This window comes from Gossypium arboreum, chromosome 6 (assembly GCF_025698485.1).
Source record: "Gossypium arboreum isolate Shixiya-1 chromosome 6, ASM2569848v2, whole genome shotgun sequence".
In the NCBI taxonomy this organism is placed as follows: Eukaryota; Viridiplantae; Streptophyta; class Magnoliopsida; order Malvales; family Malvaceae; genus Gossypium; species Gossypium arboreum.
In genome coordinates, this window is record NC_069075.1 from 8912547 (window position 1) to 8983685 (window position 71139).

The 71139-nt window shown below is 32.4% G+C and overlaps 7 protein-coding genes, 2 long non-coding RNA genes and 1 other non-coding gene across 11 annotated transcripts in view; 4 read left to right on the forward strand and 6 right to left on the reverse strand.

Annotated features, from left to right (window-relative positions):
- Positions 1 to 499, reverse strand: part of LOC128293924 (uncharacterized) — a 1983-nt gene extending 1484 nt beyond the window's left edge. Inside the window, exon 1 of the long non-coding RNA XR_008284076.1 lies at positions 399 to 499. This is a non-coding gene — a long non-coding RNA (uncharacterized LOC128293924). The remainder of the gene's footprint in view (positions 1 to 398) is intronic.
- Positions 500 to 4620: 4121 nt separating this feature from the next.
- Positions 4621 to 7594, forward strand: LOC108486592 (zinc finger CCCH domain-containing protein 29-like). 2 transcript variants are annotated; one of them, XM_053029771.1, is made up of 2 exons: positions 4621 to 4968; positions 5322 to 7594. In XM_053029771.1, exon 2 carries the CDS (start codon positions 5339 to 5341, stop codon positions 7310 to 7312), a length of 1974 nt encoding a protein of 657 aa, XP_052885731.1. In that variant the 5' UTR covers positions 4621 to 4968; positions 5322 to 5338; the 3' UTR covers positions 7313 to 7594. The 2 variants fall into 2 exon arrangements, with proteins under 2 accessions (XP_052885731.1, XP_017646211.1); XM_017790722.2 differs by having other exon boundaries at positions 4622 to 4968; positions 5347 to 7594.
- A 1882-nt stretch (positions 7595 to 9476) lies between these two features.
- LOC108485062 (probable serine/threonine-protein kinase PBL4) lies at positions 9477 to 10944 on the forward strand. Its single transcript, XM_017788923.2, has 4 exons — positions 9477 to 9755; positions 9835 to 10101; positions 10191 to 10326; positions 10475 to 10944. The coding sequence occupies exons 1-4, from the start codon at positions 9477 to 9479 to the stop codon at positions 10942 to 10944; spliced, it is 1152 nt and encodes a 383-aa protein (XP_017644412.2).
- Positions 10945 to 11387: 443 nt separating this feature from the next.
- On the forward strand, positions 11388 to 11460 carry TRNAA-AGC (transfer RNA alanine (anticodon AGC)). Its single transcript has one exon. It is a non-coding gene; the product is annotated as a tRNA-Ala (tRNA).
- A 156-nt stretch (positions 11461 to 11616) lies between these two features.
- LOC108484588 (em protein H5-like) lies at positions 11617 to 12408 on the reverse strand. The gene is made up of 2 exons (XM_017788427.2): positions 12152 to 12408; positions 11617 to 12053 (listed from the first exon to the last, which is right to left on the reverse strand). The coding sequence occupies exons 1-2, from the start codon at positions 12264 to 12266 to the stop codon at positions 11884 to 11886; spliced, it is 285 nt and encodes a 94-aa protein (XP_017643916.1). The 5' UTR covers positions 12267 to 12408; the 3' UTR covers positions 11617 to 11883.
- A 5733-nt stretch (positions 12409 to 18141) lies between these two features.
- Positions 18142 to 30073, forward strand: LOC108486082 (clathrin heavy chain 1-like). The gene is made up of 31 exons (XM_017789902.2): positions 18142 to 18545; positions 18784 to 18988; positions 19687 to 19775; positions 19927 to 20005; positions 20148 to 20275; positions 20766 to 20864; positions 20954 to 21062; positions 21431 to 21510; positions 21605 to 21832; positions 21922 to 21987; positions 22389 to 22505; positions 22602 to 22799; positions 22926 to 23042; positions 23199 to 23258; positions 23523 to 23609; positions 23698 to 23781; positions 23875 to 24009; positions 24095 to 24157; positions 24246 to 24350; positions 24423 to 24535; positions 24636 to 24888; positions 24980 to 25116; positions 25198 to 25476; positions 25562 to 26564; positions 26708 to 27193; positions 27297 to 27467; positions 27544 to 27729; positions 28259 to 28381; positions 28535 to 28645; positions 28786 to 28963; positions 29182 to 30073. The coding sequence occupies exons 1-30, from the start codon at positions 18501 to 18503 to the stop codon at positions 28951 to 28953; spliced, it is 5124 nt and encodes a 1707-aa protein (XP_017645391.1). The 5' UTR covers positions 18142 to 18500; the 3' UTR covers positions 28954 to 28963; positions 29182 to 30073.
- A 1990-nt stretch (positions 30074 to 32063) lies between these two features.
- On the reverse strand, positions 32064 to 32688 carry LOC108486083 (uncharacterized). Its single transcript, XR_001871419.2, has 2 exons — positions 32393 to 32688; positions 32064 to 32294 (listed from the first exon to the last, which is right to left on the reverse strand). It is a non-coding gene; the product is annotated as an uncharacterized LOC108486083 (long non-coding RNA).
- A 4812-nt stretch (positions 32689 to 37500) lies between these two features.
- LOC108485855 (RING-H2 finger protein ATL66) lies at positions 37501 to 38242 on the reverse strand. Its single transcript, XM_017789702.2, has one exon. It carries the CDS (start codon positions 38159 to 38161, stop codon positions 37673 to 37675), a length of 489 nt encoding a protein of 162 aa, XP_017645191.1. The 5' UTR covers positions 38162 to 38242; the 3' UTR covers positions 37501 to 37672.
- A 14169-nt stretch (positions 38243 to 52411) lies between these two features.
- On the reverse strand, positions 52412 to 56160 carry LOC108484072 (uncharacterized). Its single transcript, XM_017787706.2, has 4 exons — positions 55489 to 56160; positions 54105 to 54590; positions 53472 to 53972; positions 52412 to 52818 (listed from the first exon to the last, which is right to left on the reverse strand). Exons 1-4 carry the CDS (start codon positions 56038 to 56040, stop codon positions 52735 to 52737), a joined length of 1623 nt encoding a protein of 540 aa, XP_017643195.1. The 5' UTR covers positions 56041 to 56160; the 3' UTR covers positions 52412 to 52734.
- An 8888-nt stretch (positions 56161 to 65048) lies between these two features.
- On the reverse strand, positions 65049 to 69174 carry LOC108484505 (probable inactive receptor-like protein kinase At3g56050). Its single transcript, XM_017788316.2, has 9 exons — positions 68814 to 69174; positions 68587 to 68725; positions 68233 to 68304; positions 67891 to 68034; positions 67606 to 67743; positions 66732 to 67165; positions 66396 to 66586; positions 66099 to 66231; positions 65049 to 65984 (listed from the first exon to the last, which is right to left on the reverse strand). The coding sequence occupies exons 1-9, from the start codon at positions 68923 to 68925 to the stop codon at positions 65380 to 65382; spliced, it is 1968 nt and encodes a 655-aa protein (XP_017643805.1). The 5' UTR covers positions 68926 to 69174; the 3' UTR covers positions 65049 to 65379.
- Positions 69175 to 71139: the final 1965 nt, after the last annotated feature.

Here is a 71139-nt window from a genome sequence, read left to right on the forward strand (position 1 = left end):
ATTATAACAAATAATTGAATTTCTATTCAATTTACACCTTATTTTCAATTAGGTCCTAACTAATTCATTCACTCTAATAACTTAATTCATACTCTATTTCTATTCAAGTTCCATCCAAACTCAAATTTAACTACTAAATTTTCAGCTTATTTCAATAGTTTTGAAATTTCCTCAAATTAGCCCTTCAACATAAAACTTATGAATTACTTTACAATTCAATCCTTATTTCATTTCTAACTTGAATTTCTATCAATTTAACCCTTATTTCATCATTTTACTCAACATAAATATTATTTAGAAATCTAATAACTTTCAAAATATCAACTTAATTTCATCAAAATCTTGTTCCAAAACTTCTAAAACATAAAAATTAAATAAAAAGGGCTAAATTAACTTACCTATTAAAGTTTAAAGCTTCAAAACTTCAATCCCTCCTTTTCTCTCTTTCTCTTTTCTTCTTTTTTCCTTCTCTGTTTTCGTTGTTCATTCTGATTTTTTTATTTCTTTTACTTTCGTTGATATATATATATATATATATATATATATATATATAATATAATATAACAATAATAATTATAAAATATCTATTTAATATCCAATATCTATTATACATTTGTATAGATATATATTATTACACTTGTCTTCTTTTATTTATTTATTTATTATATAAATATTTTTACTTAATAATAATATATATAATTTAATAATATACCTATATAATAAGTAAGTATACATGTATTTTACAAATGTATGTATATTAGTATCACACATGTCACCATATGCACCATACATTTGTCTTACTTTTATTTATTTATCATATAAATATCTTATAATATAATTACTTAATTAATAAATATATTTTTTAAATAATAAATATCTATTTAATATCAAATACATGTATTCCAAATGTATGTATTTTATTAACACATTTATATCAAATCATTACCATACACATATCTTTATTTAATTTATTTCATAATATAATATAAATTCAATTAATAATAATAACATTAATAAATATCAATTATTTGTCGCCTTAGGACAAATGGCATAATTTCCATTTTGGTCCTTTTGATTTTCTTTTAATCTACAATTAAACTTTCACATTTTAGTCAATTTAATCCTTTTATCTAATTATCCTTAATTTAAGCTAATTCACTTCATTAAACTCTAATTAACAACTCACTTGACTTCATAAATATTTTTAATAAATATTTACGAGTCCATTTTTCAGAAATGGAGACCCGAAAATACACTTTTCCGATAACTGTAAAGTTCGGGTCATTACACAATTGATGAAAAATGGGCTTAAATTTTTTCTCAAGCCTGACCTGAATAAAAATGCTAAAATTTCGGTTTAGCCCTCTTATATTAATTTTTATTTAAAAGTTTAAAAAATTTAATACATCAAAAACACTAAAACCATTAAAATAAATGTTTCCTAACAAATTGAAAATATTTTTATAAAAAATATTTATACTTAAATAACAATAAGATATGTGCAACTTAATAAGCAATTGGTTTTAAACTAATAGTAAAATTAACAATAAAATAATAATTATACAATATCTAAACAATAACAACATAATAGTGAAATGACAGTAAAACAGTGGGAAAACAACAAGAAGATAGTGGAAAACAACAGGGTTATTTTTTTGCAAAGTCGAATAGGGCTCAAGCCCAAAAATTCTTACCCGAGGTTTGACTTATTTTCTAAATGGGCCTTTTTTTTTTTGCCTAAACTTTCCCACTTTTAAGGTTGGTATGAAAGTGATTGTTAATTATTTGAACAAATCATTATAAAAAACTCTAAACTAATTTAAGGTATAATTATACTTGTTCATCGTCGGGTCATCTTGATCCGGCCTAAAAGCGTACCCGAAAAGTAAAAATGATAATATTGTACCTTATATGGCGTTTATTAATTTTTCCTAATAAGGTCAAAATGAAAAATAAAAATAATTAAGAACTTAATTGTATGTATGTATAAATTAATAAACTTTAATAAAAATTACACCATAATAATTAGTACTGAAATAGAAATTTAAATAAATCAATTTATTGACCACTGAAACCCACATAATTAATATAATAATAATAAGCTGACATGTCAGTCAATTACTGGTGAGATTTGTCACATAAAGAACTCATTTGAAACTTAAAATTCTCAAAATTGTGTCCTAACCTTACTTTAGTATATATATTAGATTATGGTTTGAGGCTTTCTATTATTGTAATATTTTAATTATAAAACTAATTAATATATCTATTTATATTATATCCAATAATCTGAGTAATATTAGTTAAATTGATTATGTAAAGTAAAAATATTATTTAATAAACATGTAAAATTACTTACATAAAAAATATTGAGATTAAAACATTATTTTGGACATGGAAAAATATGATAAAATAATTAGAATATTATGTAAAAATAATATAAATAAAATATAAATATTAAAATCTCACTACATGAACTATTTACTTGTTAAGATTTATATAAATTCTAGTATTTTGGACTTCAAGTACCAAAATGTATAATTTTGTTAAATACATGTATTATATTTGATAAAAATTAACATAAGTATCACTTTTTAAAATGTCAAATTTAAGTACCAAATTATGCATTAAGCCTTAATTGTTTAAATAATTGTTAAAAATTTGAAAAATTATATCAACTTTTAAAATAATTAAATATTTAAATAATGAAAAAGTTAAATATTTAAAAAGGTAGAATATATTTATTTTTCAAATGATTTAATATTTAAATTTTGAAAAAATGTGAAGTGAATATTATATTACTTTTTAATTAAAAATTGAAAAAAAGATAGAATATCGGAAAACAAAAAAGAAGAAGAAGATTTTAATTAATTATAAAATGTATATTTCAAGTTAAATTATTTTGTTAGTGGAGTTTTAAACTCTACAAGTAATATTAGGAGTTGACAAATGTTTTATAGAATATAACAAAATATTAAAAATAAATATTTAAAAAAAAGACTCATATCAATTTTTCAAGATTGCTTGTAGAATAAAAAAATATTAAAAAATTTAATGTAAACAATAATAATTTTAATGAAATTATACAACCAATTAAATTAGTTGATAATTTAATTTAATAAAAATAAAATTAATTACAATTTGAAATTGAAATTATTTTTATTTAAAAATGATGATATATTTATAATAATATTTTAATTAAAAATGGATAATTAAAAATTAAAAAAGAAATAAAAATTATAATTATGCCACTTGTCACAATTTGAATGTATGTAACTTATTGTATTAAATATACTAGATTTTTATGATGTACAATCCACGAGTTGATTTATGTATTAACTCATTTGATATTTGACTAATAATTTGAGTAAAAAGTAATCATAATAAACTAAAAATTATTTTTTAAAAACATGATAATTCTAGTAAGAAATTAAATTTAACAACTACAAACATTATAAATGTTTTGTAAAAGTTTCAAACAAATAATCTGAATTCAAAGGTCAGCCCTTCATTCTTTGGCTGTAAGTTTTTCAATTATTAATAAAATATTGTGTATTAAAAATAATAAAATTATTATTAATGTGTTGTAAAATTTAAATGCGAATGCAATGATACTTTAAAATCATTTCTTCTTATCATGAAAGAATTTTGACTACTTAAATTAAATGTATCATTCTTTTAAAATATATACTAAATATATTATAATTAAAAATAAATGTTTAAATATAGTACTTTTTTTCAGTGGTTTTTCTGTAATGGATAAAATTATTTTCCACAAATTCATATAAAACACAGAAAGAAATAATCCATTTTCCTTTTAAGGGTAAATGTTTGTGCATTTACTTTGTTTTATTAAATATATATGATAAAATAAAATAATGAAATTTATAATATATAAATAAAGCTGATCATGGTTAGGCTGAATTAAGTAAAAATTTAGGCTCATTTTATAGGCTTGAGTCTGGTTTTACCTAAAATATGGACCTAAAGTTTTGTCTAAATCGACCTAGATAAAAATGTTAAAACTTGAGTGTGACTGCTTGAATTAAAATTTTTATATAAAATAAATTTTAAAAATATAATGCATCAATACACTAAAACATTAAAATAACACTAATATAGATACAACTTAGCAAACAAATATCTTTAAAAAATAGCAAAATTAATAATAAAATAAGAGTTATATAATATATAAATAATAATAACAAAATAATAGTAATATAATAGCGAGATGATAGTAAAATAATAAAAATACTGACAAAACAGTAAAAACAATAACAATTTTTTTTTTATAAATTCAGGTTGGATCCGAATATAAAAAAATTTACTCAAGATCCAATCCGTTTAGAAAATAAAACTTATTTTTTATTCAAACTTATTTTTCGAACTTATATTTTACTCAGACTCATTTCGACTCTACCCATAATCAAATTTACAAGTTAACCTATACTATAAACTCTAAATCCAAAATAATTAAAAAGTAATTAATAAAATTAAATTGTATACAAAATTCCAAAGCGCGTGAGCTGAGGGCGAATCTTTAACGTACGCATTAAGACCTAAGGCCAATCAGCTTTGGAGTTTAAAAACATCCAACTAGATAATGTTTTCATTTGGTTTTGCATTTGCATTTCATCTTTAATTTTAAGTAATGAAGAGGGGGACCTTTCCCCTGTATGTCTCAATGATAATGATAGCCATGGAAGAATCGAGATGAAGAAGAATAAGTTAAAGCCTGCCCTTTGAAGTTTAGACTTTGACCCATAATATAGAAAGTGAGGGGAAGGAAAGCCGCACTTTCCTACCATTTTCCTACTAAACAAACACCATTTCCCAAACCTTAAAAGCCCCCCCAACCTGCTCTTTTTTCTCCTCAAATTTTCTTCTAAACCAAACTCACTCTTCTCCTCACCTACTTTCAACTAATACCTTTTTTTTTTCTTCTTCTTCAACTGAGACTGCTTATAGGTAAAAATACTTGAACTTTGGTTTGAATTTATGAGTTCTTGTTTGTTGGGTTTTTGGATTTTTGGTCAAAAGTTGTGAGTTTTGGTTCTGAGATGCTGAAGTCTTAGAATAGACCAAGTCTTTTGATTTAGAACATAGCTGTTTTCTTTCTTTTATGTTTGAATTTTTGTATTATTTGATTTGTAGTGTATGGAACTGATAATTCTAGATTTGGGGTTTCTTTAATTTACCTTTTTTTTTCCAAAAAAAATCGAAAAAAAATTGTATGTGTTGTGATGTAGCAGAACTATCTTGCTCTTGTTTGATTATTGCTATTTAGTGAGAAACTGAGTTCTTGTTGATGTAATAATTAGCCTGGCCGTGTTTTGGGATGTGCAGTGGTTCAAAGAGTGAACATAAGCCCTCAAGTTTCATCATGGAAGGTGAATTACAGGAGCCGAAAGCCGGTTCTCAATCAATTTTGCTCGAATTGGCTGCATCTGATGATCTAGTAGCCTTCAAAAGTGAAGTAGAAGAGAAAGGTTTGGATTTCGGGGAAGCGAGCTTCTGGTATGGTCGGAGAATAGGGTTGAGAAAGATGGGATTTGAAGAGCGGACGCCTCTGATGATCGCGGCCATGTTTGGTAGCATCGAAATTTTGAAATACATCATTGGAAGTGGCAAGATTGATGTGAATAGAGCTTGTGGCAGTGATGGGGTTACTGCCCTTCATTGCGCTGTTGCTGGTGGTGCAGATTCTTCGGTTGAGATTGTCAAGCTGTTGCTTGATACATCTGCCGATGCGAATTGTGTAGATGCTAATGGGAACAAACCTGTTGATCTGATTGTACCGGGTTTAAAATCTTCAAGCAATTACAGAAGAAAGGTGATTGAGTTATTACTGAATGGCGATGATGTTCTTAAGGGGGAAGAAGAATCCGATAAGACAACGATGCCTCAGTTGCTAAAAGAGGGGTCTGAGAAGAGAGAATATCCTATGGATGTATCACTGCCTGATATCAACAACGGGATATATGGGACCGATGACTTCCGGATGTATACATTTAAGGTGAAGCCTTGCTCGAGGGCATACTCCCATGATTGGACTGAGTGCCCTTTTGTTCATCCTGGTGAGAATGCGAGGAGAAGGGACCCAAGGAAGTACCCTTATAGTTGTGTGCCATGCCCTGAGTTCCGAAGGGGGGCATGTCCTAAGGGTGATGCTTGTGAATATGCTCATGGTGTGTTCGAATCCTGGCTTCATCCTGCTCAGTACCGGACTCGGCTTTGCAAAGATGAGACCGGTTGTGCTCGTAAAGTTTGTTTCTTTGCTCACAAACCTGAAGAATTACGTCCCGTGTATGCTTCCACTGGATCAGCAATGCCTTCTCCGAGGTCTGCTGCAATGAATGCAGTAGACATGACAACTTTGAGTCCTCTAGCACTTGGTTCTTCATCTTTGCCGATGCCGACAACTTCAACGCCGCCCATGTCTCCTCTGGCAACCTCTTCATCACCAAAGTCTGGAGGCTTGTGGCAGAACAACTTTAACCTCACCCCACCCGCATTGCAGCTAACTGGTAGGCGCTTGAAGACTACTTTTAGTGCCCGAGATTTTGATTTGGAAATGGAGTTACTCGAGCTTGAAAATCAATTGCAGCAACAACAGTTGATGGATGAGATATCGAGTCTCTCCTCCCCATCTTGCTGGAGTAAGGAATATGGTCGTCTCGGGGATTTGAAGCCTACTAATCTCGATGATGCATTTGGATCTCTCGATCCTTCCCTGCTGCCTCCATTGAAGGGACTGTCCATAAAATCCGGAATACAAGCCCAGTTGCAATCTCCAACTGGACTTAGAATACGCCAGAACTCGAACCAACTACGTTCAAGCTACCCAACAAACCTTACATCATCCCCTGTGAGGAAGCCCTCGGCATTCGGTTATGACTCATCGGCTGCAGTGGCTGCAGCAGTAATGAATTCCCGGTCTTCAGCATTTGCAAAACGGAGCCAGAGTTTCATAGACCGTGGAGCAGTGACCAACCCTGCCGGACTTGCTGCACCTGCTAATCCGACAAGCACAATGTCTTCAAACAATTTGGATTGGAGCTCCCCTAATGGGAAACTGGATTGGGGTATTCAAGGAGATGAGCTAAACAAGCTTAGGAAATCCGCTTCGTTCCGGTTTAGAAACAACCACCCTGCTGTGAGAGCAACAGACATGATGGCATCTAAAATGGAAGAGCCAGATGTGTCCTGGGTTCATTCCCTCGTGAAAGATGTTACTCCGATGGGAACCGCAACTTTGCCATCGTGGGTGGAGCAAATGTACATAGAACAACAAGAGCAGATGGTGGCATAAAAAAAAAGGATTCATTTGCTCATTTGCTTTAGTCTTAACTTATTTCAATATATTATTGAATTATTAGGTGAAAGATGGATCAAAACAACAAAGAAAATTGATTTGATTATTTCATATTCTTGATTCTTTTTTATTTTCTTCCTCTTTGGGGGATTGTTCTTCAATGTTTCAGCCAAGTTGAAGGTTATGGCATTACTCAAATTTCTGTGATCGAAGCCATTGTGAACTTAATCAACGATCTCGTTGTAATTTTTTATTGATGTGAATTTTCTTTTATCTGAAGATACACTTGTGTTGGATGCATATCTATATGGTACAATTATATCTCTTATTTAATATTGGTATATATTGCATTATTCTTATTCTACATGCTTATCTATGTTGGTATATTTCAATATTTTTCATATATTTATACTATAATTTTTACTCTCAAATATATATCAATTACATACTTAAAAATAGGTTTATATACACAGATTTTTAAATTATTTATTAGGTTGAGCAACTTAGTTTAATAATTATAGCATATTTATTAATGTGATAATAAAAATAAAACTAGTTTAGAAAAAATTAAAAATTATTTATAAGGGAGCTTCTCAAGGATGATCTTCATCCTACTAAGATTATTTTGACTAATTAATTTAGTTCTTGTTATCGCTGTTTAGCTTAGCTGTTTCGTTGTTATCAATTTTTTTAAATTAATTTAAAATCACAAGATATTATATCAATTGTTAAAAAAAACATTCATTAATATTATGCAAATGCGACACAAAAATAATAGAATTATAGTTTGATTCTTCAAAATTATAAAAAAAAATTTACAAATTAATTCTTGAAAAAAGAAAATTCTGGCTTAGCAGGCAGCAAATGAAAGCTGACTGATTCCTCAGAATTACCCCTTCTTGTAGCCGCAATATATCCAATACAACCCAGCCATAACAGGGTTGAAAAAGTCTTAACAAAAAATATAACCCTCTATAAAAAAGAAGCCTCCTTTTTTCTCTGATTTCATGCTAAAGAACAAGAAGAAGAAGCAGAGACCTCTCTACCAGGCACTTGTTCACGTTAACATTGTTCATTCAGCTTCTTCTTTTCGTTTCTACGCAAAATACATACAGTTTATTCCCTTTGTTTCTTCGTTTTTGGTTTCCAAAGGATAGGAAAAGGTAGATACTGAGTGAAGTGACAATGGGCAATTGCTTGCAATACTTCTGGCCTACTGCGCAAAATAACCCTGACACTTCAGGTAATGTATTAATGGCGTTTCTTTCGTTCTTTTTGTTCCTTTCTTGCTTTCTTGGAAGGTTTCATTTAATTCAGGCAATGTTTTCAGTTGGATATTTTTCATTTCATGCAATGGTTTCTTTTTGTTCCTTTCTTGTTTCCTTGGAAGGTTTCTTTTACTTCAGATAATGTTTTAATGGGGGGTTTTCTCATTCCATGCCATTGTCTTCTCTTTTTCTTGTTATCTTGAAAGGTTTCCATTAACTTTAGGTATTGTTTTGATGGGGTTCTTTCCATTTCATGCCATCTTTCTTTTCACGTGTTATCCTGAAAGGTTTTCCATTAACTTAAGCTATTGTTATGTTTTGATGGGGTTCTTTCATTCCATGCAACAGTTCTTTATCTTTGTGTGTGTGTTGTTGGGGGGGGGGGGTTCTCATTCCATGACATTGTCTTCTCTTTTTCTTGTTATCTTGGAAGGTTTCTTTTAACTTTAGGTGTTGTTTTGATGGGGTTTTTTCCATTTCATGCCATCTTTCTTTTCACTTGTTACCTTCCATTCCATTAACTTAAGCTATTGTTTTGATTGGGTTCTTTCATTTCATGCAATAGTTCTTAATCTTTGTGGATTACTTGATTTCAGGTAGACATGTCGAGCCTTTTGTTAATCACTTATACTATATGTTTCCTTGAAAAGAAGGCATTTTGGCTTGTTCTGTATTTGTTTATCACTTGAAATTGACTCAAAAGGCATGTATGTAATTTGATACTTCTAATGACATGAAGTACTCTTTTAAACATTTGAGCAATCATATAGTAATCTGCTTGTCTTGCTAAATAGCCACTTGTTTCACATCTATTCATTCGGCGTGTACGGCTTTGGTTTTGATGTGAATAACTTAGTTACATATGGCCTTAAATCTTATATTAACTCGTAGAAATGGTTCTCTCTTCAGGACTTACAACCGGTCTCCTGAGTGAAATAACATCTGAAAGTGATTTTCCAACCGTCAATCTGAAAGTTTTCACATATGCTGAGCTAGACAAGGCTACTAGAAACTTCGCTTTGGCGAATCGCCTTGGGGACGGCGGGTCCAGTCATGTTTTCATGGGGTACATTGATGAGCGGACCTGTAGAGCTGCAAGCCTTGCAACTGGAACACCCGTTGCTGTGAAGCGGCTTAGAACCGGCAGCAATCTGACTCATGATGAGTTGCTGGTAGGTTACTTCCTTCATCATGGTAACTTTGTTTGAAAATTTATTCTTTGCCTCATGTATCGATTTGCATCGACTGTAGAGCGTAGTTAATGACCTCGGTCGCCATGTTCATTCGAATCTGGTCAAGCTTATTGGTTATTGCTTGGAAGAGGAACATAGGCTTTTGGTCTGTGAGTATCTACCTAACGGAAGCTTGGAGGATCATCTTTTCATACCTGAGCGTTTACCATTGTCGTGGGAAACAAGGGTCAGAATTGCCATGGATGTTGCTAGAGGCCTTTCTTTCTTACATGGTCAACGAATTATATTCCGAGATTTAAAGGCAGCGAATGTCCTACTAGATTCGGTATGTATGCTAATGGTAACATGATAGCAACATTCATGGTTGATCATGGCATTAGCAGTTGTATCAGTCACTGACACATATTGTTGCAGGCCTTCAATGCAAAACTTTCGGATTTCGGCTACGCAAAAATCATTCCTGGCGTTGATCCATCTCTCACTGATCCAATTTTTCGAACCCGAGCTTCCGGTATTGAAGGATATCTTGCCCCTGAATATCTTGCTACAGGTTAATTTGTTTGCCTCTTTTATCCAATCTTTGTTTACCACAAGCTCTGATTTTGGTTCTTATGGAATTGATAATAGCACATTGCTTCCTTCGTAACCAAGTGACAAGTATTGAATGAATGAATTAGCTCTCTTGCAATGTTGTGCAGATCAGCTAACTTCAGCAATAGATGTCTATAGCTTTGGAGTCCTATTACTCGAACTGGTTTCCGGCCGCCGTGCTGTCCAACAAACAGAATCTGGTATAGAGGACAACATAGTGGAGTGGGCACAACCGAATATTGGCAGTAGACACCTGTTGGACAAAATCATGGATACCAAGTTAAGGGAGTACTCCCACGAGGAAGCTTATGAAGTTGTGCTCATTGCATCGGAGTGCGTAGGTGAAAGGGCCCAACGACCGCGAATGCGCAAGGTTTTATCGGCACTGGAACAGCTTTGCCCTTCTCTTGTCCCTGCCATTGCGTCATCAAGCAGTGCTCCTGTTGCATCATCAAGCACTACACATGAGCTTTCCTTTAGGACCCTACCTCAGCTTCAGTGTCCTCCCTCAAACATAGTTTCATCTCGCGAAGCACTTTCTCCTCCAACAATGGGCTGCTGCTGTCACGTCATCTGATTTGAGACCCACCCACCATGTGAATTCTCTCCATTTTTGTCACCATGTCTCGCAGTTCCAAAAACAAAGAAACAGGAGGTATAAAAAAAAAAAAAAAGATCGTATAGAAAAATGATTCTTTAGATTTTGTATATAACATCATATCTTGCAGAATTGCTTTTATGGAATGGAAATGATTTTTAGTTTTACTACTACTAGTCTGCATTTACATTGTAATGCATATACTAAAAAAATGGAAACTTGTTAAAAAGGTCGAAATTGATAAGATCATTCTAGTCTAGCCCTTCCGTTGATGGTTCCTTTCCCAACAAGCGATTACAATTCGGTAGAAACCAGTCTAAATAGGTTTTTTCATTTAAGATGGATTTGCCAACCTTCTCTTAGTTAAAATATATTCATCTAGTATCACCCACTAGGATTCTAAAACAAGGCACCCCCAAAATGGGGATGTAGCTCAGATGGTAGAGCGCTCGCTTAGCATGCGAGAGGTACGGGGATCGATACCCCGCATCTCCATTTTTACTTTTTTCTCGACAACTTCTTTTAAGTGGAAAAGATCATATATAGCTTCGACTTTTTTAAGCTTTCTGATTCTCAACTAAAATCTTTGCCAAATCTGTCAGAGATAAATACGTTAAAACAACATAAATGAATTATGGAAGTCATAATTACTTATATCAAACATCTCCATTGTTAGCTTTTAACTGCAGAGAAGCATAAACTGACATCAAACATCTCCATTTTCCACCTAGCTACTTTAAAGAAAAACACTGAAACACATCCATTTTACATGCTACTTACTACTAACGACTACATGACTGATGACACACGTGACATGACTCGAATACCTCCTTAAAATTTAGTTTTAGCTACCCATAAACATCCGCTGCTTTCCTCCCACAACGTTGGATTTTTATTTCTTCCTTCTTTTTTACTTATTTAGCCCCTCTGCTTCGTCGCGAACTTGTCCTCATTGATTGGAATCCCCTCTTCTGCCGCACGTTCTCCGCCCGACTTCTCGACGGTGCTCAGCCCACCTTTACGACCCATTTCTTGATACCCTTCCCTTCCTATCTGGTCCCTCCTCGCCTGCCCTCCCCGGCTCCTCCCTTTGCCGCCACCACCAAATGAAAAGCCATTAATAGGCAAACAGTTATTCATAAAAATGATAATAATAATAATAAAGAATCATTGTTAATTATATTACCTCCAGCAAGGTTTTCTTGAGCTTCAACGCTTTTGCCACCGGTTCCACCAGGGACGACGGTCTCTCCTTCCCTTGCCCTACGATCAAGCTCATCTCTTTCCTGTTGGGAAGCCATGGTTTCTTCTTCTTTTTCTTGGTTTAAACTGCTGACGTTGACTGAAGAAGTTAAACTGTAAAGCTCTTAACCAGAGTATCCTGGGAGTTCCAGTTTCTTAATAAGCATATATATAGTGGTTTGTTTGGGCTCAGCTCGAATCACGACGGGAAATATAAAAAGGTGGGGGTTAATCAGTGACGGTTGACAGGTGACCTTCGAGAATGACACGCGGTGGGTTATCTGGCGGAGCTAGAGAACAAGTTATGTACGCGTAGGTCACCGTCCGAGAATAGAATGACACGAGTATCGTTATTTCATGCATGGGGAATATTAATTTATGGTTTAGTTATTGATGAGAACATGATGTTTTAATCCCTATTTTATGATTTCATGCTATTTATTCGTTACATTTGTTTGACAGTCGAGCTTTTACAAAGTTCATTCATTTGTGTCTTAGTTTAGTAATCTTTTAGGCTAACTTTGGATGTCCGTTTGATCTCATTTTAGTGCGTTTGGAGTATTTTTTTACTAAATCGCACCGTACCAATCCGTTTGGATTGTAAAGAACAAAACGATTAGAGCATCACTCAACACACTGGACACCAATTTCTCCACTGGAGCTTTATGCTCCAGTCAAATGTTCCAACATCTCATTGGTGGTCATTTTTCCTTTTATACCCTTACTCTTATTTTTTCTCCATTTTACTCTTTTTTTTTTCTGTCTCTTTCTTTATTTTACCTTCTACTTCAATAATTTTGTATTTTCATTGTGAGATAATTTTATTAATTTAAAATAATAAACATTTTCCCCATTATTTTATAACAAACTAATATACATTATTATCAAAAGAAATTTTAATTTGCCATTCATTGAATTAACTACTTTTAGATTATTTATTTTAAATTTTAATTATTTTGATTTAAAAATATTAATTTTTTACTTTATATAGTAAAATATCGAAAGATACATTTTAATATTTATTAAATGAATTTATAAATTCACATATTTTTAATTATTTTGATTTAAAAATAATTATCATTTTATCTAATAAATAATTTAAATTGATTATATAATTCCTTAAATATTTATAATAAAATATTGGAAGATATATTTTTAATATTTTATTAAATGAATTTATAAATTCACATATTTTAATAATTTTAAAAAGTAAAATAATTTAAAAATTTCTATTATATATCAATTCTAATCTGATGTCCTTAATAGTCATTTTTTATTCTCACCTCACCGCTACAGCTATGTTTGAATCCAAACACAAACTCCACCATTGTTTCTAATCTCACTGCTACAGTATCTAATCTCACCGCCACCGCTATTTTTAATCTCACCGGAGGTAAACACACCGCCCATCCAAACTAAGCCTTAGTTTAGTATTGCCATTTCCAGTCTACGTAATAATTTGTCAAAATAATATTTTTAGTTATTTAAATCGATATAATGCTTAAAATTATATTTTGACAAATTTTATTATTATATTTAAAATTTTAGTAAATGAATATGTAATTTTTAATTTATATAATTATTTTCAATTCATATAATTAAGCACCTTAAATGTCAGGATAGATTATTCAAGTTATAATGTACGTAGATATCTTTACAATTATTCACATATCTAATACTAATATTTATCCTGAGTCCTATGGGTATTGATCTTCATCAATAAAAACGACTCTTTTATAAATCGTACATGACTTTTCACGAAAAATAAAGACAAAATCCCAACATAAAAATAACACATTTAATTATTGACAACAGTCCAGATCAATTGCCCAAAGGAGGATGCGTAGAATACAAAACTTAACATTTTCGGTTAAACTCTCTCTTTGTGCTCTAATGGATACGTCGCAGATAGAACCAGAAACTTAAATGCCTGAACTTTTCCAATCTACCAAGCATTTGTTAAGCTCATTTTCATTCCGTGAACATGTGTGCACTCTTGCTCTAAATCCCGTCAATTCCTCCACTATCGCACGTTTAACAAATTCAGAAAAAGAAACGCCAATCCAAAAAACAAGCTCAAAGTTTTCTACTTTATATTAAATGAAAACTACAAGGATAAGATATTTCATGTTTATAAAATGGGATTTTAAATTTTTTCAAAAATATTTTATATATTTTTGAATTTTTAGATTTAAAAATAAATTCATAAAATGTATAAATTTAAAAGACTAAAATTATTATTATATCAATAAAAAATTATAATGGTTGACTTACGATTAATGACTTAGCGGAAAAATGATAAAAATTTAAAGTTTAAAAATATTAATGACTAAATTAAAATTTTTCTAATTGGATAAATAAAATAGAAATACTCTCATTATTAGGTGACTATTCTTTTAGTTTATCCTAATCATAAAATAAACTATACATTTAAGAGTTATAAATTTTGTAATAAATTTTTAAAATTAAATATAATATTATTTATATTAACCTTCTACATTGCGAGCGATAAGAAACTAATTATTATATGAATTTCATTTAGTAATAATATTTTAACATTATAAATATTATATATCTTCTCAAATTAATTTTTGAAACCAAATATTTATAAATCATCTTATAATTGACATAATTTTTGGTCACGCACAAATGTCTATCCAAATATGGTTTATAGTTTCAAGTGGATATTGATGGGCTTTGCTAATCCTAAATGTAGCCCAAAAGAGTCCAATTGTAGACGACCAATAAAAAAAGCCAGTATTTTTTCACGAGACTAAAAAAATATAATTTTATCATTTTAATAGTCTATAATTTTATAATTTTAAAAGATTAAATTAAATTTTATTATTTTTATAAATCAAAGTTATAGTTTACTATTACTAATTTAAAATTTATAAATTATAAATAACATAAATAAATAAAAAATCATTTTAGGGGCTCAAAAACTTTTGCCTGCCTAGCTAGATCCATTCTTGGATGTACATAATATGAGTGAGTTGGGTTAGATTGATGGTTTGATTTGTTTCTATCTATTTTTTATTTTTATAATAGATTTTGGGGTTTTGAATTTATTTTTATAAAATGAGTTTTGTTTTATGATTTTTAGATATTATTTGATAAAATTTTAAAATATCTGTTATAAATATTTTTAAAAAATAAAATTTCAAGTAAATAAAAATAATCAATAACTCTTATAAATATTTTTAAAAAAATAAATTTCAAGTAAATAAAATAATTAATAACTCTTACAAATTTTTTAAAAAATAAATTTTATATATGACTTTAAAATTATATTCACTATTTTACATATAATTTTTATCATAAAAATATAATTAATTATAAATTAAATAAAAATAAAATTTAATTCTATTCAAATAATCATAATTCTTAAACTTATATTTCAAAAATCGTCCAAATTCCATCATTAATTTTTTATTTCTTTGCTTTTTTTTTCTTCCTCAACCCTAGTATGCAAATTTGAATACAAAACGTCTATCACATTGTTAATAAGGAGGGGTTAACAAAACTTGATAAATCGAAAAAAATTTTAAATTTTAAGTTAATCGAATCGAGTTATTCAAGTCAATTCGAATAAATAATTTGAGTTTCGAGTTCGAATCGAATTAAATTTTGCAATTCAAATAAAAGATTGGTGTAAATGCTCTTTTGGTCTCTGTCAAGTTTGAAAATGAACAAATTTATCTCTCAACAAAAATTACAATAAAAATCAAAATAATTTTTAATACTTTTGGGACCTAAATAAGTTAATTAATTATTTAAGTTTATAAGTATTTTTTATTATTTTGCTTTGAAAAAGTTTTCAAATATATGTAGTTTCAAATTTATGTGTTTTAATATGAAATTAGTTATCTTTGTAATAAAATTTTAATTTGCTATGTTTAATTTTTAATTACACTTAATTCAACTTGACTTGACTCGAATTTTGTTTCACTCAACTTGATTCGAAATTTTTTTCAAAATAAGTTAAGATGATAAAATAAGACTTACCAACTAGCTAGATTAACTCAAATATCTTTTCACTCAATTCGATCGAGTACTGACCCCTATATTTAACCATACAAAAAAAATCATATTAAGCATCAATTATGACTGGGATGAGCTAGTAAGTCAAGATTTTTGGAGCCATTGTATTATCAACTATTTACATGATTGTTAAATGGTTTTCCAATGCTCATTTACAAGAAATGTCAAGTAAAATAAGAACTTACAATTATGGGTAGCATGTTGAGAATAAAGAGTGCTCTTTTTATGATCACTAGATGGACACCAAATTATACTTTAGGTAGACACTTAGTTTTCATATGTTTATATTTCGATGCAACTTTGGGTTTTTTTTTTTTGTTAGAATATCAACCTCTATTTTTCATTGTTCATCTTATCTAATTTGTCGGGGTTATATGGGTTGATTTTGTTCGTTAGAATCTTTAATACCAGGCTATGCTATGCAATAAGATGATGAAATTGTTACATGAGTGAAGTTTGATTACGAAATGATTAATAAACTTTACTTTCATTGTGATATGATTGGTTATTTAATCTATTGTGGACAAATGCCTACTATGATAAACGTATCCTGAAGGTGTAGATAGAGATTATCTATTGAGACTTTGGATATGACTACTCTCACATTATATAACTTCTTTCCAAGCTTAACCAGTACAATTCCATACATGTTGCTCATTTCACTCACTTTCAAGCACGCATAAGGGTCACTAATTCGTTCCAATCTATGAGGTATGAATTCTAGGCTAATCAACACCTATACATGGCGAGTTCAATCTTATAATTAGATCTCACCCTAGAGTTAGACTTCAGCATAGAGTCAGATTCAAGTATAGAGTTGGATTCCAGTTTTGTAGCTAGTTTAACCAATTCCATTAAATGATGTTTGCCTACCAACTAAGCTTATCCTTCACATTGCTCATTTTGATGTGCAAGTGACTCATGATTAGGGGTGGAACGTTATAAGTGCCTAAGACTTCAAAGTTTTAGAAAATTTTATTTTTTTTCTAATTTTTAGAAGATTTTAATTATTTAATTTTTTTTAAATTCTCACTATACCATTTAATTTTTTTAAAATAATTAAACTCTTAAAATTCTTATTAATCTCATAAAATTTAATTAAACCCTTTTTTTTTTAAATTCTTATTAAACTCTTAAAATTTTTAAAAATTTTACTAGAGCCCCCAAAACTTAATTTTAGGATTTGCCACTGCTTATGATTTGTGAGAAATTGACTTAAGGCAATGTCAAGAAAGTTAGTTGAAAATTAATGTGGTGTATTTCCAAAATAATCATGATGTTATATGTTAAACAGCAAACAATGAACCATGATGAACTAATTCTCTAACAAGATTATACTCGTGACATCACAACGGAATTGAGGATTTTTTATATGACAATAACATGTACCATGTAGGTAATATGGAAAATGAATAATTCAACTATATTTCGGGAGAAACTTTGGATCTAGAGAAGGTAGTCAAAGAGACGAATTGATTCTCTTACAATATTCAAGATGCATATATATTGGAGTAGATTTGGACACAAGTTAAGGTTAACAAATTCAAACATAAATGGGAAGTATAACCATAATGTAATCTGATGTTATTAGCGAAGAAAGTTGGCTCTCCACTATCATCTTTTATTATTCAGGGAAGTGCCAATTGAGAATGCAAAATTTTAGAATTGTAAAATGCCTTTGTGATGTTTTATAAAACATTATACACAATAATTTGATACACAATCAATTTATTTAAATCGTAAATCAATTTTAAATGATATTTAGTGAGTCCAACACCAACTAAGGGTTGAATTTACATGTGTTTTTTAATCTTTTGGATCCCTTAATTCAGTTTTTGTCACATTTAACATAGGTTAATACTATTTATTTACATTTGCTTTTGCTTTTGCAAATGACTCCTTTCAAAATAAAAATAAAAATGAAATTTGGACCGGGTTGTTACCCGGATCCAGCATCTATAATTAATCCAAGAGCTAGCTAATGCGCACACCAGTGTTTCAAGGCACATTTTTTACACGTCCGTTCCACTTTCTCCGGTGCCTTGGATTGGATCTCTCCCATCTGCTTCACTTTCTCTCTTTTCAAATGCTTTAATTCTCTGCCTCAGATCTCTTCGCAAAGTACTTTTTTTTATAGTTTTGCTCGTCTCTTTCTCAGTGTTCAGTTTTGACTCGCGATTGAAAGATTCAATCTCAGCCGTTAGATCCGCTCCTGATTCGTGGATCTTCATCCTTTGATCTGAGCCACCATGGCGGCCGCGAACGCTCCCATCGCCATGAAGGAGGTTTTAACTGTAAGTATTCTCCTTTCACTCTCCTTCTCTCACTCTTTCGTTTCGGTTCGGTCGTTTATTTTATAGAAAATTCAGCTGAATTATAGTTAATCAACGGTTGCCAAGCTTAATCGAATACTTTATAAACTTTATCAGATCTAGTATCTGTAAAACCTGCTTAGATCTGTTTGAAAGTTGCTCTTTACGTTTTGACATAGTTAGAATTTTGAGTGATCTGGATGATGTTGTCTGTTTGCAGTTGCCGAGCGTTGGTATTAATCCACAATTTATCACATTCACGAATGTAACTATGGAATCTGATAAGTATATTTGTGTGAGGGAAACCGCGCCACAAAATAGTGTTGTGATCATCGACATGAGCATGCCGATGCAGCCGTTGAGACGGCCTATTACAGCTGACTCTGCTCTCATGAATCCAAATTCCAGAATCCTCGCTTTGAAAGGTCAGTTACCTAACTGCCAGCCTTAAGTTGTTATTTTTATTGAAGCTTGTTAAATGTGTGTAGTAATTGATAGTGATTATTAATTATTTAGCGTTTTTGTTATTGATTATTTGGTTGTATATTTAATATCGCTGTCTTGTGTGGTCCATAGAGCACATATTGGATTCATGATATTGATCTGTTTTGCATCTGGCCTTACAAAGAACCTAGTTGTGTTTGAGGTTTTTCTTAATGGAATACTTGTTAACAATATATTTTTCAAAATGATACTTACCATCCTTGTGTTTAATATTTGTTACTTGCTTTTTGCTTCTAAAATGAACAAATGAATGTTGCAATACATGTTAACTGCAAGGACCCAGCTTATGGAATCTTAGTGTATGTGATATACGGTCAGAGTAATTATCACTTCCCTATTGTTTTATCCATATATTCCTTGGGTGTATTTGCAAATCAAACAGTTGTTCAGCACTGCTTAGAGCAAGCATGTTCTTATAGCAGAAATTACTTCAATTTGATCCTGTAATGCAACAAAAATATGGTTGAAATGGAAGTCATACAAGTGCTTCACATTCCTTTTAACAAAACTAATTAAGGGAGAAGGAGATTAAATATCTCTAGTATAAATTTTATGTCTTCTTTAATTTTTAAAATCTATCTATGCTTTATGCTAACAGAATATGAAATTGCTTTTGTAGCTCAACTACCGGGAACAACTCAAGATCACTTGCAAATATTTAACATAGAGATGAAAGCGAAAATTAAATCGCATCAGATGCCTGAACCGGTCAAATGCATTTACTGTCTCAATTTTTTTCTTTTTTTTTAATGGTTCCAATTTTGTTATTGCAGTATCTGTCGGCCTCTGCTTTACTTGTATTTCCTTAATGCTAAACTTGATTGCATGACCTTAGCAAAATGCCCTTGGTTCATTTCAGGTTGTATTCTGGAAATGGATTACCCCAAAAACGCTTGGTCTGGTCACACAAACCTCCGTGTATCATTGGTCAATTGAAGGTAAGAAGTAATTCTGTTAACTTTTCTAGTATCCCAGGTGCTGTTTTTTTTCAGCTCTAAAAACTTCTTTTTCTGAATGTACTTTTATCTATTAAACAGTATTTTGTGTGTTACAAGTCTCACTGCATCTTATTTCTGGCAGGTGATTCTGAGCCAGTTAAGATGTTTGAAAGAACAGCAAACTTGGTGAACAATCAGATAATAAACTATAAATGTGATCCTTCGGAGAAGTGGTTGGTTTTGATTGGAATTGCCCCTGGTGCACCTGAGGTAGGTGTTGCCTTATCAATGCTTTCTAAAGTGTTTTTTTAAGGGGTTGTTGCTTCATTTGTATTGAGTTTTGGGATTTGGAAAACTGCGAAATGTTAAGTAAATTTTGTTCTACATCAAAAACAGAATTTTTAAAGTAACATACTCAAAACATTACCCTAAGCTAACTGTGCCTAAGAAGTTCTTCTAGCTGGCGTGGTTGTTGTGTGGCCCATAGCTCAAACTGCTATAGAGAACTCTGAATTAGTTTATGACCCTTATGGGTAATTAATTCTGTCTCTTGCAGTGTCCTTTAGGATTTGCGTCCCTGTAATCCCCTTTTCTAGTTTTCTTTGCCTTTTCCTTTTCCTTTTCCTTTTCCCCATCTTGTCTTTCTACTGTTAGAATAGTTCTTTGCATAATCATTATTACTGATGAAATTCGCTTTCTAGAAAAATGGTCTGCTGCTACTATGTAATTCTGATTTGATCTACGTGTCTTGTCTCTTTAGAGGCCACAATTGGTGAAGGGGAACATGCAACTTTTCTCTGTTGATCAGCAGCGTAGTCAAGCTCTTGAATCTCATGCTGCTTCATTTGCACAATTTAAGGTAAGGAGATTTCTTTGTACTTTATTCCCTAGATATGATACCCTAATTAACTAGCCTGCTTATTGTATATGCTTGTTTGTGTTGTGCAGGTTCCAGGAAATGAGAATCCTTCTATTCTTATTTCTTTTGCTACCAAGAGTTTTAATGCTGGCCAAATTGTATCAAAGTTGCATGTAATTGAACTTGGTGCCCAGCCAGGTCTGCTTGCTATGATGTCTGTTATACTTTTGTTATCTCCTTCTCGTATATAAGGGGAAACTGAGGGTCTGTCTAAGTGAATTCAAAAATGAATGTAAAAATAAAAATAAAGAAATAGATCAATTTGCCATTGCCCCTTTCAGTAGTCAAATAACATTTGGGGTTTAATTCAGTAATCCTAGAATTTTATCTGTAGCAAACTCCAAATCATGATCTAGACTATTCTAAGTTAATTTTGATGGGAGGCATGTGTTGGCACTGGCTGTATATTAACTATTTTCTTGAAAACAACGTAGTAGCTACAACATTGTGTTGTATCTCCTGTCCATTTAATTTCGAACCTTTTAACAAAACCTCTAATATGACAGGTAAGCCATCATTTTCAAAGAAACAGGCAGATCTATTCTTTCCACCAGATTTTCAAGATGATTTTCCAGTTGCAATGCAGGTAGTATAATGTCCTCAACTTTGATTGTTTTTCTTGGTAAATCTTTTTTCAAACTTTTGTGCCATTAATAAGACATGTTTCTGTTAAATGGCAGATATCACACAAATATAGTTTGATCTACGTTATCACAAAGCTTGGGCTGCTGTTTGTTTATGATCTAGAGACTGCGACTGCTGTATACAGAAATAGAATAAGTCCAGACCCAATATTTTTAACATCTGAAGCTTCGTTGGCAGGAGGGTTTTATGCCATCAACAGGCGAGGTCAGGTGTTGTTGGCTACTGTAAATGAAGCAACAATAGTGCCATTTGTTAGCAGTCAAGTATGTTTTTGTGCCTTTCATGTGTTTTCTGATATCAATAAGGTGAGACATGCAGGCTTACAACTTTTCCGGGTTGTTTTCCGTTTCAGTTGAACAATTTGGAGCTTGCTGTCAATCTGGCTAAAAGAGGAAACCTTCCAGGTGCAGAGAACCTGGTAAGTTGATTGATATGTGTATAGCTTGGTCTATGGTTTGTGGATCTTTGCATTGAAATGACAATTGAGAAGTAAGAACCTGATATTATTAACCGTAGGTTTTAGTTCCCAGACAATAATGTCCCAAGGAGTAATCTATATTATCCAACAGTTACTTTTGTGGTAACTTTCTTCAATGATTCTGGGATCTCTTCGGTCTTGCTGCAATGCTGAGATTGGAGATAGCATTTGGATTGCATAATTAGATTTTGTGTTCTCTATATCTGATGCCGAGTGTTGTTAACAAAAATATGTAGTTTAAGTTGTTCAATTTTATCTGTTTATTTAGATCCTTGTTTATGATTACTTTGTTCTTTTAAGAATATACTAGGGTTTTGATTCTGTGGTTTTTAATATCTCAGGTTGTCCAACGTTTTCAAGAATTGTTTGCTCAGACAAAGTATAAAGAAGCTGCTGAGCTTGCAGCAGAGTCTCCACAGGGGATCCTTCGCACGCCTGATACAGTTGCCAAGTTTCAGGTAATATTTGCTTTTCCCTTTTTGCTAATGCAGATTCTGGTTTTTATGTTTGTGTTGATTTTATCTGAGGCAGAAATGTTTATTTGAATGCTGCAGAGTGTACCTGTGCAAGCTGGGCAGACTCCACCACTGTTGCAGTATTTTGGTACACTTTTAACAAAGGGAAAGCTCAATGCCTTTGAGTCATTGGAATTATCTCGACTTGTGGTAAATCAAAACAAGAAGAATCTTCTAGAGAATTGGTTGGCTGAAGATAAATTGGAATGTAGTGAGGAACTTGGAGACCTTGTGAAGGTTTGTTTTGTTCTCTAATAGAAATGTATCTGTATCTTATTCAGTTGTATCTAAATTTCATTTTAAAATTGGGACTGTTTTGACTCTTTTTTGCTGCCTTCTACTTTCATTTTGCTTTTGTTGTAGACTGTGGATAATGATCTTGCACTGAAAATATACATTAAAGCTAGAGCAACTCCTAAAGTTGTTGCAGCTTTTGCAGAACGTAGGGAGTTCGACAAAATCTTAATATACTCAAAGCAGGTAATTGCTGCATTTTCTTCGCTGTTAGCATTTTCTGGTGTGATTGATGTGTGCTCTCCTTTTTACAGCCTATCAAGATGAGAATTTTTCTCCACTTGCTTTTTACATTTCTGTGAATGCTTGCATTGAATATTCATGACTAAATTGTTTCCTCAGGTTGGGTACTCTCCTGACTATCTGTTCCTTCTGCAAACAATTCTTCGTACAGATCCACAGGTTCGTCATTCTTCTTCTTGTAGTCTTTAGTGTTTGAGGTATTGAAGGCATGCCATATGACCAATCGATAAATATATTCAATTGTGTTAATTCCCTTCATTAGAGCCTCTTATTTAAAATTTTATGAGTATTCTGATTAAAGTAAAAGCTTCCTTTGTTTTATTGTTTGCCAATCAACAGCTACTATTATGAGATTTTTTTAGGGGATTGAATCTGTGTAATTTTCATTGACAAATGGGTTCTTGCTTCTTGTTTTACTTGCAGGGAGCTGTTAATTTTGCATTGATGATGTCTCAAATGGAGGGAGGTTGTCCGGTTGATTACAGCACTATTACTGACCTCTTTCTTCAGGTCTGCTGCTCATCAAATTGGTTGTGTCAATAACCTTATGTTTCTATGTACATGAGATTGTTTCCTTTTGCTATCTGCCTTTTTTCAGAGGAATTTGATACGGGAGGCTACCGCATTTCTTTTAGATGTTTTGAAGCCAAATCTGCCAGAGCATGCTTTTCTACAGACGAAGGTTATATATTTTATGTGCTGGTTCAGCTAATCTAATTTTGGTTTTAATTTTGAAAAGAATAATTTAAGGTCAACAACATTCTTTTCTATGCAGGTTTTGGAAATCAATCTAGTAACTTTTCCTAATGTTGCTGATGCCATCTTAGCAAATGGAATGTTCAGTCACTATGATCGCCCTCGAATTGCACAACTTTGTGAGAAAGCTGGTCTCTATGTGCGAGCTCTGCAGGTAATCATCTTATTTAGATTTTTACTTGTTGCATCTTGTGTTGTTTTAACTTTTGGGTAATTATCTCATTGATCTTTTTCTGCAGCATTACAGTGAGTTGCCTGACATTAAACGTGTCATCGTGAACACACATGCTATTGAGCCTCAGGTACATGTTTTCTGCTATCTTTATCTCTTGGAAAAATTAGACTACTAAATCCTGATATATTTTTATTCAATAATAATTCTATTTTCAGTCGCTTGTTGAGTTTTTTGGCACTCTTTCACGAGAATGGGCCTTGGAGTGCATGAAGGACCTTCTTCTGGTTAATCTAAGAGGGAACCTTCAAATAATTGTTCAGGTAAAGCATGTTATATAATAGTATGCTAATAATGTTTAGTAAATCACCGAAGGCTAAGCTGTGGCTGTGCAGGTTGCCAAGGAGTACTGTGAGCAGTTGGGTGTTGAGGCTTGCATAAAACTTTTTGAGCAGTTTAAGTCATATGAAGGATTGTACTTTTTCCTGGGATCTTATTTGAGTTCAAGGTGAGCTATTTAGCAAACAAGAAATGTCCTTTGTTTGATTGGGCATACCGCAGATATATCTAATATGGCACTTACTATGTTGGTTCTGATTATGGGACAGTGAGGACCCCGATATACACTTTAAGTACATTGAGGCGGCTGCTAAAACTGGACAAATAAAGGAGGTTGAGCGTGTGACCAGAGAATCAAACTTCTATGATGCTGAAAAGACAAAGAACTTCCTGATGGAGGCCAAGCTTCCTGATGCTAGGCCCCTGATTAATGTTTGTGATCGATTTGGGTTTGTTCCTGATCTGACCCACTACCTCTACACAAATAACATGCTCCGTTACATTGAAGGTTATGTTCAGAAGGTATACAATTTTCTTGACTGGATATGTTTACTGGCATATGATATGAGTTCAATTTAAACCCAGGTAATTGTGAACTTGCTTCTTTTGACAGGTGAACCCGGGCAATGCTCCTTTGGTAGTGGGGCAGTTGCTTGATGATGAATGCCCTGAAGATTTTATTAAAGGTCTCATTCTCTCAGTCCGTTCCTTGCTTCCAGTTGAGCCACTTGTGGATGAATGTGAGAAGAGGTGATTTCTTACCATATCTTTGGTCCTCATTTCCTTTGTTCACTACTTTGTGATTCTCATCTTCCTGCATGTGATTTCCAGAAATCGACTTCGTTTGCTTACGCAGTTCTTGGAGCATCTTGTGAGTGAGGGAAGCCAAGATGTGCATGTCCACAATGCTCTTGGTAAAATCATCATTGAAAGCAACAACAATCCAGAGCACTTCCTCACAACCAATCCTTACTATGATTCCCGGGTTGTTGGTAAGTATTGTGAGAAACGTGATCCCACCTTGGCAGTTGTGGCTTACCGAAGAGGACAATGTGATGATGAACTTATCAATGTCACAAATAAGAACTCGTTGTTCAAATTGCAGGCCAGGTATGCAATTCTTTAGTTTATTTATGATGATATATCAGATTTTTGTTTTTAAGTGGCTTATAGGTGCACCATCCTTTGATCACAGGTATGTTGTTGAGAGGATGGATGGCGATCTTTGGGAGAAGGTTCTAAATCCTGAAAATGAATATAGAAGACATCTAATTGATCAGGTTGTGTCAACTGCTTTGCCAGAAAGCAAAAGTCCAGAACAAGTCTCTGCTGCTGTTAAAGCTTTCATGACTGCTGACCTGCCCCATGAACTAATTGAGCTTCTTGAGAAGATTGTGCTCCAAAACTCTGCATTCAGTGGGAACTTTAATCTGCAAAATCTACTTATTTTGACAGCTATCAAGGCAGATCCCTCCCGAGTTATGGATTATATTAATAGGCTAGATAACTTTGATGGACCAGCAGTTGGAGAAGTGGCCGTGGAAGCTCAACTATATGAAGAAGCTTTTTCAATTTTCAAGAAGTTTAACTTAAATGTTCAGGCTGTCAATGTTTTACTGGATAACATTAGAAGCATTGATCGAGCCGTGGAATTTGCCTTCCGAGTTGAAGAAGATGCTGTTTGGAGTCAGGTGGCAAAGGCACAACTGAGGGAAGGGCTGGTGAGCGATGCAATTGAATCATTTATCCGTGCAGATGATGCTACTCACTTCCTTGATGTCATCCGAGCTTCTGAGGATGCTAATGTCTACCCTGATCTCGTAAGGTACCTTCTGATGGTCAGGCAGAAAGTCAAGGAGCCCAAGGTTGACAGTGAACTCATTTATGCATATGCAAAGATTGATAGACTGGGTGAAATTGAAGAATTCATTCTCATGCCAAATGTGGCTAATCTTCAAAATGTCGGTGATCGGTTGTTCGATGAAGAGCTATATGAAGCTGCAAAAATAATATTTGCATTTATATCTAACTGGGCTAAGTTGGCTGTTACACTTGTGAGACTTAAACAATTCCAGGGTGCTGTTGATGCAGCACGGAAAGCAAACAGTGCCAAGACATGGAAGGAAGTTTGCTTTGCTTGTGTTGATGCAGAGGAATTCAGATTGGCACAAATATGTGGTCTTAATGTTATTGTGCAGGTGAGTTTACTTTCCAGTTGACTTGCAATTTTCAGGAGCAATAGTCATTGTGCATACAGTTCCCCTTTTCTTCTTCTCATGTTTGTCTGTTGGAGACTGTTTGACCCCATTGATTTTGACCATTATGTTTGCTGATTTTCTAGGTGGATGACTTGGAAGAAGTCAGTGAATACTATCAGAATAGAGGATGCTTCAATGAGTTAATCTCTCTTATGGAGAGTGGTTTAGGATTGGAGCGTGCACACATGGGTATCTTTACTGAGTTGGGAGTCCTGTATGCCAGATATCGTCCAGAGAAACTTATGGAGCACATTAAATTGTTCTCTACGCGTCTCAACATTCCCAAACTGATAAGAGCTTGTGATGAGCAGCAGCATTGGAAGGAACTTACCTATTTGTATATCCAATATGACGAGTTTGATAATGCTGCAACTACTGTCATGAACCACTCTCCTGAAGCATGGGATCATATGCAGTTCAAAGATATTGTTGTCAAAGTTGCTAGTGTTGAGCTCTATTACAAGGCTGTCCAGTTCTACTTGCAAGAACATCCAGATCTCATCAATGATATGCTGAACGTGCTTGCACTTCGTGTGGATCACACTCGAGTTGTTGACATTATGAGAAAGGTTCAATTCTGGCAAAAGATGATCTAATATTGAAATAAATGATTTTCTTTGTTATTACCATAGTTCATTTTGGGCTCACTATTATTTCCTTTTGGAATTTCAGGCTGGCCATCTACGTCTTGTGAAGCCATACATGGTTGCTGTTCAGAGCAACAATGTATCGGCAGTAAACGAGGCATTGAATGAGATTTATGTGGAGGAAGAAGATTATGATAGATTAAGAGAATCTATTGATTTGCATGATAACTTTGATCAGATTGGACTTGCACAAAAGGTGAAGTGCTCTTTTTCTTACATTAGTGTTTGGTGTTGGGTTTGTTTCTGATATTATTTCCAAATTGCTTGTGTAGATTGAGAAACATGAGCTGCTTGAAATGAGGCGTGTTGCTGCATACATCTACAAAAAGGCAGGCAGATGGAAGCAGTCCATTGCCTTGTCAAAGAAGGACAACCATTACAGAGATGCAATGGAAACAGCTTCACAGTCTGGTGAACGTGAACTTGCCGAGGAGTTGCTTGTTTACTTCATTGAACAGGTACTGAACTCATTCCAAATTACATAAAATATATGCTGACTGATTATCTGTTTGGACTTTGGAGGTAGAAAGCATTACACCTTTTTGGCCAATTGCTACTCCTAATTATGTTATTGTGCTCTCTTCCACTTGTTCCTTTCCGGTGCAAATTTGAGTTATGCTTTTCTACTCTTTCTTCTTGAAATATCTGTGTCTGACACTTATTTCCAGCGCATATTTGGACACGGTTAATGGGATATGACCTTCCAAGGACGGTTCAAATAGATGGAAAAACTTAAAAAAAGAAAAACATAAATATACTTTGTGCCAGACACATTTTTTCTATCCCACACTAACATCCGAGTCTGAGTAACATAGAAAGTATAGACATAATACTCAATTATCGTACTATAGGTATAGGACATGGAAAGTATAGTTAACTGATGTTTGTTTTTGCACTATGGTGGTTTTCCTAATGATATTATCACTATAATGTTGGTTATTGTTTTGAATTGTACTTAATTTCAGTGTTGATGTTCTCTTTGTACAGGGCAAGAAGGAATGCTTTGCATCGTGCCTTTTTGTCTGTTATGACTTAATTCGAGCGGATGTTGCTCTTGAACTGGCCTGGATCAACAATATGATTGATTTCGCATTCCCATATCTGCTGCAGGTGATTTCTGTGCTCTGCCGCTTTCAGTATCATCAGTTAATAGGGTTTCATTAGCTAGAATGCTTGGATGGTTGATCTTAGTTCAACCTGTAATTTTTTTTGTTTTGAGATTATGTTGTTTGAACCTTTTTTAATTTCTCTTTGAATTTACAGTTTATCCGTGAATATACTGGCAAAGTTGATGAACTTATCAAGGACAAGATAGAAGCTCAAAAAGAAGTAAAGGCTAAAGAGCAAGAAGAGAAAGAAGTCATTGCACAACAGGTAATAATAACTTGGAGAGCCGAAAATTGATCTCCTTTTTCTTGATAATGTATTCTCTACCCCTGCACAGTGGGAGTAGATAGATTTTCGACTGATTCAAAATGCTTCTTACTGATAAAATTAATTGTCTTACATTGCAGAACATGTATGCTCAGTTACTACCTCTTGCCTTGCCTGCACCGCCAATGCCAGGAATGGGAGGACCAACAATGGGTGGTGGATTTGCACCTCCACCACCACCCATGGGAGGAATGGGAATGCCTCCGATGCCACCTTATGGCATGCCATCAATGGGCAGCAGTTATTAACTCATGACAGGTTGGTTTGAAAGATATTTTTTAGCCGAGTTGATTCCTTCTGTTGCTGTGACAAATAAGACATTGATATCATAGTTCCAATCATGGCAATTTCTTCAGGCTTGAAGATCAGTTTATAATAATGCCATTTCTATGTTTCATCTGTGTGATATTATGTGATATTATTATGTTCTAATATTCTCTTCTTTTCTTTTCTTTTTTTTTTTAACTTTTTGGTAGAAAGAGGCATTTTTTTGGATGCTGGTAAGAAGGTAAGCCGAGGATTTTTATCACACATGCATATTTGTATTTTGTAGTTTTATTTTCCTTTAATGTCCTTGGAATTGACCCAGCAGTATATACGAGAACACTTCCCACTTCATTGTTTCTTCTTTTTGCTTCATTCTTTTCCTAAATCGAAACAGAAAATTTGTTTATGATCCATATACATGTTTTTTTTGGGCTACTCTTTATTGGTAGAATATGTTTGCAGTATATACATGTACATCTTTTCTATACAAAATAAATATTATTGCTGGTCTTTAGTTAGATTTGATTATTTTGATCGGAATGATGATTATGTGATGCGAATACGGGTCCAATAGGTTTGGAATCCAAAAAATTAAAATGACATGCCACGAAAGAGTAATGCACGATTGATGTAATTATGGGGAAAAAAAAATCAAGAACGGACTGAGAGGATCGACCAAGTTTTTGTAGATTTTGATCTTCCGGACACGTAATTGACCTCGAAATCAAGAACAAGATCTTGATCAGAGTTTGAATTTGATGTGTTCCGATGATCCGCCTGAACTGTTCTCTGAGTTCAGTGAGTTGTTAAAAGCTTTGCGCCTTTGCAATGATAACAATGGCGATCAAGTATTTGTCTCATTGCTTATTAAAAAATATTTGTTTCATTAATAACTGTTAAACAGTTCCCTTGATGCTGTTTTCTACATGGTTCGTCGTTTGGAAGATCAGACTATCAAAGCAGAAAATATAGCTTGTTCTTAGCGTTGTCAATTCACATAATTTATGTATATTTTACAATTGCAAGTTTACGATAATGAGAGATGCTTTGTACTTGGTTTATGTTTCCTTGATTAATAAGGATGGAAGCTACAATTCAAAACTTTGATTCCTGTCGTTTGGAGGTGAAGAAAAGAAAAGGGTGAGAAGACATCGCAATTTGTTCAGAAAATGCGAGCTGATGTTTGGTTTATGTCTAAAAGAGAAATAGAGGGAAACAAAAAAAAAATGACAAGGTTGGTAGAAGCTACTGAGAGATTTTGTACCATTGGGGTTACATTTAAGGTGGGTAAAAGAAGTGGAGAAATGGGAGGAGAGAATGAAAAAGTGAAAAGAAAATAAATTGAGTGTACTTGGTTGGGATGAAAATAGGAGAGGATGATTTTCTATAATAATACATAAAAATCAATATTTCTAAATTGGAATGATGAGAGGAGAAAAAATAATGGAGATGTGTATGCTAATTTAAAATTATGTATTTTCAGATGTTTCATTTCATTTCCTTCTATATTTTAACTCCACCAAGCAAACCAAGCAATGTATGGAAAAATTATTATTTTCATTTTTCTCTCTCTCCCTAGGAAAAAAATATGTTTTCCATCTTTTTAGTTTTTTATCCTTTTAATTTTTTATCTTTCCAATTTTTTTTCATTAAAGCCTTGTAATCTCTTGAAATGATCTTATTTCTTGGAGAAAGAATTTCCCCTGAAGCTCTCGACGTTGACAACAATGTAGAGCTCACTCGAAGCACGCCTTAGGAGAGAACCACTGCTCACCTTTGTGTCGAGCTATCATGGAATCCGACGGCTTCATGCCCCTAGATTAAAGCGCATTAACGAAACAAGGGAACCAGGCTTGGGTCACTTATACCACCGCCCCTTGCCTCTAAGGGAATTCATCATTGTAACACCTATTAATGGGTTTTGTCCGGTTACCGACGCCATTGGCTTGGTGAATCAAGTAAAGAACTTTTAAGTCATGGGCACAATTAAAATCTACCTCCCTCTAGGGCTTATTTTGCTTTCTTTTCTTTTTGCCAAGGTTATTTCTTGATAGTAGAGCCTAAACTTGTGTAATATATAATAGAAATGAGTATATAGGTCTTTAATTTTTTTCCATGCCTCAATGTCCATTGCATAATAACTCATCTTTTACTTTTCATTTCTCTCAAAATATCCGACATTTATCCAAATATGTATATAATCATCAAACAATTAAATGTATTTAAAGAACCTAACAAAATTATTTGAATATGAACATTAGAATAAAATCCTTGTTGAGACTCTTCCTGAAAAAGTTTCTAAAATGTTATCCACCACGCAATCAACCGATCTCTCCCGCACGTTAGTACATCTTCTCCAACTAGTGACCTATATAACATAGGTCAAGGATTCATACCTCACAAAAGGTGAAACATTCACACTCTCTTGGTGGATGGCCATACACCCACAGTCGATCTTCTCCCGCACGTTAGTACATCTTCTCCAACTAGTGTGACCTATATAACATAGGTCAAGGATTCATACCTCACAAAAGCTGAAACATTCACACTCTCTTGGTGGATGGCCATACACCCACAGTCGAAGTACTCCTGGCTTTGTGAATCAAGCCCTCAAGGTAGTCGCTGGACGGGAAACAAAAACCCCAACAAACAATACTTTTGATTGTTGGGGACCAATAGTCTCCTTCGAAAATTTCTACCAAATCTCTCAACAATGCTTAAAACAGATACAATTGTACCTAGAAAGTTCTCTAAAAATATGAATCTAGAAAACCATAACATATTAATATGAAACACATTCACATATCTAACAAACATACCGCCAACTAAGTTGAATAATGAATTGGCATAATTGTTGATGCAATATTTTGAAAGGCATGAGTTCGAATATTCTTATGCTCATATGTAGATATGAAAAATCTGACAATCATACCAGAACTTCTAGAATCATGGCCCAAAGAAATCAGCTATATCTCATCAACTTTGTCAATAACTACATCCCCCAAAATCAAATCTGTAGCCATAATCTTCCATTTGAAGATAAAATGAGAACACCAAGTAAGTGCAACTTTGAGCCAAAAATATTAGAAAATTAACATCCAAAGCCATAAGTTGTTAATAGAAAATAACAAGTTTCCAGAATATTCAAAAGGTTTCGATAAAGATAACTTAAATCCTTTTAAAGTAAAGTATCCATCAAACAACAGAAAATCTAAAGAAACATAGACCAAATTGCTTGCTTTAAGATAAAATTAAACTACTTAGATCTTTGCCTCATCTTTCTTCTCTTCCTCTTCAACCTCCTCATACGCTTCTTCTTCCACTGATATTAGCACAATTTATATAAAAAAAAAAAAACCATATCAATATTTCAATAAAAAAAAATCAAAAAGATCATGGTTTGGGTTTTGACGTTTTCACCTTAGCTCTCATGGTGAAAAGGCTTCGAAATCGATCTCCTTTTGCAGTTCAAAACCACTCGTGTAGTGTTCTTCTACGGAGGCTGCGAGGAGAGTGGGGAAGAGAAAGGTAAGGCTTTGAGATTATATATATAGGCTTAAAAGCTAAAACCCTAAATCCCTAATGGCCTTTCCGTAGTTGGGCTTTGTTATTATATGTTGGGTTAAACCATGAATCGGCCTATTTTAGCCCAAAATCAAGTTTAGGGTTTCTCAGGTTCCCTCCGGAAGAAGAAAAAACACCCTTTAAGCTGGAATCAAATCAATTTTGGACTATTTTAAAAGTCTGTTTTAGTATTAAAAATACTGAAATATTATAATTTTTATATTAATATTAAAATAATTATTTTATAATTATATTTAAATAAATAAATTTAAGAATAATCATATAAGTTGATTAAGCAAAACTTCAAAAATAAAATTTGTATAATAATCTAATTGAAGTAAAAAAGGAAAATTATTTAATATACCGTCAATGTATTATAGGGGTATTTTACTAATAAAGATCCATATCCAAATTTTTTACGGAAATGGGCTGATTTCTTAATTATTTACCGGAATAGGCCGAAAACGGAGAAATCGCGTCCACGTCGTAGCAAGTCGGGATATTTGCCGACAAAGCGTGTCCGAGGAAGCGCTTTGTCCACATCAGCGAAAACGCTTCGAGGACGCTGATGTGGACAAAGCGCTCTCGTGGACGTCTTTGCCCGTTTTTCAAACAAATAAAATTTGACCGTTGGGCCCCTAACGGTAAAAAAAAAACAAAAAACTATAAAACCCCCTTCCCTTGATTTTTTACACAAAAAAAGTCCTCCTATCCAAATTCTCTCAAATTCTTCCAAAAATTCTCTCATATTATCTCATATCTTCTCAAATTTTCTCAAAGTTCTCTTTAATTTTTGCAAAAAACCTCTATTTAAATTTTTTTTTGAATTAGTTGTATTTTAAATTAAATTTTTGCAATGGAAAGGGAATTAATTTGTCTCGATAATAAACACATCTCCGTCGATCAAATGACAATGGTAAGTGATAATTTTAATATTTCAATAGTATTTACTATTTTTTTAATTTATGCAATTTTAATTAATTTTTCAATACAATTTAATATTTTTTCATTTATGCAATTTTAATTTTAATTTTATATTTTTTTATAATAGTCTGTAGATAGGGTGTTGCAATGCTATATTCGTAATATGTCTGGTCCTCCATCACCGTTGATGGAAGGTTACCTGCGGGACGCGGATTTTTGGCACGTGACCACGATAGGTTGGGGGTGCAAGTTGGACTCGAAACTAATCAGTGCATTGATAGAGAGGTGGAGACCCAAGACGCACACTTTCCATTTTCCATGCGGAGAGTGTACTATCACTTTGGAAGACGTGGAGTTGCAATTGGGATTGCTGGTGGATGGGTACGCGGTCACTGGGTCTGCTTATTCTGCTGATTGGGGCGCCGTATGTTACTAGCTTTTGGGTGCTATTCCGGATAATATTAACGGAGTTCGGATCGAGATGGGCTGGTTACGAGACACATTTTCAAAGTTGGATAATGATTCGATTGAACTAGAAAGAATACATATGCTCGGGCATACATTCTTGAGATGATCGGAGGTTATCTAATGCCGGACTTATCACGAAATCGCGTACATCTGAGATGGCTGCTGAAACTCGTTGATTTTAGAGTAACTGGTGAACTTAGTTGAGGGCCTGTCGTGTTAGCAACATTGTACCGAGAGATGTGCGGGGCGACGCGACCGAATAAAGTCAAAATCGGAGGTTGCCTATCACTACTGCAATCATAGGCACGGTTTCGTTTTCCATTTTTACGTCCTCGAGTGGACCAGCCATATACATTCCCACTTATAACGAGGTAAATTTTAAATTAGATTTTACAATTATTACGTAGATTTAAAATATAATTGTATGCTAAAAATTTATTTAATTAGGTGGAACCATTCGGCGAGTTATGTTGGAATACCTACATCTCTTGAAGATATACGGCTTCTATTAGACCAATGGTCGGAAGCACAAGTAAGTTTTAAATAAAATATATATAGATAATAAAATATTCGTTTCGTATTTAATATTTAATATTTAGTATTTAGTATTTAGTATTATGTATTATGTATTATGTATACAACTAATATTTTTATTATGTTCATATAGTTTCAATGGACACCATACGAGGATCTGGCAATTCGGGCAGTAATTCCGGATGAATTATTTCAAAATCCGAACGTTTGGCACGTAAAGGTCCCATTGGTCAACTATGCTATCGTGGAGATGCACCAGTCAGATCGAGTATTGCGGCAATTTGGCTTCCAACAACAGATTCCTGTGGCACCTGAGGTGCTCGATGATGAGTACAAAATAGACTTACGGCAATTGCATACGGATTGGCCGAGATTCTACTCAGCATATATCGAAATGTGGGAGAATCGATATGATTATATACCTACTCGGGAACCGATCATCGTTCCTGAGTTAGCGTCCGTGCCCGAATACATGCTATGATTTAGGATCCATGAGAAGCCATATTTACTGTCCGAAGAAGAGAGGCGACGGCAAATTCGTGTCCAAAGGGAATGACGAGGCCCTTTAAATCCAAGAAGAAGGGATAACGACCCGGGCTCATCAACAATGCCCATACAATCAGCTGGCCCATCAATAGTGCCCACACAGTCACCGGGCCCAACACTTCAACCAACGACACCTATATCACAGCCTTTTCAGATTATGCCAGATGCGTATCCTAGTCCTTATATATATCTTAACCCTTATATGTTTCCTTTTTCCAGTCCTATGGCAGGTTGGAATGCATGGCCCGGTTCATCTCCATTCCTAATTTCTCCGAGTCAACAGCTGACCTATAGGCTGCTGTCGCACGAGGCGCCATTGGGGAGCTCTTCTTTTTATCAATCCCCATCGCCTTATGGGATTCAAACACCTCCGCCATGGGTGATGCAAACACCTCCGCAGTCATTATTCTATCAAGATGGCTCATCCTCCCAACACCCACAACTAGATCTCCAGCCGGATGAACCACAATCTCACGAGCAACAGAACCTCTCCTAACTCGAACCAAGGAGGAATCCAATGTAAATCGGCGACCCCATGTGGCAATCGATTCACCAAGCACCAACATTGATTTTTTAATATACTTGTATAAACTTTTTTATATTCTTTCATTTAATAAAATAAAAGTTGTTTTTAATATTTTAATTATAATTTACTCTTTTATATTTGTAATAAAATAAAAGTTGTTTTAGTATTTCAATTATAATTTACTCTTTTATATTTGTAATAAAATAAAAGTTGTTTTTAGTATTTTAATTATAATTTTCTCAATACCACTGTAGAAAAAAAGCGTCCACGTGGGAGCAATTTTCAGTAATTTTGCTGACAGTGCATCCTGCTTGAAGCGTTTTGGATACTATTTCTTCAGAAACTTCTTCTTAAAAAAATTTTTCCAGATACTACAGAAGAAAAAAAAACCAAAAATTTATTTTAAATACACTAATACATAATTTATATTGCATATATTTTTTCCAAAACCCTAAACATAAATTTAATTACTTAACCCTAAACTCAATTTAATTAATTTTTAATTAATATTTAATTTAATTAATTAATTTTACACCTTAATTTAATTAATTAATCTTACACCTAATTTAATTAATTAAATCCTTACAAAAATCATAAACCCTAAAAAACCCTAACCCTAAACCATAAAAACCCTAACTTACCCTAACCTTAACCCTAAAAAACCCAAATCCCAACAGATGAAGAACACGGGCAAAGCGCGTCCCTGATGAAGCGCTTTGTCTACATCAGCACAAAGCGCGTCTTCATGGAAGCGTTTTCTACTGATGTGGACAAAGCGCTTCCTCAGGGACGCGCTTTGCTGGCAAATACCTTGACTTCGCGCTGACGTGGACGTGATTTTTCCGTTTTCGGCCTATTCCGGTAAATAATTAAGAAAACGGCCCATTTCTGTAAAAAAAAGTTAGAAATGAGCCTTTATTGGTAAAATACCCGTATTATAGGGTGTAAAAAAAATTAATTACATAAATAAATATGACAATTGTCAGACTTTTAACCCACTTGTGAAATTTTAAAACTCTATTAATGATGTATCAAATAATTACTCTAATCTTCTGTTATAGAAATATTATATCGATATAATTTTACATATAATAACTAAACTTTTAAATATCAATAGTTTATAAAATTATAAAAATATGTAACAATGAATAATTTTATTTAAGTATATAAGTGGTAGTCATTATCACAACAATAATTTAATTTATAATATTTCCAGTCTAAGGGCACACAGATTTTTCAGATGCAAATAAAGTGCCAAATTATTGACTGATTAAAGGCAAAAAGAAATATTAATTACTTCACTGACACAAGGGTTAAAATATAATTTTTAGAATTACGGGACTATCAAAACAAATCTCCACCTTGCATTATCCCAATTAAAGTATTTTCTGGATTCTTCATAAAGTATATATTATAAATTATATAAAAAAACAGTCGTGCTTTATCCTAATAATTATCCATATACTCACTTGTACCAAAAAAAAAACAAAACTTCTCATGTTTAATAAATTATATTTGGAAAATTGCGAATATGTCCCTATTGTATTTTGATTTTTATATTGGTCCTTTTAGCATTGATTGCAATAAAGGGAATAAAAACTGGAATTTTGTTTCCCCAATCACAACAGCCCACGTTCCAAGGGCACAAGGCAACAAATGACCTAACTTCCTCCGTCGTTGACAAACAGAAAAGTAAAATCTACTTCAAGTCCTTCTACTCTTTGTTCAGTTTGAATTTAGTCACTTTAGTTTTCAAGTTTAAAAAACAATTTCATTTATTAATATCATGTTTTTTTATATATTAAGAGAGTATTTTTTTTTAAATATTACACTAACGAATTTAATATTTTTTTAAATATTACACTAATGAATTTAATAGAAAAATTTTATCCGCTTTAACAAATAGACCTAAAAATAGAGAAGCTAACATTCAAAAAAATAAAAAGTACAGGTACTTGAAGCATAATTTAGCCAAAACAATTTATTCATTGAACAATTTCATCGAGCACATGGTAGCATTACATTCATGGCAACCCCACAATATAAGACAAAATGAAAAGCAGAGAAAAACCCATAAAAGGAATCTACTCAAATCCACCATCGTTTACAAAATTTTTTGTTTTCGTGTGCGTGTTTGTTTACTGAGTCACAATGACTGGAATCTGACGAAGCCGATCTGATTCAACTTGAAGAGAATTTCTACACAGTGGACAACTCGACTCAGCACTGAGCCACCTATCAACACACTCGGAATGATAAGAATGGTGACACGAAGGCAAAACCTTAACTTTCTCACCATCTTCAAACAGTCCAAGGCATATACAGCACTCGGTCCCAAGCGCCGCCCTCCCCCTCGTCACCATAGTTATCGGCAACGCATTGATGGTATTGGGGTCGAGCCCTCGAGGCTGAGGAGGAGGCTGTGGAGGTACGTGAGAGGCTGGGGATAGGTCATGTCGATGAGAACTGCATAGCCATCGAGTGTAAAAGAATATGAGAGCGAAAATAAGGACGATGGCAAAGAGGACGACGGTGAAGAAGAGAGTTCGGCCGTGGATTTGGAAGTCGCGGTCTTCGAGATCTGCGTAGTGCCAGTGGAAAGGCTGAGAGTCTTGGGCAGACGCCATTTTAGCGAAAGGGAAGGTGTCGAGGCTTTTATAACAGTGGAAGTTGAGGCATATTTGGCAGTTAATGTGGACGGTTGGGAAGTAAAGATGAGGAGATCTTTGTCCTTAAATTCATATAATGTGACAAAATATTAAAGTTTATCTTAATTTTTAAAGGATATATTATAATAATTAGAAATTTTATCATATGCATATACGTATAAAACCACAAATTTATAATAAAAATGTGTGTTTAAAAATAATATAAAATAAATAAACGTATGGTTTGAAACTACTTAATAATAACACGTGAAATATATACGATATTAAAATGAAAAAATTAACTTAAATTGTTTATCACGATGTTGTCATCAATCTTGAGTTCCTGTCGAGATAACTTGTGACACCAACTCAATCAAATACTCTTGAGGATCGACTCGTATAAACAACGAATAAGAAAAATAGAGAATAGCGAACATAATTATTTTACGTGAAAAACACCTCCGAAGAAGATAAAAACCACAAGCAAAAAATGTTTCGACTTTTCACTAAATAAGTAAACAAACGAAAGTATAATATGAATAAAATAAACCTATAACAACTTATACATTATCCAAAACCCCAAATGCAAAGCTGAAAATCTCAAATAGCAAACCGATAAACAAAACCCTAAAGTTTCATGAGATACTCGCAAAAGGGGTATAAAATACTCTCTATAATTACCACGAACCTCTTACTAAAACTCTTATGCTACTACATCTTATGACTAGCAAAGAAAAGCTCTTGCTAGTTGATACATCAAAACAGGGATACAATGACCTCTCAAATAGCAAACCGATAAACAAAACCCTAAAACTTCATGAGAGACTCACAAAAGGGGTATAAAATACTCTCCATAATTACCACGAAACTTTTACCAAAACTCTTATGCTATTACATCTTATCACTAGCTAGCAAAGAAAAGCTCTTGCTAGTTGATACATCAAAACAAAGATACAATGACCCCTGGAATAATTAGAGTCCAACTAGGAAAAGATAACAGAGTTTAACTGAGAGAAGAATATGAGACACACCCTACAAATACAGTATTAATAAAATTCCATCACATGTAATTCAGTCAGGAGCTTAAATAATAGTATAAATGTACAATCAATGGAGGTAATAAAATATGTATAAAAATATTAAAATAAAGTTTTAGTTATGTGATAAATTAAATGTTTTATTAATGTAATTGAGAAGCGTTCAAATCCCACAATATGTATATTTTATGCATATTTCCATAATTTTTAAACCAAATTGATACTCGGTTGATTCGTAACATAAACTCAATTATAAATTTAAATAACAATATAAATAAAATATATTAAATTGAGTTGAATCCTTTTGAATAACTTTAAATTTAAGTAATTAAAGTTTCATATTAAAATTTAGATTATTTAAGTTTAAAATTATTAAAATTTAAAATCAAATCAACTAAAACTCAAGTTATTTTTTCTATTTCATCTTTTAATTTTTAGATTTAAATAATTTATTAGGAAGGATTAAATTATTTTAAAAACTCTATCCTTCATACATGATTAAGTGATATATTTTAATGAATAATTATTAACTACAATATTTTAATTCTATAAGCGGAAATTTTAAAAAAACTTTCTAAATATGCTTTATCTAATAATTTTAAAAGATTATATCTCACAATTAAATCTCGATATGTATAACTTTATCTCTTATTATTAACTCAAAATCTCTTTTATTTATTAAAAAAAACCTACTAAATAATTTTAATTGAATCTAACGGTCTTATATTCACATGACTTTGTTGAGATTTTTCGTCCAAGGATACTGAAAAACAGCCAATGGAAAGAAGGGACTGTAAAGGCTTAGATTGGAAGTGGACATAAAGTTTTAATTGAAAAAAAAAAGTGTAAAAGTAATTAGAAAAATTAAAGGATAATTTAAAGAAACCGTTCATGGAATGAAGGGCCAATTTTTGGTTTTCAAGTTTTGTGAAAAGTCGGATTAATCTCTTCCTAAGGGACAGAAAAAAAGTGAGTCATTGTTGTTTTTAAACCCTAACTAATATTAAATATTTGGTTATGTACATGATGTTGAAGTTGTTGAGACTACTGACATGGTAATGTCTTTTTGGTTGATTGTAAAAAAGTAAAATTATGCCTTAGCCTTCTTAAAAATAATAAAAAAATTAATTTAATTATTTAAAATTATAAAAATATAAACTATTTAAATGATAAAATTATATTTTTACTATCGTAAAAGTTATAATTTATTCGTCCCTGAATATGAATATAATCTTTGTCTACATGGATATGATCTTGTGTACATAAATGGCTTCATTAATTTTACTGGGAGGTGAATGGACTTTAATAAGTAATTTCAACAATACTAATATTTTAGGGATTACTGCCTTTTGTTAATGCTTGAATAATTGCAAGCTAGTCGAAATACATAACAAAACTAGATTAAGGCCCCCAAAAGTTTTGGGAATATTTGGTTTTTCGCTTAAATTTTTTAAAATGTTTTAATTAGCCCCCCTAGGTCGGCTTACTTTAATAAGTTCTACCCTAGTAGTCATTGCTTGTATATACCTTCTCTCATGTGTCAAGGCACCCCAGCAATTATAGACATGATTGAAGCGGAGGAGAGATTGGATCATCATTTCCACTTGTGTTCACTCGTCAAGGCTTAAAAAGGATTAAATTAAATTGTTAAAGTTTAAAATGGATTAAAAGTGAAATTCAACCATTTAACAAGGGGTCCAAAGCTCCTTTGTCCCAATCTAAAACAGATTCAAATAACGAATATATATAAATATTAATATTTAAATCAGTTATGAATCGTATGTTAATAATTATACAATATACGATTGAATATCATATGTACATATTCCAGTCCACAAAAAATATGGAATATTCATTATCCATTATCCATTATCCAAGCTTGACTTGCAAGTCTATTTCATTACCTAAAAATATTAAAATACTTTTATTGTATGCATCCATTATAATATATTAATTTTTTATAATTTTAATTTTATGATTAATATTATAAATAAATTTAAATTATTTTCTATTTTTCTATATCTTTTATAATTATTTAAATGATATATATTACCATTTACACTTTGTTGAAAAGACTAATTTAATTATGATTAATAATAAATATATCTTTAAAAATTTTATAATTTATAAAAATCTAATTTAGACACATTTCTAATTTAATTTATTTGATGCAAAATAGTAAACATATTTTTAATTAATAATATTAAAAATATTGACAATGCTAAATTATCTTATTAAAAAAATTCTAGAATTATGATTTTTAATTTTTTTAGAAAAAATAAGTTAAATAGATTTTATCTTTAAAACAATTGTAAAACATTTATAAATCAGATTTAAATTTTATACAATTTTAATAATAAAAGTATTTTTAAACCATTTTAAATTATTTTGTTCAATTTCAATATTATCATATAAGTAAAATTCATTAAAAATATATATCAAATCAAATTATTGTAATGAAATTAAAAAATTGACAAAGTATAAAACAATATTTATTAGAAAGGGGGTTTAGATTTCTAGTTCTTTTGTTTGCTAGGGTTTTATAGCACGCCATTTTCTTTGTTTTTTCATTTTCACAACATCAAATCGGCGCACGTTAGGGTTAGTTGGGATTTGTAGAGAGTGGATGTTTACCTACAAAAAAGCTTGCCACGGATGGAGGCGGACATCACTAATATGAATTTGGAGGATGAAGAAGAAGAGTCGATTCCCTGTGAAAGAGAGCTGAATAATGATGATGAAGATCTTCGGTTTTGTTTAGTGGGGAGAACTCTTACAGATTGCGTAATTCACTTTTCGTCTCCTAAAAGGACTTATGGCATCCGTTAGGAAGAGTTATAATCATATATTTAGGGGGAAAACAATACTTATTTCGATTCTTCTATGAAGTGGATATTAAAAGAGTATTGGATGGAATGTCGTGGACTTTTAACAGGCATCTGTTAATTTTCCACCGATTGAGTATCGGAGAAGATCTAAAGCAGATCCTATTATTTTATTCTTATTTTTGGATCCGAGTTCACAATCTACCATATGGAGTAATATTGGAAGGCTTAGCAAGGAAATTTTGGGGGGAGGGGTTTGTTAGACAATTTATACAATATGATGTTGCTTTGATTTCACGAGGAGAACAAAGATATATGAGATTTAGGGTGAAAATTGATGTAAGGCTAGCTTTAAAGAGAAAGAAAAAGCTGACGCTGACAAAATGATAAGAGGGCTACATGTATTTCCAATATGAAAGACTCTCATTATTTTGCTTTCTTTGTGGAAAATTTGGTCATGGGAAGGGGTTTTGCTCGGTACGAAAGACAATCGAAATTCAAAAGGTTATATTTGGTTGGAACATCTCACTAAGAGCACCATTTAGAAATGAGCTGCTTGCCGGAAGTATATGGTTAATGAAGGAATTGCCAAGCAGAATCAAGAAGGGTAATAGCTCTGTTGGAATGGAATTATATGGACAAGGAAGAAGAAGAATAGATGGTGAAGATTTTTCTCAATGAGAATAGTCTATGGGACAAAGGGAGGCCATAATAGAAGATACTCCAGTCAAATATGGTGAATGAAAAATACAATAAAGAATAAGGAATGACCATTTGTGTGAGGGGAATGACTCAAGTGCTTCAAAATAAGGTAAGACGCGTATAGCCCCAAATTTTGTTTCTAGTAGAAACAAAGTTAAGTGACAAAAGAATGGAAAAAGTTCAAGGGAGATGTGGATTTACTAATGGAATAGAAGTAGGTGCGCAAGGTTCCAAAGGTGGATTGTCAATTTGGTGGAAAAAATAAGATAAGGTACAGTTGCGAAGTTATTCAGCCAATCATATTGATGTGGTTGTCATGTTAAAATGCAGAGCGCTAACATAGAGATTAACATGTTTTTTTGGTGCTTTAGAGGAACATAATGGAAGTGAATCTTGGAACCTTCTACGAAGGTTAGGGAATAGTCGAGATATGCCATGGATGGTCGTGGGAGATTTTAATGAAATCCTGTATTCATTTGAGAAAAAGAGTGGTAGACTAAGGAGTGAGAGAAACATGGCCTGATTTTGTGAGGTTTTGGAAAAATGTAACCTTAATATTTAGGGTTTATGGGGAGGTGGTTTACATGGGAAAGGTAGATTGCCAGCAAATAATGTTCGTGAAAGATTAGATAGAGGGTGGCTAATCAAGTATGGTGGGAGGCCTTCCCAAAGTATTCTTTAAGATATCTAACGCATGCTATATCTGATCATTGCCCGATATTGATAAATTTTGGGGTAGAATGCAATAGAGCTCATGAGAATGGAAGCTTCAGGTTTAGCACAAGTTAGGTGCTAGAAGAAAAATGTGAATGTCGAATAAAAATTTTTGGGAAGGGAACAAGGAGGATGTTTGTACGAAGCTCAAAGAAGATGAAATTTTATCAATAACATGAAAAAAGAAAAAGAAAACTCAACTCTTAACACTAATAAGTGAAATTCTACAGTTGGATGCACAAGGAAGATCAAAGAGAAAAAAAGATACATCTGATGGTTCAGTTTCAAGCATTAAACCGTCAAGTAAAGGGATATATATACCAGTACAATCCCCTATTCTAAGTTTTTAACACCATTAGTTAGTATTTGCATTATGAACCAGTAGGATCTTCATTTGTTGGAGCTTGATTTACTTGATCGGATGATTTGGTACCCGAGTTTGCTTGATTCGATAGAATAGAATCCATTTGATCTATTATACCGGGGGATGGGTTTTCCTTCTTATCTGTTGTTGGCTCAACGGTATCCATTTGGTAGGTTGCAGATGGGTTGCAGTCTATCAGGTCAATTTCTGGTTGAGATACGGTTAGTGGAAATGGGTCTCTATGGTCTAAGTTGTTTTCGATACTTGCATATTCGGAGAGGAGATCCATGAACTCGTTAAGTAATCGTTGGACTTTCTTATTCGATGCCATGTTGGAAGAATGTCTTCTCCAATTGTATTGACGAAGCACAAGCAACTTTTGTTCCTGGAAGGCAAATTACGGATAATGTCCTTATTACCTACGAGATACTTCAGATTTTAAAGCATAAGAAAGCAGGGTCACGGGGTCACTTTGTATTAAAGTTGGACATGAGTAAAATATATGACAGGGTGGAGTGGACTTTCATAAAAAAAGTTATGAGACAAATGGGTTTCTGCGAAGAATGAGCTATGTTCGAATAGTGGAATATTCAATTATTCTTAATAGGACAATAGGAGAAAAATTCAGACGTTTAAGCGGATTAAGACAGGGGGATCCACTCAGTCCATATTTGTTCTTATTGTGTGTAGAAAGGTTCTCCTCACTACTGAAACTAGCAAAAAATAATGGAATTATTAAAGGGGTAAGGGTGGGAAGAAGTGGTTTAACCCTAACTCACCTATTTTTTGCAACTGACAATATCCTATTTGAGGAAGCAAGTTTGGAAGGAGTCAACGCTATTAAAACGATTATAAAAGAATACGAAGGGATTTCGGGCCAACTACTTAATTTTGATAAATCCCTTGTTTATTTCAGTAGCAACGTGCAGAATGAAATTAAAGATCAGATTGGAGCGACCCTTGAAGTATGAAGTTCGAGTGATCTAAAAAAAAATATTTAGGTCTTCCAACTATGATTGGAAGATGAAAAAAAATAAGAAGAAACTTTCGTCAGTTTCAAAGACAAATCCGCAAAAAAAAATTAGAAAATTGGAATATTCGGTACTTATTACTTAAAGGAAGAAGTTTTCATTAAGTCGGTTTTACAAGCCATACTAGTTTATTCTATGCAATGTTTTTTGTTGTAATACCCCGAAAATTTTTATAGTAAAATATTATCCGTGATATAGTAAAATAAGGAAATAAAGTGACAAAAAGGGAAATTTTGAGTTATGTAAATATTGGGAATATATTATGACATATTGATTCAAGAAAGGATTAAATTGTAAAAGTGAGAAAAGTTTTGTGGCCCAAGAGTAAATACTCAAAATTTGAAGGATTAAAGTGTAAATATGAAAATTTGAAGGACTAATAGTGCAAATATTTTAAGGGTGGAATGATCTAGAAACCAAGGAAAATTGATGAATTAGGACCAAATTGAATAGGTGAAGAATTATGAGGGACTAAATTACAATTTTACCAAATTAAGTGATGACTCAAGATTGGAATTTTAAAATATCACGAAGGGCAAAATGGTCAATTGGAAGAGAGAGAAATCTAGAGACAATGATGATGTTGGAGATATTTTAGATAAATTAAATAAATAAATATTAGTTTATTAATACTTTAAATTGATTTTTAAATGATATTTTATTATTTTATTATTATTTTATTTAATATATATATGTAAGGAAAGAAAGGGGAGGATGATCACCATTCTCATGCAACTAGCGTGAGAAGAAGAAGAAGAAAGAAAGTTTTCCTTTTCTTACAATTTAGTCTTTCCTCAAAAAATTCATTATTTTCACCTAAAAATTGAAAGAATTTCCATAGCCATCAAGAGAGAAAGATAGCAAGGAGATGATGGGGAGCAAGAATATCAAGTTGGATTCAAGAAATAGAAGCTGGAGGAGAGAGAAAAATCAAGTTAAAGATTGAAGTCAATAAGAAAAGGTAAGTACATCAAGATTTCAATATGTTTTTAAGTTTGTTATTATTAACAAAGCATGGAAATAATGTTATAGTAGAGTTTTCTTACATAAGGTCCTATGTTCTTGATATGTTAGTGAAGAGAAAATAAGAGAAAGTGATGAGAAATGGTGTAGAAAAAGAAAATAAGGGTGTTATAACATGGTAATTAATATCTTGCACTAAAATAGTTATGGACAGCAGCAGTAGTCTAACTTTGAAAAATCACCAAAAATTGTAGAAATCTAATTATAGGATGAATAAAATATGAGATTAAATCTTATTGAGTCTAGCTTCTTATAGAAGAAACTGTGCAAGTAATGGATTTTTAAATCATGAAATATAATGAATTTTGTGAGACAATGTCAGAATGAATTCGGGTTCCCCTATTCTGACTTTGGAAAATCATCAAAAATTTGATAGAAATAATTAGGGGCTTAAATTTATATGTTTAGAATCTTTAATGAGTCTATTTTCAATAGAAATAAACTTGAATACCATTCAAATTATGTACGAGGAGATAATTAATTTTTAGTAAAGAAGGGTCAGAACTGTCAAACAACAGAACATGGGTAATTTTAAAGAATAAACTGTACTTATTTGCTAAACCAAAAATTATGAAAATATAATGGAAATAATATATATGAGTCTAGTTTCAGGGAAAATTTTTGGATCTTAATTTTGAGCTCTATAGCTCCAGATATAAATAATTTAGTGACTATGACACAGATGGACAGCTTGAATATTCATAAAAGTAAATAAAAAAAATATATAGATAATGTTACTTACAAGTGTGTTATATACATTAAGGATGTGGAATGGAGAGGAGGAGGAGGAAAACATATATGAATATTCATTTAGCATGGCTAATTTGCATATTTTAGGCTCAGGGACTAAATTGAATAAAAGTAAAACTTTATGGGCAATTTTGTAAAAATGTCAGAAATGACCAAATTACATGAAATGGATTATTTTATTATTTAAATTACAAAATTGAATAAAATTATATATTTAGTTCAAGATAGGGGGAAAACATGTTTTAGGGATTAAATTGAAAAGTGTTGAAATTATGGAAAATTATGATATTTTATAGAATTCATGGGCTGTTATCAATATGTATGAGAATAATAGCTGAAAATAAGGATTAAATTTCAAGAATTTTATTTTCCTGACCCTAAGGATGAAATCATCATTAATTAAAAGTTTAGGGGCAAAATGGTAATTTTGCCTAGAGCATTAATTAAATGCATTAGAATATGAAATGAATGAAAATGATGGTCAAATTTATTTATAAAGATCCGGATGACTCAAATATGAGACTTGATCGTGGAAAAGAAAAGATATCGGATTAATGAAATTATAAACACAAACAAGCAATGAAGTAAGTTGGTGTAACTTGAATTGTATTTTAAATACTTGAAATATGTGGTTATGTGATGAAAATATGATTTGAATGTTCAATTCATGATATTTGATGAAATATTGATAATACTCGATATAAATTGAAAATAAATCCCGGTTGAATGAAAGGAAAATTCGATGGATCTCTAAAAAGAAATTGACGGTAAAGAGGATCTAGCCCGGACGGGTGATCCTATTCTGATATAGCCCTCCCGAAGAATACGTGTAAAATGGATTTAGCCCGGACAGGTAATCCAAATTAGGGTCTCAATTTAGCTTTGGTGGTAATTCAGATCCAAGCTCATTAGAGTAATTGTCGTTGTGAGGATTTAGCCTCGACCGGTAATCCCGACAATACTCTATGAGTTTATATTATAGGGGATTTAGCCTGGACTGGTAATCCCACTGTAAGGATGAGGTTTACGGGAGTGTGCTCTCTGAAATGAAATATGTAAGACCATGGTTGAAAGATACCATGGCACTGATATGAAATGTGTAAGACCATGGTTGAAAGATACCATGGCAACTCGATATGAATGTGTAAGACCATGGTTGAAAGACACCATGGCAACTGATATGAAATGTGTAAGACCATGGTTGAAAGATACCATGGCAACATGACAGAAAATGAATAAGACCATAGTTGAAAGACACTATGGCATCATGTCAAAGATAAATAAGACTGTGGATGGGAGACGCTATGACATTTGTTGAACAATTGATATTCAAGTAATATGTATCAGATGACGAATGGTTATATGAAATAATTATGAAGATAGATAAACGAAATAAGTATAAGTACATGGAATATAATTTATGTTAAGTTTGATATAAGCTATTACCGAATAAATATACATAAAATATATGGAAATGATGGAGCATGAAATATTGATATAATGAAATGAATGATATATGCTTATGAAGAAACGGTAAGAGAATGATATGTTTCATTACATGTACATATATGATTATCTTTGATATGTTGATACAAGGAAATCATGTAAGTAAAGACAATTATTAAACTCAAGTGTGACATGTCGAGAAAATAAGTATATCAATGTTGAATTTATATGAAATATGTGCAAGTATACTAACAATGATGTGGCTTGACACTTAGACAAAGGTCAAGCAATTGATTGAATGGTAACATGTTTAATTATAAGAAGCATTGAAATGGTAAGTACTTAGATGAAAATAAAATTTAAGATTTTGCGAAATTTTTTATGATCCCGATTTAATTCCGATTGGTTTTTAATGTATGTTTGGGGCTTCGAGGGCCCAATAAAGAGACATTATGATTATTTTCAAAATATGAATAATAAATGACTCAGAATTATCTAAAAATGTTCAGTAAACTCCGGTAATGCCTCGTACCTATTCCGGCAATGGATACGAGTAGGGTGTTACACATATCAAATCAAATGGTGTGGCCTCGACATGCATAATCAAGTAAGTTCTAGAATAACAGTTTAATACTAACGCACTCAAAGCAATAATAAAAGTGAGCATGAAAGAATTAATAGATGCTCAAAAGGCTCAAAAATCTCTCAAAAATTATGGCTTTTTGATGTTTAGACTCATGACTTCCAATTCAAAGTAATACCTAGACTTGGGGAAACAGCCTATAATTTTAAATTCTTAAAAATCAACTCATCATGCTTGATTCTCTAATGTCTTAAAGTTTAAACAATCAATGCATAAATGCCTATGTTTTAATTCAAGACATATCAATCAATATCATAAATCAATTAAAATTTATCCTAAATACAACATGAAATCTTTTCAAGAGAACAAGGCAATCATTCAAGGATTTTTCTGATAATGAAATAAATATTCCCCCCACACTTAAGACGTACATTGCCCTTAATGTACAAAGATAGATATTAAAGTATAAAAATAGGATTGGGAGAGAAGTGAAACTTCCTATATGATGAATTCCTCGAACTAGAGTTTTGGGGAGTAATCGGTTCGAGAGTGGAGGAGGATACTCCGGCGGTCGTAGAGGTTCACTAGTCCATAAGTCCTATGCCAAAAGAATATTATATCTAGTGGTAGCTATGGTTGTGGTCGATCAGGACATGACAGTTATGGAGAACCTTTCCCGGTGGAGTTTTAGTTCCTATGTGATGATGAGTTTAAGAGCTCTATATAACTGTGATAAAATCAAGAACTTTTTAGGGGATATTAGGGAGAATAATTACTCAAAAAGAAATAACCGTAATTAATAATTAAAAATAAAATTTATAAATCTAATAAAAATAAAAAGTAGTTTCAATAAAAATTAAAAACATAAAATAATAAATAAATATTTTTAAACATCTTCATCGCTGGATGGCTCGTAAGGTGGGACTGGCGATGAGATGTGAAGGTGCTGACAAATCTGCTGCAGAGTAGCATCAATGTTGTCAAATCATTGAAAACACTGCTGCTCGAATCGGGTGAGCTGCTTAGAGATGGCAGCATATGAAGCCTTCGCATGCACTAGACGAGAGGGTGGTGATGGCTGATTCGATGGGTCCTCGTGCTGTGGGGGGACATCATCAAGAATGCCCTCGTATGCCTCCTCCTCGATAGATTGGGCGAGACGATACTGGGGAGGGTAGGTTCCTCAGCACCTCTCGATCATCCTCATGCTAAGCATGCTCGAGATGCCTTGTGGAGACATCTGACCGATGAGGGTGAGGGATGATTCTTGGGCCGCAATGTTGAGGAGCCCGAAGTGTCACGCCAGCCGAGTCACGTAGGAGCCAATGGAAATGACCCCCTTCCGATGCTGCTCCGTCTGGTGCTGAATCGCAAGGGCGATGAAATAGGCAAAGTCGATGACGAGCCCTTACGACATGCACCATAAGAAGTTGACGTCATGGGTGTTGACGACACCAGTGTTCTCTCGCCTCCCTGTAATCGTGTAAGCTAAAATAGTGTGTAAGTACCTCAGGGATGGTGGGAGAACTGCTACCTTGGAGCGGCTAGGATTGTAAAAGGCCGTGCTAGGGGCCAAAGTGTGCCAGCACTTCGAGGGAGAGAAATGTATGTGGCGACTGAGAGCATGTAGTTCATTCTCCTCCTTGAACTCCTCCGTATATAAGCCTAGTGCAGCACCAAACTCTAGGACACTTAGCTGGAGGATTAATCCGCCTAGGCGAAATTGAACCGTACGAGGATCATCATAGTTCGTCATTACGGTCTGAAGATGGAACGTTGAGCATAATTCCATCGTGAGCTCAAGGTATGTTGGCTCGATAATCCCAAAGAATAGCTCCCAAGGGTTGGTGGTTAGGAGGGCCCGAATCCCATCAGCCATCAAAACTTGTTCTACGGCAGCCCAGTCGATGCAGCGGCCCGCAATTAAGGGTCGGGCCCGAAGTATTTGGAAAAGTTCTTCCTAGGGCCCTCAGGGGAACTGTAGAAGAGGGTGACGAATTTTCACAGCTGGACTTGCGGAAGAGGACTCTCCCTTCCTCTTCTTTGAAGCAGGTACGACGATTTTCTTTCCTCTTAAAGATGACATTGTGTACCTGCAAGTGGAAACATCATTTCGTCTTTTGATGAGTGGACAATTTATAATATATAAAAGGAATGCGACTAAATTTGAAAAGGAAAATGCATAAATATATTTAGCCACAATTACTAAATTCAATTAAAACAATAAGTTCAATGACCCATTTCTTTGTGGCATGAGCATGGTAATATAAGTAAAAATGGCAAGGAATGGAATGCAAAATACGATATGAATGAAAAGAGATGTCAACAAAATATGCATGATTATTTCAACTATCCTAGCCATGAATATTCACTTTTAACTAATTGAATGAAGTGTAGGAATCATGTAATGGGTAAGATTTTAAACATGAGAAAGATGATAACTTCTTTGATAAATGAAATTTATGTGATTATCAATATGGAAATAACATGAAAATATAGATTAATATGATAAATAGCAGATAAATCAATGAAATAAAAGAAAAGGAGTTAACAAATGCTAAGGGAGAGATTGGGGCCGAGAATGGAGTTGTAGGCGGCGACGAGGCGTGGTAGGGAGGCCTTGTTGAGTTGCAGCGGCTAGGGTTAGGGTTTTTGAATGGGGAAGAAAGTGAATAGTGCAGGGTATTTATAGAATAGCTTAGTTTAAATTTTTTTTAAAACTTCTACTATTACAGTAAACCGTTTTTTAACTGAATTTTTCTAACATAAATTATTCTCTCTCTTTTTATTTTGCTTTTTCTTCTTTGGTTTTATGATTTTCCATCGGTTTCACAAGTTGGGCCAAAAATTGGTTGCAAAGGGGTTCTGGGTTCATGGTTTTATGCAGGTTTGTGGGTTGCTAGATATTTAAATTTAGGGTATTCTAGATTTGGTTTAGGTTAGGATTTGAGAAGGGTTGAGTGGTCGGAATAACTTATGTTGGGTAAGGAAGAAGATGAGGAAAAGAGTAAGAGAGAGAATGAAAAGAAAAAAGATTAAGGAAGAATGAAAATAACAACATAATAAAGAAACAAAATTTAAAGAAAATGAAAATGAAAAAAAGTGAAATTTTAAGTCAATATTCCGTACCTTTTAATGTGAAGTGACTAATTTAATCAATTTTCTTTAACAAAAATAGTCAAATTAATATTAAATGAATAAAATAGAAATGACTCAATTGTAAGTGTCTAACAAAATAGTTTATTTTTATTTTATTTATTTCCATAGAGTTTAAAAAATGAAATTTAATCAAGAAGCTACCCTATTTTTATGAATTGCATGACAGGCATGTCATAATAACTCATTGAAGGTCGTAAGTTGTGTTGGAAGTTGTATAGGGTGTAAGCTAGTTCTTAGATGTCCCCTATTCCCAGCAACAACCAGGTTTTCAGCGCTTTCTCATATTATAATTTCAACGATTCCTTAAAATGATTATTGAAAATGTGATTAATAAAAATTTTAACTTATATACGTAGAAAAGTATTGATTAAAATCTTTGAAAAATTATATTATTTTATTTAGTACACTAAATATTTTCTTGAGAATATAATGATAATTTACAAATTTATCCTTATAAAATAAAAATAATATCCATATTTCTAATATTTTATAATAAATATCAAGTTGACAAAATATTAAACTTTAAAAAAACTAATTTTGATATTATGCCTTTTTTAATTTTAATAAGAATTATTAAGATTAATGGCAGTAAATATCCGACCGAAATTACAAAATAATGATTCACGTTTGAGATCAACCCATAGCTTATCTTGTATGGGTTACAGAGAAATTTGGCTTAAAAAGTTGCTTCTTCACCAAGATTGTAGCAACTGGAATATGAAATACAATTTGTGATGAATGTGGCCTATTTTCCAGGTAAAAAGAAAATAACAATGAAAATCTCAATTCGACATCGATTAGATTCCAAAATTCTGCTGGACACCCAATATAAGATCCGGAATGCTATGATGCAACTGGGGAAGCATGCCAAACACCGGTTTTCACTTGTGCCAGACACCAATATAAAGTCCAAAACTTCTATGATGCTGCAGAGAAAGTAAGCCAAACACCGGTTTTGGCCCGATCATGATCCAACTTCTTCAGTATATAGCAGTAGTTAAGCTGGACCAGATGGGAGGAGAAATTACGTTAGCTATAAAAATTGCAGCTCCTTGACTCATGTAAAACACTAAACAACACAATGGAAACCGGGGTGCCAAAAGTAACTGTCATTAGTCTTGTACAGAACTCGAGCAAATTGACTCAATCATACCATATCTTTTTTCTCATTAAGAAAGTCAACACACACAAAACAGTCGATGGCAAAAATAGAGAAAAATGGCATTGAGCTATCAACTCTATTATCAATCCTTTGTATAGTATCTATATGCAGCATGGAAATTCGGCCAGAAACGGATCTTAATAACCTATCTTAATTACATTCAGCAAACAATTTCTCTGACAAAAATGGCACCGATTGAAATGAATGGCGTAATGGGACCTATGTGAACAGTCAAATTATCTACAACTATGTTATCATTTCATAGTGTCAAAACCTTTATTTGACTTGATGTTCTCCTGAATAAGGAGGTCCTATTCTAAGTTCAAAACCCCCAGCCCCGGCTTAATTATCAAAACTTATCGATAATAGAATATTCAGAGAATATAAAGTCCTAATTAGATTATTAGTAAAATTATATAAAACAGAAAATTAAGATCTAACAAATTATCAATGCTTGACTGAAAATAATTAGAGAGAGAGAGTGAGAACAAACCTCCATACGAAATAAACTCGTAGGAACAACAAGTCCAACACCTACTGAACTTCGGAGTGACTCTACGAACTTCTGAACAGAGATATTGCGATACTCATTCTCTGTTAATTTAGCAACATTACCAGCACATGCAAACACATGAGCATGGATTCCCTTTTCTCTAAACCACCTAAATGGAAGATCGAAAGAAAGGTCTGCCAAAGCAGTAACAGCAAGGTCTCCTCCAACAAAATCCACACCAGAAGGATCGGCACTTTCATTGTTAACCTGTCTTTTTGGTTCTGTCGGTCCCAATCCCCTTGTCTTAAATCCCCACAATGCTGTCGGCCCTCCTAAAGCACAAACTGGAGATATGTTGCCACCTAAGAAGAATCTTTCTGGCAAAGATGATGGCCTACTTGAGAACCCATTCCCCCATGGAAAGACAACACCGCCAGAAACCCCAAAATTAAGGGCAGCATGATAAAATCCGAGAGGAACAACGTAACGAAGATCAAACTCCTGTCATAAATTTCAATGAAAAGAAAAAAAAATATGACAAACAGCAATGCTGACAAACAAGTTCAAATGCGTGATTGTGAGACAAAATCAAGAATGCTTAGGATGTAAACAAAAAGCATGCATAATTCATACCTGCCGCAGAAAGCGTAAGCTTCGACTATCAGGTGCGAGGCCACCAATTTGAGTAGTAGAAACAAAAGCATAACCCCGAGTTGGTCGCATTGTTGAATTTCTCCTATCAAATTTAAAGGTATATTTCAAAGAAGAAAGTAAATTATGGCCAAGCTGCCTCCTTATGGACCTCGATGACATTTGTGATGGATCTGTCAAGGTACGCCACGCAAGATTATATGCTAAATCATGATATGGAGTAGAAAATAATCCAAGAGAAAGGCCCATCGATCGCTCTTTGTAAGAAGAAAACTTTAGCCAGTCTTGGGATAGCAAGTATGCTCGTGCTGAGACAGGTGTTACCAGTCCTTTAAATTTCGGCAAAAAAACACCAGCGCTCAACTCAGCTGAGTGATCGTAGCCATATGCCAATGAACCATCCCAAAGATCCCCATAACCAAAGAAGTTTTTGTACTTGAGAGATCCTTCCACTGTGGAAGATCTAGCCTACAACAGCATTGTACAACTTTAAAACAGAATTCAAGGTATCATACTTATAAATTCACAGAAAATGAGTGCTCAAAGTGTAGGAGAAACAGAACTTTCCAAGTCAAAACTAGTACAAACATTACAATCACGCATATGTCATTAGTTTGTTTTCTATATCACATTTTGTTGGTCACATGTAGTGACCAAATGCATAACTAAATAGCCTATGAAAGCAAATCTATAGCATAAGATGCATGTGCATAAATGTCATACAAATGGAACAAAATGCACCTTCATTCTGACCCTGGAAACACTTATCTGACATCTACATATATGCAGCCTTACTCAATGGGCATCGTTTCTACTCTTTTATCTATCTAAATCTTTAATAAAGATAAAAACTCCAGCAAATCCACTAACTCGCAATATTCTCATTCATTAGCATTGTCATTATTCCTTATATTTTACGGTCAGCTTAAATAAAAGAGCTCCTCTCCACAAAATCAAATCATCTACATTGTTCCGACTCTTCATTTCTCTTTAACTACCTCCATCTGCCCGGCATGTATCTAGACGGGTATGAGATATGATCCTCCAAATACATACCCTGTCCGACATGAAAACTTCAGAGAATTTGAACAATACATGTACCCGAAACATACTCATACCTGACCCTCATGCACGAGTCAGAGTAACATAATTAATTACCACATTACACTTAATAAATTCAGTTATCACAGACTCAAACCTAGTTCCACATTCCAACTACTCACACTAAACTCATGTATATAAAAACCCACATTGCAACAATTTCCCCAAATTTCTCAGTAACCAAAACATATATAAGTCAAAACAAGCAAATTAGAAAAGAAAAAAAAAATAAAGCTTCAAAAAATCAGATTGAAAAGAAAATCACCTCCGCTTTCGTATAAGCTCCAATCTGTCCCGAAAGCGGGCTGGCTGTCTCAACAACCTCGATAATCACGTTAGCAGTTCCAGGAAGTTCCGGCGGGCCGGAATCGAGCGTGATTTTCACGGAATCAAATATTTCAAGTGCTTGGAGCCGCAAATTCACTATCTGTGACGCTTTTAAGAGCTCTTGCATCGAGCCAACGTTGTTCAAAACCTCCGTCTCGGCTTCAATTACGTGGTCCTTGGTTTTCGTGTTCCCTTTGATGATCACGTCGTGGACTCGGACCGAAACCGGACCGCTTTGCATTCGCTGGAGCAGCGAGTCCATTTTGAGTTTTTCCGAACGGAACTGAGCCTCTCGAGATTGAGGTTTAGGGCGGTTCGGCTCTCCAAATACCTCGCCTTTTGCGTCCTCCTCATCGTATTCGACGTCGTTCTCGTCGTCGTCGTCTTCTTCTCCTTCGTCGATGTCATCGGTGTTGAAGGGTTTTGGGTGTTCCGGGTCGGGTTTCGATTTAGGTGGAGTCACGTCGGGTAGAGAATCGGGGTCTGACATTGTAAACGGAAAAAAAAGGGAAATCGCAATTGAAGACAGTGAAGTAAGGAGGCGGGCGGCGGTGCCAGGGGTTTTTGATGTTAAAGGTTTATTCAGGAAGTCATTTTTTGCTAAAATACCCTTTTACTGTTTATTATTTACTTCATTGTCACTAATATCTTTGTTATTGGCTGATTTGATTTAGCATTTCGAGAAATTATCTCATTTATCAATAGAATAATAAAAATATATTTGCATTAATTTATAAAATTATTATCCATATGTACATATAAATCAGTAAGTTCAATGCACCATTTTTTGACTTTGTTATTTTATATTTAATATTATTATTAACTTGTTACATTTAGTATTTAATATTTAATTAATTTTTAGAATATTATATTCTTAATTATAATAATTAATATAAAATAATACTTTTATTTAAATTATTGAATTTAATTAAAATATATTAATTTATCATTTCAAATTTTTAAAATAAAATCAACACAACTTTGTTTATGTCAATTTTTTAACTAATAATGGTAAATTATAATTATAGCCATATGGTTTTCGACTTATGCTTTGTGTAGGGTTAATTATTTTTGGACTAAATAGTTAAAATTTAAAGGTCATAATATGCTCTAAGTTTTTATACTCTCTATATATTCAAATTTAGTGTTCATCTTTTATTTTTAAGAATTTAGTTTCTCTATTTTTGAATTTAAAATTCAAGTCCAATTGTTAGCATCATTAAAATGCTTCTCTTAAATTTGTTGGTGCGACATTCTAAATTTATTTTTTTAAAAAGTACTCACTTAATAATCATTTCACAAAAATGGCATTATAATGGAATTAAATTTAACAAAAAATTTAACAATGTTAGTAGTTCTTTAAAACATTTTAATTAGAAGAAAATATTTAAATTAACTAATAGCACTATAAACATTGAGGTACCAAATTATATAAAATATTCAAATATAAAGATTAAATCTCAAATTTTAATATGGTATAGAGACTGAATTGAAATTAAACTATTTTTATATAAATAAAAAGTAGAGAGACCAAAATTAAAAATAACCATTATTGTTAACAATGTAAAAATAAAAGGAGTAAGTTATGTCAAATAAGGAAAGCCTAATGCCTTCCTTTTATATATATAGTAGTATAGATTATAAGTATCATAAATTTTTTTCTATATTTTATACTTAGAGCTCCATTTAAGTAATATTTTATTTTAAAATTAGTAGAACTTTGTTTAATTAATAATTAGCAAAATTAATTAGATTGATAGTACATCAAACAAGACTAAAATAGAATAGATCCTAGATTAATTTATGGCTTTAATTACTTGTGGCATTCATAGTATGTCATACCTTAATCTTGAGTGGATAATGTACTATGTATGTGTGACTCGTATACTTTGATGTAAGTAAAAACTTGTGTTCAAATAGATAATGAATCAAAAACTTGTGTGTTGAGTATATGGCTTCTGCGGCATGTAGTATCATTCATGATAGTGAAATTCATAACCTAACTAATAAGTAAATGATATCCTTTCATCGGCATTATATAATAGATGAAAAGTAAATGTGGCCACATGCTGTTTGTCTTTGTGATAAAATATTTGATTACTATTTTATAGTAGTTGACTTTTCATAAAGAAAGATGTAATGGTTATCATGAGATAAAATAGAATCATATTAGGACAACAAATTTATTTCAAAGAGATTAAGGATATCCTATGAAGGTAACACATTTATAACAAGGTCATTAGACGAGTACTTATTAAAGTAGCTTTAATAATGGTATGTAATTAAGGAGAGCTCACTCATAATACTATAGTGGGATGACTTCGTGACTAAATAAGTTTGTAATAAATAAGTAAAAAGCTAGAACTTAATTATAAATTATTTAAGTCATAATTATATATGTCCAATCGGTCCATCCGTTAGCTTGTTGAAACCAAAAATAAATTGCATCTAAAACCAAACGAATATTAATGAATGAGAATGACGAAGTTAGAGAAATAGGTCACATTCACAAATAAATGTGTTTTCCCACTAAGTATAAAATGACTTGAGAATTAATTTAAGGTTTTCAAATTATTATTTAATGAATTATAACTAAATAATTGGAGTTTGAAAATAGAATTAAATTAATTCGTCGTTATGAATCCATTGACTATGAAAATTAAATATATTTTTATACATACTTTTAAAGTAAAGTTGTCATGACTTTAACGAAATTAAAATTGAGTTAAAAACTATTCAATTAGAAAATTAAATTTAGCTAATTTAAATAATTAAATAAATTAAATAATTAATATCTATTTTGAGAAAGAAAAATAAATATTGGGTTTGATTATAAAGTGTTGAGTAAAAAGTTTAAGAAGTACATAAAAGTGGACTCAATACAAGAGAGACCCAAGTCCCCTCGTATGATAAGTAAGGGGTGACAACTCTAGTAATATTTACTAGGATGTGTTGCCCATATCTCTCCTAGTTGAATTAGGATAGTATTTTCTATTAAATAAATATTATTTGTATAATTCTTATTCAACTAGGATTCTCTCATATCTTTATAAATGTATGACACTAGTAGAGTTATTTACACAAGTTTTCATATATCGCTATTCCGCAGAAAGTAGTGAGAATTTATTTTCTTAGAATTACTTTCTTACTAAAGTAATAAAACTGTTTCTTGATTTTGTGTTTGGTTCATGTTGCTTGAGCTCACACTCAGTGCAATTCGGGGTACGAAGATATCTGAAAAGACCGTTTGGTTAAAATTCAAGAATGATTCAAATCTGTCTTGCATAAAAAACTTATATTTTTCTGATAAAATCTTATTATTATAAATATCACAAATTGATTGAACATAAATCACCCCCCTGTCTTAACTTATACTATTACAGTAAACCATTTTCTTAACTGGATTTTGTGAACATAAATCACCCCTCTTTTTTACTTTGTTTTTTCTTCTTTTGTTTTATAGTTTTCCGCCGGCTTCATAGGATGGGCCCAAAATTGGTTGCAAAGAGGTTTTGGGTTCATGATTTTATACATGTTTGTAGGTTATTAGATATGTGAGTTTAAGGTATTGTGAATTTGGTTTAGGTTAGGATTTGGGAAGGGTTGAGTGATCAGAGCAAACCACTAACGATTGCGGCTAAGTTGGGTAAAGGAAGAAAATGAGGAAAAAGGACGAGAAAGAGAATAGAAAAAAAATGAATGACAAAAAAAAGAAAGAAGAAAAGATTAAGGATGAAAAGAATAATAGAATAAAGAAACAAAATTTAAAGAAAATGAAAAAAATTGTAAAAATTTTAAGTCAGTATTTAGTTGTCATGACTTGTTTGATCAATTTTGTAACATCTCAAATTTTAGCGGTACTAGAAATGGTGGTTTTGAAATCTTGTTTTATGATGATCGAGTCTGTAAATATTATTAATTAATATTTACGAGTTAATTAAAATATTTCATTGAATTTTGGTTTGGTGAAAATTGACAATTGGATAATTAGTTACGTACAAGTGTACTGACCCTAAAGTTAGTGGTGTCAAAAAATGAGATATCGAGACCTTGCTTTCAAAAACTGAGTTCGAAAATGTTTTCATTAAAATATTTATCGAGTGATTATATGGATAAATTGAATTTCGAATAGGAAATTTTACTAAATTCAAGATTAATTAAAGTATAAGGACTAAATCATAAAAAGGATAGAAGTTAATCATTATTTAAATTTTGTTAATTTAAAAGCTTAATTAATAATTGTTCAAGGATTTAGGTGGCAATTTAGCTAAAATTAAAAGAGTGGGACGGTTAGTGCTTGTCCTAATTAATTACATGTTAAAATATGTTAATAATGAAATAGATACAAGTACAACATAAAAAGAAAAGCATGTCAGGTCATCTTCAACCCTTTTACCTTCTTTTCATCGTTCGAACATCCAAAGAAAAAGAGAAGCCATTGTTTTCATTCTTAGAAGTTCGGCTGTTGCATGTAAGTGATTTTGGAACCGTTTATCCGTAAATTTTATATTTTTGAAATTGTTGTAACTTAATTTAGTTAACTTGGGTATTAAATTATAAAATTGTTAAAGTTTTAAAAGTTTTCCATTGATGAATTTTGAAGCTTTTGATGTTTAAGGGTAGAATTTGAAGCTTAGATATGTAATAGGGTTAATTTGTAAAGTGAAATTTGTTAGTTTTGAGTTTAGGGCTAAAATGAAAATATTTTAAAATTGACATAAAATTTTTGTAATTATTGAATTTAGAGGGCTATACAAGGATTTTATTGAAATTGGAGTAAAATGATGCTAAAATGTGAAAATTATTATAGTTTTGGTTTTAAGGATTAAATTGAATAAAATGTAAAATTTTAGGAAAATTATGTAAAATAAAATTAAGTTGTCATATGCCTTGAATAGGATATTATAAAGTAAATGTCATTGATAATTGGCAATAAATTGTTATAGATTGAGATTTAAATCAATTGAAAGTTAATTGAGAAATATGAGAGAGTGTAGATTAATCCCGACATTTTGTAGTTATTGTTTTCCAGGTAAGTTCATATAGACTTACTTTATTAATTTTTTTATATATTTGTATTATTTTATTTTACTGTTAGTTGGAAATGTTATATATATATATAAAGTTTTTGGCATCAAATGGATTAAATCGTAAAATATGAAATATATGATAAATATGAATAGATGTATGGTAATGAATGATCGTGAAATTGTTGTATAAATGAATGATGCGTATATGATGATATTACACGGTTTAAAATATGTTTTGATTGTTTTTGAAATATGAAAAACATGTATACGACTACAGAGATTGAATTAGTATAAGTACGATAATAGTAACGAGTGAAATAAATAGTTATTTAGAATGGAAGATTCATGGATTGTTAATTGAATCATGTTACATGTATATGGGGTTTTTTACTGAAAAAATTAAAAAAAAAATTATATACCAAAATAGGTTGTCAGCTAGATTATTTATCAAAATGGGTCGTTTTTTTCATTCGCGCCTATGACAGGCGCAACTCTTTTTTTTTATATTAAAATATATTTTTTTTAAATAAAATATATATTTTTTATTTTTATTAAAAATATTTAAATTTATATACATGTAAAAATACGGTCAACGGATCAAAATATGAGTAAAAAATATATTAGAATGGGTCGCGCCTGTCAGATAGGCGCGACTAATCGTGCTTGACAGGTAGGCGTAAATGGTACTGTTCCGCATAGTGTACAAACAGCCCCCTGGTGCCATCTACTGCTGTTACTGCAGACTCATTTCATATTTTTTATATCAACTTGGATATAAATTTGTCTAAGTTTAATCATAACAGACTTTTTTCATAAATTTATATACTTTAAAATTATTTTTATAAAAAATGATTGTAGAAATATTGAAAATATAAATCAAGTATTAACATACCAATACTTAATAGCAACTTAAAAAATAAAAATTGATAATAATACATTAATAGTATCAATTAAAAGCGTTTCCCAAAACTCATAATTAAGAAATATTTTAAACAATGGGAGTAGAGTTTTGACTGTGTGAAAAAATATGGGATGTGGATATTTATATCTACAATAACAAGTAGGATATGAATCTTGAATTCCATTTAATGCAATCGTTGATTCTAAGTATGAATTAAGATATTGACAAATGCTTTTATTAAAATTATTTAAAATTTTAATTAAAATATTTAATACCCACAAATATCAATGTTGTGTTTAGTTTAGTATCGATGAATTTAAAATTAAGTTATAAATTATTTAACACCCACAAATATCAATGTTTCTAGTGTTTTGTATTTTTTAATGTAATTTTTATATATTGTAATTTTATTTGATTTTTATTTTTATTGACAATTTTTGAGGTATATATAGAGGTAAAATTAAGCAACAGACACTCTTGTGGGCCCCATCATTTGTGCCTTTGAGATAGGCACAACTAATAGCGCCTCTGAGAAAGGCTCAATTAGTCGCGCCTCTGAGATAGACGCAACCTGTATTCGTATCTATACATGGGTTATACTGATTTGAAAATAAAAAATAATATTTTATTTAAAAAATATATATATATATATTTTTAATATAAAAAAAAGAGTCGCGCCTGTCAGATAAGCGCGAATGAAATGAACAACTCATTTTGGTAAATAATTCAGCTGACAACCTATTTTGGTATATAATTCTTTTTCTTAATTTATTTCAGTAAAAAATCCCATGTATATGGCAATGTTATGATAGTTTAGAAGGTTGGAAATAGATTTGTGGCCCGAGAGAACTTAGTACACAATTAGGCTATATATATATATATAATAGGTACTATGTACTGGTGTTGGCTATCATGCCATATACATACAGCAAGTACTATGTACCGGCATCGATTTTCATGCCATATAAATACAACATGTACTATGAACTGGTGTTGGCTATCATGCCATATACATACAAGTATTATGTATCGGTGTCAACTTTCATGTCATATACATACAATAGGTACTATGTACCGGTGTTGGCTTTCATGCCATATAAATATAAGAGGTACCATGTATTGGAGTTGGTTATCTTATCGATGATTGAAATACTGCATGTGTTTTGAACTCTCCCAACTCGTAAGAGCAATTTAAGTCTTGTCTATCCGAGATTAATTTAATATAGTTATCTGAGCAAAAACGTTTAACGAAATAGAAAGGTAATGAATAAAAAAGATGTTATTTACAAGGTTGTATGATGAGCTTGTATTGAATGGTATGATTATTTGTGTATGAATAAAATCATATGGCATTTGATATGATGTATTTATGTAATGCACTAAACATGGGATTTGTGGTGTAAATTGTATAAGGATGTCAAGGTTTATAACATGCTTTGTCCCATATGTTTCAATTATTTATATTGTTTAATATTAAGGTAAGTCAAGTTAAATTTCCATACAAATTTACTAAGTATTAATATGCTTATGTTGCTTATCCTTGTAGATGGACAGTTAAGATCGAGTGAATCGGACCACACCAAAGTTCACACTATCCGTCTTAAGTTTCGATAGACTTTGGTTCATATTAGCTCGATTATATATGACATGTACATAGGTGTCGTTGTGTATGTATGTTGATTTTGAGACATGTTGCTTTGGTCTCTATATGATATTTTAGTGTTGGGATAAATGTAAACTATATGCATGAATGTGTGTATTTCATGTTTTGATCATGTTATTCTTAATGGTTAAAGTGGCATTTTGTTATGAATATGGTATGACTGGACATGAATGTGTTAAAAGGCAAATGGTATTTATAAGTAATTTTAGCCTAAATTGACATGAATTGAAGGAAATGATGGAATTTTTGTATTTTGGGTACCACTTGGATGTTTTTGTGTAGGTTTGAGTTAAGATTAAGTGCATTAGTTGATGTGATACAAGATTGAATTGAATCACGTACAAAATGTCATGTTTATGCATCACACAGTCTTGCACATGGCCGTGTGTCCACACGGATTGGTGACATAACTGTGTGACGATTGAAAGTAGAATCTATTAACATGGTTTCTGATTGTTACACGGTCAGGTCATATGGTTGTATAATATGCACTGGTTGAGACACGATCGTGTGACTATTGAAGCATGAAAAATTAATTCCATACAGGCACAATAAGTTACACAGCCTGGGCACACGGTCATGTGACTCATATTTGCAAAAATTTCTATTAATTTTGAAAAAGTTTCAAATTGATCCTTAATTGTTCTTGGGTCAACTTAAGAACCTTCGTAAGCTCGATTGAGACTCAGTTTAATTTGTAAATTATATTATGCATGGATTATGAAATGTTGTATTGTTTAATTGAATTTTAAAGCCTATATTGAATGTGATCTGCTCCGATGCTGTTGTAGCATTTCGTAGCTCGGGTCCGATGATCGGATCGGGAATGGAATGTTACAAATTTCCTTTAACAGCAATAACCAAATTAATATTGAATGTGGAAAAGTTACTTTCTCATTTTTTATCATGAGAAAGTCCAAAAAAAAAAGTAAAATTATTTTGACATATCAAACATTAAATAACTTTCTAAGTGATTAAATTCTGAAGAAAATTTTCATTTTCCATCCTACCACACAAAAAGTTTCAATGGATAATTCATAGTTGTGCCTCTTGTATGTGTGTCCAGATGTGATTAGTAGGCCGCTTGTCATCTCTTTCGAGCTTTCCCACTTTACTTAGAAGCAAGTTATAGGCAATATACAAGAGGAAGCCAAGTAGCCAATACCATCCTATCAGCAAGTGATGAATAGAGGTCGGTAGTCCGGCCCGAAGGCTTGCTCGAAATGTGAGAGGGTTTGGACAAAAATATAGGCCCGAAAAATGGGTTTGGACAAAAAAATAAGGCCCATTTTAAAAATGAGACAAGCCTCGGGTAAGGTATTTTTAGCCCGGGCCCGACTTGGCCGGCCCGAATTTACTAAAGGAAAAAAAAATATGCATTTTTTAATGTTATTTTTTTGTTGTTTTCTCTCTATTTTGCTACCATTTTACTATTATGTTGCTACTATTTCTTATTATTTTAAAGGCATTTGTTAATTTTTTTATTATTTTAGAGGCATTTGCTTGTTAAGTTGCATTTATCTTAGTGTTATTTAAGTCTACATATTTTTTAAAATTTATTTTCAATTTGTTAGGGAAATATTTATTTTGATGTTTTAGTATTTTTGAAGTATTATATATTTAAAAATAATATAAAAATAATATAAAAAATCAATACGGGTGAGTCGGACCTGAGTTTTAGTATTTTTATCCGGGTCGAGCTTGGGCAAAATTTTATGCCCTTTTTTGGGTTGGGCCCGGCCCTAGCCCAATAAATGAACATAATTTTTTAGTTGAGCCCGACCTGAGCCCAGCCCGGCCCATGAACACCTCTAGTGACGAACAATAAACATTACTATTTGTTTACTTGAATTATATTTGATTTGCTAACAATCATATAAAGGTAAAACAGATGAAGAAGTTGCTTCAAAATTGAAATAGAAAATAAAATTAAAGCTAACAATGAACAAATCAGAACAAATAGAGACCAATAGGCTTGCAAATTATGCTTTTTCTTTTCCATTTGCGTATTTTCACGCTGAAATGCAGAACGAAGATTTTCCTGGATTTCCTCTCTTTCTTGAGTGTATATATATGTATGTATGTATGTATCACTGCATCAGAGTGTGTGTATGTATATACAACAGATTTTCAATTCACCTAAACTAAATACGTGCAACCTTCGTTTTGCCTTTTCACCTATATAAGATATATAAAAACATCAAAGTTTCATTCTTATAACTTCAACTTCATCCCCTAGCTTGCTTCTGTGGACATAATCTCCAGCTCCGCCCACCAAAGAGGAGAAACTTTCGGGATTGCACCTTCAGGTGTAATTGCAGTGATCTCTCTCAATCTTGCACCGACTTCTCTCATATCTGGTCTTTGTTGAGGTTCAGGGTGGACACAAGATTTGATCACCTCTCCGATTTTCTCAACTTGATCTGCATCGAAAGAGCTTAGAGTTGGATCAACCATCTGCATGAGTGGTTGATCCCTTCTTAAATAGTCCGATGCCCAGTCGTAGAGCGAACCATTGTCATCCACCAAGTAAGGCATCCTTCCGGTTAAGATTTCGAATAATAATACCCCAAAGCTATAAACATTACTTTCTGGCCTTGATAATGATGGTGTATCCAAATGGTATTTTCTATCAGTTTCACTCTCAGCTGCAGTTATCTCGTTCCAGGAGAACGGATCATAGACTTTGGCCGCGTAGTCTTCGGTTAGATTGACTGCAGCTGACGACAAATTGGTATGCGGTATGGGAGGGTTCAGCTGGTGCATATGCTCTAGGCAGGAAGCGATGCCCACCATAATTCTTAACCTGGTCGTCCAATCCAAGTGCTCGGATTCTTTAACTGCAATATCATTCCAAATACATAGGAAAACTTAGGAAAAACTGAACATATTATGATGTTCTTATTCCATGTTATGTAGAAATACATCCGAGAAACAAGAGTTAGGTGCTCAACTGTGTAAATGCTCAAAAAGTGTTCCATTCGGAGCATATTCAAAAACCATCATCCTCGTAAAAGGCTCGCCTTCCTCACAATATCCAACTAGGTTGACGAAATTTTTATGGTTCACCTTTGATAATGTTTCAATCTGAAATTATAAAACTAGATATGGTTAGACAAACCAATAAGAACACTCCAAGTAAAGCAAGACAGCAATGTCCGAGGCATAGAGAGAGAGAGAGACATGAGTATGGAGATATGATCTTTCCACTCGAATCCTAGTAACAGAGATGGATGTTTTCAGTACAATACCTTGTTTCTGAACTGTGCTTCTAAATTCTTTGACCAATCTTTGGCAAATTTCACAGGGATGTAGGCCACGGATATTTCAATCCCACTAGACAGTGTCCCTTTGTACACAGTGCCAACTGTTGAAGAACTAATCACATTGCTGAAATCTTCGCAGGCTGCTTCCAGCTCTGATCTCTTCAGCTTTGGTACACCTGAAATGCAACATGAATTCAGGTACAATGTGTTGGATACAAATATGTGCTCGATTATTTCCAATTTATTCCAAATTTATTCAGGTACATCACGAGTCTATAATAAAAATGAAGAATTGAGGCAGCAACATGACAGAAGAATTACCGGTTACAAATGCTTTCTGAAGCTGTCCGCTTAGCCCGGTAGACCAAGGTTTCACAGCAGATAACTTAGAAGTTTTAAAGAGATAGGCAATGACTATTAATATTAGAAGGAATACACCACCCCCTATGGCTCCAGCCAGTATTGCGGGTCGATGATCTGAACCCGAATTAATAGGATTGTTTCCTGAAGGTGATGGAGCCAAAGCATTTGGGATTGACGGAGACGGAGACGGAGACGGAGAAGCAGTCGGAGAGGACAATCGGTTAACCTGAGCATCTCTTCTGAATGTAGGATTGCTGGAAGGTTCAGCGGATACAGGAGTAGGAACTCGAGGTGAAGGACGAGAAGACAGAGATATGTTGTTGAAGTTTATAGAGGGTGGCCTTGCTTGAAGCAGTCTCCTTCGCATTGCATCTTCAGATTGGCCAACGTTCCTAACAGAGAATATAAAGATAAAGGATTAAACACAATCATAAAGAAAAAGACAAAGTAATAAAGCTAAAGGATGAAAATTTTCATGAAAATTACATCTATTTGATCCAGACAAAATATTCTTTATGTTTTAATTTTGTTTTTGGAATAACATATGTACAACACTTCACATATAACTTCATATAACTTTCACAGCACAAAAAGGTCCATCCTGGACATGACCTTAGTTGATTGATGCAATCACTCTTAAGTTATGTTATTCAGTGAGTATCGGATGTGAGTACATATCTTTGCTTTTTCATGTATTTGTAATATATTTGGAGGGTTATATCCCATGTCGTCAAACATGAATATTTGGATGTCGATACTTAAAACAAAATAAAGAGTCGAAACAACATCGAATTGTATAAGAATGGCTTCTATTGGAAATATGATGGCATACCATGTATTGATATTTTGCTTGCAAGATAATTTAGCAGCCTTAGATAGTCGGTTTTCATCCACTTGAGTTTCTGAAAGCTTCTGAAGTTGATAAATCTCAGGAGATAAACTATTGAGGAGCTCATTATTGTCCAGTAAACTGCAAACATAAGCATAAATTAAGTTATTATACTAGGTGATAGAGAAAGAAAAGAAAAAGCTTCCAAATGAAAACAGATTCGGATTGGAATATTACAGAAAATGTAGATATCCAATCCGTTATCGTCCCTGGACACTGTCGACTTACAGGATCGTCAGTGACAAATTGTTTCCAAGTTCGGGCGGAATCGGTTCACTGAAGTTATTGTATCCCAAGTCCAACACCTCTAGTTCGTCGAGTCCTCCGATGCCTTGGGGGATAATTCCAGTAAAAGAGTTGTTCCGCAAAATACTGTAGAGGAAACGATGGTATTAGAATGACTATAAACTCGAGGATGAGACGAGTATATTCTTTTAAAGAAAAGATTTTCATGTATTTTAAGATCTCATAGAAGATCTATCGAATTCCAACATAAAATTTCAAAAAAAAAAGGAAAAATGGAAGCAACATAGATGTGAACAAAAGGATAAACAAATCATAGTCACTTACATGGACTTAATATGAGCAAGAGATCCAAGTTCAGGTGCCAATGTTCCTTCAAGACAAAGATCCTTCAAGTTCCTGCATTTTATTCATTCCATCAAATTTTAGAACAAATTAAAGGAAATAAGTTATCAAAATTTCAATATACTAAATATGGAAGTCTCAAATTTGCAAAATTGTAAAGAAAATATTTCTGTTTGAATAATCATATCCCAAAGCTAACATCTCCAGAAAAATAAATAAATAAATAAATACTGAGCACTCAAGATTACAATTCATTTTCCTTTCTTTTCTCAGCAGCCAAACAGCACAAATCAAAAGAGCAAGAAAAAGTAAGACATAGAAAAGGAGAAAACTTACAAAACAACAACTTTGCCATCAGAACACTCGACACCAAACCAAGAACAATGGTCAAACTCTCCATCTTCTTCTTTCCAACTCGACAATGAACAAAAAGGATCATTCACAACTCTATCTTTTAACCTTAACAACGCCAATCCTGCATAATATCCATTACCAATCATATATTTTCCTTCACTTTCCCAGCAAACAAACAAAATCCAAAAAAAAAAAAAGAAAAAGCTTACCTTCTTCATTCAATGACCAACAAACCAAAGTTTGACATAACAAAAACAGCAAGACACCAACTCCGAAACCTTGTTTTAATCTTATAAACTTCCAGTTCTTGTCCATGATCATCGTCTTCCTTTTTATTCTTCTTCTTTTGATCAAAGCTTAACCCAAAAAAGGAACCCAGAAATGTTTCACTGAGTTGAAAGAGAAGACGCCGCTGAGTCAGACGCTGAATACAACACGATAAGATCAATTTACACTTCAGAATTCAGATGATTTTTCCTCTCCTTTTCTTAAAAAAAAAATATTTGTTTTGGGTTTGAAAACGCGTACACTCAAAAAGGCTGAACTCTGCAAATAACCTTTTAAAGCTTATGGCTTTATCGATTTGAATTTTCGTGTTTTTTTTTTCAGTTTTTCTTTGTCGCGGTAAAATTAATAATTGCAAATCTTTTGGGGTAAATTAACTAAAAGTGCCGGTTTTTTAAAAATATTTTACGGATTAGTCCTATTCTGGAGAGAATGAGAAAACGCGTCTAGCTAGACATGCTTTTAATTTTGGTCAAATGATTAAATGTTAGCATTTTTATAATTGAGTCTCGAGTTCAATTCTTCTCCTACACATATTTTTTATTTTTTATTTCATGTTGCTTCAAGCTTTTTAAATTTTAAATTTTTTTAACATACTAGTTCCTTTGTTAGATGGTTAGATAGTTACAATTACATCCTTAAATCTCGGTTTAATTCATTTTCTATTCACATTTGTATTTTTATTTCATATTGCTTCAAGTTTTTAATTAATATTTTAATATATTAGCTCCTTTTGTTAGATGGTTAAATAATTACGATTACATTCTTAAATCCCAAGTTCCATTATTTTATAAGCATATTAATATATTTTTATTCTATGTTATTTTTAATTAATATTTTAATTAATAAATATATTAATACAAATAAAAAGACTTGAAAATAAAATATTTATTAATTAAAAGTATTAATTAAAAATAAAAAATCGAAATAACATGAAATAAAAATACATTAATATGTTTATGAAAATAATGGAATATGAGACTTAAGATGTAATCGCAATTATCTAATTATCTAATAAAAGGAGTTAATATGTTAAAAATATTAATTAAAAATAAAAATGAAGCAACATGAAAAAATAGAAATATAAGTAGGAAAGTCGAACCTAAAACTCAAAGATGTAATTATAATTATCCAATCATCTAACAAAGAAACTAATATGTTAAAAATATAATTAAAAATTTAAAAAGTTTGAAGTAAAATGAAATAAAAAATACAAATGTGAGTTAGAGAAAAATTGAGCTCAGGATTCAAATATAAAACATTAACATTTAATCATCTAACTAAAGCTAAAAGCACATTTAGTTAAACACATTTTCTCATTTTCTTTCCAAAATCGACATATTCCGGCAAATTAAAAAAATGGCTTAATCTGTTAAATATTTTTAAAAAACACGGCATTTTAGTTAATTTACCAAGTCTTTTGCCCCTGGCTCACGGCTACGGTAAATGAAAACTGACGTAAAATAGAGGGCGGCGCCGCCGGAGAGTTGCGTTTTTGTTATTTTCTATTGTGTGTTATATTTATACAATTTTTTGTATGATAATAACTCTTAGAAATTTGAGAATTATGTGTAGTTTAGAATTGTATAAATTTTTATTATTTTTGTAATTCATATAATTTCTATATTATATTTCATATTATAAGATGTTTTATTACTTTAAATATTGCAAAAGTCTATAAATTATTTTATTTTTAATAATTTTACACTAAAATTGTTTCTACTTACATATCTTACTAGTAATTTTGTTTCGACTTAAAATCCATTAAATTATTAGTAAATTTACCTTTTGATCACTTTAATTTAAAAAATTACAAAATAGTCGCTAAAGTATTAGAAAGTTTTTATTTAAGTCACTAAGCTGTTAAGTTTAGTTTTTGAAAAAAGTTTGACTAGCGAGTTTTAAGCAACAATTTGATAATCAGTAGGAGGAATAGTACTCGTTGATGAACCTTAAATCCAAGTCGATTTGAAGATCAGTGTCGAAAATCAAAGGAAAAAAGTTGTTTAGATTTTAAAATTTAATTTGCTAATTTTTATTTTTTAATTTAGTTTAAAAAATAAAAGAATTAAATTTTAAAAAAATTACATGAACTAAATTTTAAATTTATAGAGAATTTATGTGATATTTTAATTTTTTTAAATATATTTTATTTCTTTTAAATTAATTTTTATATGAAAGATTAGAAAAGGAACGTCGCATGTATTGACTGAGACATTTTTAGTATTTTCTTAGAACAGGGTTAGGTGG

Excerpts from the sequence above, each read along its gene's own strand:
- LOC108486592 (XM_053029771.1), top strand. The coding sequence starts at position 5,339 with ATGTGCAGTGGTTCAAAGAGTGAACATAAGCCCTCAAGTTTCATCATG.
- LOC108485062 (XM_017788923.2), top strand. The coding sequence starts at position 9,477 with ATGGTTCTCTCTTCAGGACTTACAACCGGTCTCCTGAGTGAAATAACA. Across the intron at positions 10,102-10,190 it reads CGAATGTCCTACTAGATTCG|GCCTTCAATGCAAAACTTTC; the intron begins GTATGTATGCTA and ends ATATTGTTGCAG. Across the intron at positions 10,327-10,474 it reads CCCTGAATATCTTGCTACAG|ATCAGCTAACTTCAGCAATA; the intron begins GTTAATTTGTTT and ends AATGTTGTGCAG.
- LOC108484588 (XM_017788427.2), bottom strand. The coding sequence starts at position 12,266 with ATGGCTTCCCAACAGGAAAGAGATGAGCTTGATCGTAGGGCAAGGGAA. Across the intron at positions 12,054-12,151 it reads TCAAGAAAACCTTGCTGGAG|GGAGGAGCCGGGGAGGGCAG; the intron begins GTAATATAATTA and ends GTGGCGGCAAAG.
- LOC108486082 (XM_017789902.2), top strand. The coding sequence starts at position 18,501 with ATGGCGGCCGCGAACGCTCCCATCGCCATGAAGGAGGTTTTAACT. Across the intron at positions 20,006-20,147 it reads GTATCATTGGTCAATTGAAG|GTGATTCTGAGCCAGTTAAG; the intron begins GTAAGAAGTAAT and ends TATTTCTGGCAG. Across the intron at positions 21,511-21,604 it reads ATTTTCCAGTTGCAATGCAG|ATATCACACAAATATAGTTT; the intron begins GTAGTATAATGT and ends GTTAAATGGCAG.
- LOC108485855 (XM_017789702.2), bottom strand. The coding sequence starts at position 38,161 with ATGGCGTCTGCCCAAGACTCTCAGCCTTTCCACTGGCACTACGCAGAT.
- LOC108484072 (XM_017787706.2), bottom strand. The coding sequence starts at position 56,040 with ATGTCAGACCCCGATTCTCTACCCGACGTGACTCCACCTAAATCGAAA. Across the intron at positions 54,591-55,488 it reads GAGCTTATACGAAAGCGGAG|GCTAGATCTTCCACAGTGGA; the intron begins GTGATTTTCTTT and ends ATGCTGTTGTAG. Across the intron at positions 53,973-54,104 it reads GCTTACGCTTTCTGCGGCAG|GAGTTTGATCTTCGTTACGT; the intron begins GTATGAATTATG and ends AATTTATGACAG.
- LOC108484505 (XM_017788316.2), bottom strand. The coding sequence starts at position 68,925 with ATGATCATGGACAAGAACTGGAAGTTTATAAGATTAAAACAAGGTTTC. Across the intron at positions 67,166-67,605 it reads AAGCAAAATATCAATACATG|GAACGTTGGCCAATCTGAAG; the intron begins GTATGCCATCAT and ends ATTCTCTGTTAG. Across the intron at positions 66,587-66,731 it reads TCAGAAAGCATTTGTAACCG|GTGTACCAAAGCTGAAGAGA; the intron begins GTAATTCTTCTG and ends GTTGCATTTCAG.